Source organism: Castor canadensis, chromosome 4 (assembly GCF_047511655.1).
Source record: "Castor canadensis chromosome 4, mCasCan1.hap1v2, whole genome shotgun sequence".
Taxonomy (NCBI): Eukaryota; Metazoa; Chordata; class Mammalia; order Rodentia; family Castoridae; genus Castor; species Castor canadensis.
This window is the reverse complement of record NC_133389.1, coordinates 4,711,365-4,783,453: the sequence shown is the minus strand read 5'-3', so window position 1 is coordinate 4,783,453 and position 72,089 is coordinate 4,711,365. Positions and strand designations below refer to the sequence as shown.

Below are 72,089 nucleotides of genomic sequence, written 5' to 3'. Positions count from 1 at the left end.
CCCCTGAAGACCACTGGAGTCACAATTGAAGACACAGAAATGGAGAATTGTCTCAGCAAGGCAAAATTACTTCTGCAGGAGTGTGCAGGCACATGGACACAGTCACAAAGGGACAGGCCAGTCTGTCCATCCTTATATTCCTGACACAGTGACCCTGCCTCTTGACCTGGATTGGTCCAGATCAAAAGTTCACAATCTTCTCAATTGGCTGAAATTTTATACTAACTTGGAGGAGGGGTTAGGATACACAGCATGGTGTGCAATTTTCGAGGGCAAAGGGGCTTGGCACGAATCTGGAAGAAGAACCCCAAACTACAGACAGTGCAGATAACTGAAATGGTGACACACACTTTGATAGAAAAGACTGCTTTCTCACACCTGACAGCACAGGCTTGAATCCCAGTTCTACCCTCTTACAAATCAAAGCCTGATAGATGATCGCACTGCTCTAAATTTTGGCTTAGTCATCTACAAAATGATGAAAATTGTTGGAGGTTACTTGTGGTCCCCCAAAAGACAGGTGAACATGACCTTTTGGAAATAGGATCTGTGTAGATGTGTTTAATACACAAGTAAATGAAGATAGGTTGCACTGGATTCATGTGGGTCCCAAATAAATTACTGGTGTCCTTATGAGAAGAGAGGGTACACAGAGAGACATGGAAAACAGTCATGTGAAGATGGAAGCAGAAACTGGGGTAAAGTCTATAACACAAGGGATGAAAAGGATGGCCTGCCACCACAGGACCTGAAGAGGCAAGTAAGAATCCTCCTGAGAGCCTCCAGGGGGAGCCCTGCTCACAACTTGGTCTTGCTTCTGGCCTCTAGAACTGGAGAGAATAATTTCTTTTTTAAGCCAAGCAAGCTCTGGGACTTTTTAACAGCAGCCCTGGGAAACTAACACAGTAGTGAGAGCTACTTCATGGGCTGGTTGTGAGGATTAGATGAGATTACATAAGCAAATGTGTACTAAGTATTAGATATCACTTCCTTTTGTCCTCTTCCCAGGGTCTGGAAATAGAAGTAAATTCAAGTATGGTTTTGATAACCCTGCTGTCACCTGAGAACTGAAAGTCTAGTCAATCTGCCTTAAAATGCACAATGAAATTCAACATTCAGAGACTCTTGAGTTGGAGCTGGCAGCATTTCCCTATAGATGTCAGGGTGTTTGCCATTCTCTGTAGACACAGCCAGGCAGCCCTGTGTTCTAGAAGACAAGCACCAGAAACATGTCCAAGTTGCTGCTGTATGTCACTCACTTGGCTCCCATAGACTCAAGCTAGAGTCCCAGAGCAAGGGCACTGAGCTGAATTGTGTCTCTCCCAACCCAATACCTCAGAATGTGAACCGCATTTGAAAATCAGGCCACTCCAGAAGTAATCGAGTTAATGTGAGGTATGAGGCAGGCCTAATCCCAAATAACTGGTGCCTTATAAGAACGGGTATTTGGACCGAGACACACACATAAGGAGATGCCATGTGAAGATAGTGGCAGAGATTGATTGGGATGATGCTTCTATGGGCCAAGGGGTGTCAAGGACTGGCAGTAATCAGCAAGACCTGGGGACAGGCCTGGAGCAGATTCTCCATCCAAATGTCAGGAATTCGCCCTGTCTACACGGTGCTCTTGGACTTTGGGTCCCCAGAACTGTGAGCCAGTAAGTTCCTGTTGTTTAAGCCAAATGTAGTTACACCTTCTCTGGCCAGTTCCAGCAGGAGACATCAATCTGTGGACCTCCTGGATATAGTAACCACTCTCTGGAGGTAGCCACACTTGGGCTGAGACCACCAAAACACTTGCTGGGCTCACACCCAGACCTTGCCACATCCCAGATGTATAAGCCTGGCCACTCCTGCATTTTCCCATGCCTGTGACCTTTATCTGAGTGACAGGATTGGAGGCATAAAAGGCACTTACATGGTGCTGTGCACATTGTATGAAGACACAGTGAACAATTCTCGTGCACCACACGAGCTTGTCCTAGAAAGCTGAGGGCAACAGGAGATGCAGAAAAAGGACAACAGACAGAAGACAAAACATGCATACAGCTGGGACAAGGCAGGCTGGGTGCTCGGATGGAGACACACCAGTAACCTCCACCTCCAGTGAGTTTATTATATACAGTGGTAACAAGGTGGAGAGGCATTTCTCGGGGTAAGGGGCATGACATTGTAATCCTCAGGAACAGGAGGAACCTGTGACATCTTCTCTCTGAACATAAACATTAAAGAAAAACAGCTGTAACTGCATCTTGCCCACTTCTGCAGCTGAGGCTGTGCCAATCCAAGCATGCAAATTACTGGGCATAAACTATACTTGCTCCCTTCTGCAGTTTGGGGCTGTGCCAAACTCAAACATGCAGCTTATTCCATACACCTGTCAGCTCCCCACAGACAATTTCTAAACAGGTAGTGCTATGAGAAAGCCAAGACACATGAGAGACTCCATGCGGCAGATACATGAACTGGTGCCAGGAACATCAGCCACGGAGGGGCCACTCTGTCCTAAAACAGGACCTGGAGGAACAAGGGGAGGTGGTGTGTCTAAGACCCTGTAGCCACTGCAGCTGGGGAAAGACAGGTCACATTACACGTAGTAAAGGATCAGGGCTCTCTGTGGACACCTTTGCTTGCACTTGGGTGCTTCCCTGATGTCAACTGTTACTGCAGGAACTTCACAAGTCATGCAATTCACAGGACATTTAAAGGGGAAGTAACAAATGGCCAACTCATTTGAAAATGTAAAGCACATTCAAGTGTATAAGCATGTGAAAGCAAATTAGTGTCAGGAGAAATCTCTAATAATTGAATAGCTAAATATCCTGTAATGATGAAAGGCTCCCCAAAAGGAAAGTTCTCTTCTGAGCAACAGAATCATGACAGAAAATCACTGTTTGGTCACTGAAACTCAGGACAGATGCATTCCTAAGTAGGGTGACCTCACCGTATGGACCCTATACATTCTGAGGGGAAAGAGTTCATAAACTGAGTTTTCACTAAAAGAAAAATAATAACACAGAATAGCTTTAAATCTCTTTAAACTCCATTCTGGAACTATTCAGTCCTAGTGCCTGAGGACTGTCCTCAAGGTGTTGTGAGACCAAAGAACGAGGCAGACTGATCCAGGACTGAACAGAGTACAATGGACTAACAGCAGTGTGGTCCTGGGTGGCAGTAATTCAGGTCAGAAAGAGAGGTGTGTTTTGGGGTTAGGACAAAAGTGACTCCATCCTGGCTGGAATGTACCAGGTTTATTTTAAGATAACATCAGAGTCAAGTGCATCTCTGGCTCCAGGGTCCTGCTGTAAAGCTCCACAAAGGACTCTGATGGTTTTGTCTGTTACAGTCTGCTGGGAGAGTGAGTATGTAGGAAAAACTGATGAGGCTCATTCTGGGACAGTCATGGTAGTTATGACTAGAGATGGCTGCAAACACATCAAGCTGAATCTACACCAGCTCTTACCTGGTTTAGTCAAAGTAGTAAAACCTGACAAAAATGCTAGTGTGAACGAGCATACCAGGAAAAAGATTACCTTCTGCAAATATTCCTGAGTCAACCATCTAGGAGAAATAAACCTAAAGTCATTTTAAATTGTCATTAAATAGTTGACAGGTATAAAAATACATGTTTTTAAGCTGCATTTAAATGAAAAAGAATGGTATTGCACTAAGTGTGCATTTGTGGTAAGCTGCACACAGTCTGGAGAAGATGTGGCTGACCAGAGCAGAACGCGCATCTGCACAGGTAGAGGTGTCTCGGGTACAAGTCAATAGAAGCTGAACGGTAGGACTCTGGTCATACACAGCAGATAAGCATCCAGATGCAATTCACAAACAAATTGCTGACATAGTGTCTAGCAAGTAAATAAGTATTCATCAGGCATTTTTGGTTTCCAGTGTCAGAAACCCAACCAACTCAGGCAAAGCTTAGGCATCAAAGAAATGTATCAGCAACCATTGGGTAGCCAAATAGAAGAAGGTCACAGCAGCCAAATATAAGGAGGTCACAGATGCAGCTACCCTGAAGGATAGCTTGGAGCAGCCTTGACACCATCAGAAATCTCTCCACGTGGGCTCTTCACTCTCCCTTTGCTGGTCAGAAACAAGTCCACAGAGCTCTGGTCCCACAGCCTGCAAGGTCAGGGTCTGGCTCCTCAGTTCTGTTTCAGTAAGCTCTAGCAGATGTCACCTCCAGACCGGCCCACTGGGAGAGGAGATGCACTAAGGAGAAGCCCAGTTCTGTCAAAGCCCCGTGGTTAGACTCAGGAGAGGCAGAGAGAGGCAAAGCTATCCCCGAATCAGTGACAATTGTTGAGTGGGGGCTGGAGCAGAGGACGAAGGCTCCAGCCAAGCAATGCCATCAATATCCATCAGTTCACGGTCAGTTGGTCCTGTTGTTTGTCAGCCCATGGCAAAGGAGCACTTCATGACAGGGAGAATGTGGCAAATAAGTGTAAAAATGCATGCTTTTAAAATATGGGGCCTCATGGCCAGGAAGCAAAAGAAAGTGAGAGGGGGAGCTAAGGTCCCACTCTCCCCTTCAAGGGGACACACCTCTAATGACAGAAACCCTCCTAATTTACCTCATCTGTTACAGTGTTCCATCACCTCTCAGCTCTAAGCTGGGGACTAACCCTTTAATATGTTCCCTTTGGGGAACATTTACGATCCAAATTATAGCAGGCATACCTAGGAATTTCAGGAATTAGGACAAGGACAGAGGAAAGGAAGACCATATCCTCTTTAAGGAGCCCTCTTAAGTGTCATCATACAAGTTAGGAAGCCTTTTAGAAACTCCGTGTTTTTCATCAGAATAATTGAGATTGGGAGCCAAGGGTGGTGGCACATGCCTGTAATCCCAGCTAAGAGGGAGGCATAAGTAGGAGGATGGTGGTCTGAGGCCCACCATGGGCAAAACCGTGAAAGCTTATGGGAAAAAGTAAAGCCCAAAAGGACTGGAGACTTGGCTCAAATGGTAGAGCACTACCTAGCAAGCTGAAGCCCTAAATTGAAACCCATTACTGCTAAAAAGTAAAAATTTAAACAACCTGCTAGAGCAGGCTGAGGACCTTTGACCCTCAGGTAACTTGAAAGTGTTAAGAGCTGCCACCAAACTTGGGTTCTCGCCTGCCACTAAACATCATGGAAGATTCCCACAGCAAACATCCACAGCTGATCTGTCAGAGCCAGTGCAAAAAGAAAGAACTGCAGGTTCAAATCCATGGCATGAAGGATTCAGTCCCCAAGAGCAACAAGAAGGAGAGAAAGCAGTTGCACCTCTATGAGGCCTGGAGGCCAAGATGGAGCAGAGGTCCCAGCAGGAGCAAGACACGGTACAAAAGGTCCAGAACTTCTCTGACCACTGCCACCTCCATGCTGTCACTGAAGACCCCACTGAGGCAGGTCTGGAGAACCATCTTCCTCCTCGCTGGCTTGAAGCAGGCGAGAGAAAGGGCGTCCCTCCAGAGAGTGGGAGAGGTTGGCCGCCATAACTGCTGCCAAATACAGACAACCGCTGGCATCAGGAGGAAGGGAAGGTGGCCACTATCTTGGGGGACAGAAATTGGGAGACAAGGCTATCCCAGCTGACGGATACTGCATGTTGTGCGCCATCCAGGGTCAGCTGGTGTCTCTGTCATGGTGAGACATCAACGTTGGTCACTGTTAGTCATCACGACTTCCTGCCATTTGTCAGCGACTATGACATGAGCTACTAGAACGGCTTCTTATGGTCATCAGAGCCAGCACAACTGAAGGCCGAGGTGGACCAGGCGGCCTGGTCCGTCACCGGAGTCACCTGCGCTGACCCTGCAGCTACGGCGACACCACAGCTCTGGACGCTGCGCGAGCCCCGCAGGAGCCGTTGTCCGCGCGCCAACTTCCGCCATTACCGTTCTGTTACCATTTATTACCGTTCTGTTACCGTTTGTTACCGTTCTGTTACCGTTTATTACCGTTCTGTTACCGTTTGTTACCGTTTATTACCGTTCTGTTACCGTTTATTACCGTTTGTTACCGTTCTGTTACCGTTTATTACCGTTCTGTTACCGTTTATTACCGTTCTGTTACCGTTTGTTACCGTTTGTTACCGTTTCCATCACCACTGGAACGGATGCTGCCACCATGTACCCTCTGTAGAATCAGTTCTCTTCTCCTCTGCTGTTCCTCTACTTTTGACTTTCTTTGTTTTACTTAAAATTTACTGCCCACCACAGTAATAACAATAATAGTAATTAATATGAAATAATTAAGATGCTTAATACCCGCCTAATACAACCAAGATCAGTATGTCTTACACATTCTTAACGTTCAACATGTTTTAGCCTAACTTATTTCAGTTTTGGAAACTCAGTTATGACAAATTTTGTTTGCCTTCTGCTTCCCCCAATACTTATAGCAAGAATAGTAACACCCAACATTTGAATTGTGATTGACAGTTTGAGACTACAAACTATCTAAATCAGTAATCATGCCCCCCAACCATTCTCGGTAACTCGAGTATTAATGTAATAAGCACATGACATGAAAAATGAAATCCTTGGAAATAAAATTCAAAGAAGGCAAATTTTAAAATAATATCTAGAATATTTTCAAATGAATGTTACTCATGTATAAGAAAAATGTATAAGCGCAACGAGGTACACTTTGACTTTACTGATATATTTTTACTTTTTAGTCAAAACTTGAGAAATCTTTTTAAAATCTTAATAAGAAGTAATTGACCATGTACTTCAGGGTTTAAGAGCATTTCTGAATTTTTTGCTAACTAAAAGCTGCCAAACATAAGTGGCCTGTCAGTGAGCAGATCTCTCTCTCTCTCTCTCTCTCTCTCTCTCTCTCTCTCTCTGTGCTATGCAATGGGTAAGAAGTTTGTCTTTCATTGGCTATTTTTAACTCAGCACCCGGCAGTCCCTTCTGAAAAGTTACTCCCCATAGAAGAGCTACAGCAATGACAGTAGGGGCAAGAGTGGGAGGCACCACATAGTGGAGTTTCATGCAAAAGTTACACATGGAAAATCCCAACAGGGATCAATTTGTGAGACATTAAGTTTTGTTTTTTCTCAAATAACAACGGTTTTTAGATCTTCCTTAGTGTTGCCAACCTAAATTTAATTAGGAAGAGTGAGAAATAGAATTCTGACAGAAAAATTATACTGTTTGTGTGCTCTGGAATTTTTATACTCTGTACAGACAAGAAATAATCAAAACAGGAAAGCCATGTTATTCTAATAACAGAAATATAAAACCTGGAAAAGACAAAGCCTGACCATAGTTCAGTAAAGCGTCAACTGTGAAACTTATGCTTGCCCAATCCAAATTCAGTGTTCTAGAAGCAAAAGCAGCTTAAGAAGTAAACACATTTGATGATGAAACTGTTTGGTGTTTTACAATAATTTTACTTAGACACTTGTAAGCAATCATCAGGAAGATGATACAATTATGCTGCATGCACTCAGATTAATTATCTTCATGAAACACCTAAGTCAAAACAATAGAATTATTTTAAAACAGTTAATTTGAGCTAGTACCTATTGTACCAAATTACTTCTGAAAATGCAGTCATGTCAAAATAACCAGACATCATTCTATGGGAAATAACTTCCACCCTTCAAATAGAGCATGTATTGGTATGTGAGCGATATCTTAATAAAACTATTAACAAAATAGAGCATGTACAAATGCAGAAAAAGTACATATACCTTCAGGGAGTGTTCCCTAGATTATGGGTCATTGTTAAGATTTCACTAGTCTAAACTTGATAAGATCCTGACACAAAATAAGTACCGTGATAAGCATCATTACCACCAAAATCCTGTCAATAATTAACATTTATTTACCATTTACTAAGAGCCAGGAAATATTCTAAACACTTCACGTGAACTAACTCATTTACTTATCACCATGACCTAAGAAACAGGCACCGTTATTTCCTCTAATCTGTGAAAGAAAAAGCTAAGACAGAATTTCTAGATGTTGTACAATGTCACACTGTTGAGGAGAGACAGAGCTAGGGCATATGCCCCCAAGTGCAATCAATGAAATTCACTGAAGTCACCCAAAGTGCAGGTCCTAAGAATCAGATGCAAGGTTTGATAAAGTTGTGCTTCTCTGTCACCAGAATCAATGCCCTACTAGAGACCCCCAGGGTCCTTGGTCCATCCCTACTCCACTGTGCACCTTTCAAAGCTCAACACAGAAAAGCACACACTTGGCATCAGAACAAGGGACTACATAAAATACCTGTACACTATGGCCACAGGACTGCTGAGAGAGCTTACACTGACATCCTATAGCCCTGAAAAATCCCAGGCAGTGAACATGGTTCCAAGGTGAAGACAGGTCACCGTCCTCTCTAGGGGGTGACCTTGGGCAAGGGATCTAGAGCTGACCTTGAGCTCAACTTGATTCCCAAGTAACGCAGCTTACCTGGCTCTCCCACAGACTCCAGCTGCAAGGCCTCACCACTGTTCCTGTGCCTGGAACTTCAGAGATGGAGGGAGTAAGTAGGGGCACCTCCTCCCTTGCCTGGACCCCAGGGAATGAATTCAATCATCAGTGGCTACTCTGCACTTATCTCTGTTGGCAGCTCTCCCTGAGGACTGAAGTACTGTTATGGTCCTGCCCATGATTCTGGAAGCAGGGGGATTACACAGAGATTACTTCTCCTATTCAGAGAATCACTCTTACTTACTTTGGGGAGCACAGGCTACTCAGCAGGTAGGGAGTTCCCTAACTAGCACTGTGCTTCCCTCAAACTCAATGAAAAACAAAGGAAACAACAGAATGCCCTCTACCAACTCCCACACTAAAGGCCCTGCTGCCAGCCCTGACTACTGCTCTCTGCTACATTCAGATATTTTCATGTGAAGATTTATTCACAGTTTGCCCAGTTTCAACTTTTCCTCCTAGGTGATCAAACATGGCAGTAACCCCCTTTAAAGCATCCCACATGCTAAAAAGTTGAAGTCTGAAACACTGCTGTATGAAATAAAAGGTCAAGAGAGCAACAAGAGGGAACTTGCAAAAGCCAAGTTTCCGGACAAGTTTTAGTGCTTCTGTAATCTCAGCCCCCACAGACTCCATCTGGATGCCAGTTGAGGAGGCTGCAGTATTCTAAGGAAAGGGCACAAAGACACCCCTCCACTGCAGCATGTAATAGCATACATGTCTTTTTGCTGCTTCTCAGACCAGATCTAAAATAGATGCACACATAGGCACTTACAAAAAATAGATCAACATAGAGGACACCTCTCTTCTTCTTGATTTACTTTTGATCCCTTGTTCTCAAATGGTTAACTCATAAAATTCTTTTCTCTGATGTGAAGGGTGATGGAATTGTAAATACTTGACTTGTAAATACTTTTTGGCCATTAAATTGGCCTCCAGTATCTTAACCAAACAGTGAGCAAAAAAGAAAAGAGGTAAAGTTCAAAGGAATATCATGGTTTCTGCTAGCTATAATTGCTGAAAGTCGGTTCAATAAAGAAACAATAAAATTTTAAAACTTTAATAAATAATTTGTGATTTTTTTTGCTTCAATGAATTATGGATGAAAAATGGGGTGCTTGGTTTAATTTGAATGTCAGATAAACAATATTTTAGCATGTCTCCAAAATGTTATATATTATACCATATTACATGGATAGACTTCTGCCTTAAAAATATTCGTTGTTTGCCTTCAATTCAACTTTACCTGAAAATGCTGTATTTTAATTTGCTAAATCTAGTAACTGTAGATTGGTTTTGTGTTTTATCACAAAGTGTACTTTTTAAGTTAAAAAACATTATTTAGAGGCTTGGAAACTAAAACTGGCACATTTAAGATTCATAAAGTACAACAACTTTGTTCTGAGCTCAAAATACACTTTTACAAGGAATTACAGTTAGGAGCTAACCCAACAAATGTTTCCAAATTCAATACATAGATGAAATACTACCCAATTAAAATAGGGAGGAGGGGCTGCAAAATCCATGACCAAATGCAATAGAAAATTTCCATGTTTTATTTCATTTTTGTAAAGTCTTGGTTGCTGGCTTTGAGGAGAACCAGGTTCACCAATGGGGAAGGTGCAATGCTAAAGACTACAGATGGGAGATATCACAATACCTGACTTCAAGCTATATTACAAAGCACTAGCAATAAAAACAGCATGGTACTGGCACAAAAACAGTGGAAGAGAATAGAGGACCCAGATATGCATCCACACAGCTATGCCCACCTCATTTTTGACAAAGGTGCTAAAAACATATGATGGAAAATAGCCAGCCTCTTCAACAAATGTTGCTGGAAAAAGTGGTTACCTGCCTGCAGAAAACTGAAACTAGATCCATGTTTATCACCCTGTACTAGTATCAACTCAAAAATGGATCGAGGGCCTTAATATCAGACCTGAAACTCTGAAGTTAGTACAGGAAAGAGCAGAGAACACTCTGGAAGCAATAGGTATAGGCAAAGACTTCCTCAATAGAACCCCAGCAGCTCAGCATCTAAGAGAAAGAATGGACAAATGGGACTTCATAAAATTAAAAAGCTTCTGCAAAACAAAAGAAATGGTCTCTTCAGTTTATGGGAGAAAATATTTGCCTGCTATACATCAGACAAAGGACTGATAACCAGAATATACAGGGAACTTAAGAAACTAAACTTTCCCAAAATCAATGAACCAATAAAGAAATGGGCAACTGAACTAAACAGAACCTTTTCAAAAGAAGAAACTCAAATGGCCAAAAAGCACATGAAAAAATGCTCACCATCTCTGGCCATAAAGGAAATGCAAATCAAAACTGCACTAAGATTCCACCTCACCCTGTTAGAATAGCCATCATTAGAAACACCTCCAACAACAGGTGTTGGCGAGGATGTGGGGAAAAAGGAACCCTTATACCCTGCTGGTGGGAATGCCAACTAGTACAACCACTCTGAAAAAAAATTTGGAGGCTTCTTAAAAATCTAAACATGGATCTACCATATGATCCAGCAATCTCCTGGGGTGATACCCAAAGGAATGTAACACAGGTTATTCCAGAGGCACCTGCACACCCATGTTTACTGCAGCAATATTCACAATAGCCAAGTTATGGAAACAGCCAAGATGCCCCACTACTGACGAATGGATTAGGAAAATGTGGTATTCATACACAATTGAATTTTACTCAGCCATGAAGAAGAATGAAATCTTGTCATTTGCAAGTTAATGGATAGAACTGGAGAACATCATCTTAAGCAAAGTTAGTCAGGCTCAGAAGGCCAAAAATCATATGTTCTCCCTCATATGCAGACTTTAGACCTAAAACAAATGCAGTAATATTATTGAACATGGGTCACACACTAAGGGGAGAACACATACAGGAGGATTAGGGAAAGGTAGGAAACCCAAAACTTGAAAGTGTTTGATGTGTCCACTGTAGAGGAGCTAATATAGTAATCTTAAACTGACAGATATCACTATGGGAAGGTGACCGGGAGTAGTGAAGAGGTCTGGTGGAGATGAACCAATGTGGGTTGTAATACACTTGTACATGGAAGCAAAGCTAGGAATCTCTCTGTATAGCTATCCTTATCTCAAACTAGCAAAAACGCTTTGTCTTTCTTATTATTGCTTATGTCTTCTCCTCAACAAAATTGGAGAAGAGGGCAGAACAGGTTCAGGGAGGTGGGAGGAAGAGGGAGGGGTGGGGGGAGAAATGGCCCAAACAATGTATGCACATATGAATAAGTGAATAAACAAAAATAAAGAAAGAAAGAAAGACTCCAGATGACTGGAAGAGATCTTCAACCTTACCAGGAGTCTTGGCTGAGAACAAGACGTCCCCTACTTACTCTCTCTCACTTTGCTTCTGGCCCACTCGTTCTGCAGTAAAGACACAGCAGCATCGCTTACAATCATAATTTTGACTCTCAAGCAAGGGAAAGAGACATTGCCCGTAAGGATCGGGAGAGGGGATGAAAGAAGCAAGTGCCGGAAAGACATTAGAGGGGGAAATAACGGAGCAGTCAGAGGGGAAGCAGCTAGAAATGAGAGCATCTCCTCCCTCCCACTGGCCATCACATAATGAAACCACCCTCAACAGGTGGCTGCTGAGGGAGAGAAGCAGGGCAGAGAGAGAAGCAGGGCAGAGAGAGTAGCCTTGACCCAGGAATGGAGACTGGGATGAGATGATATGTTCAGAAGCTAAACTTGGGCCTTCCAGAAGTGACTCTACCTCACAGCCATATTCAGTTCATTGTGCTTTATGACTTTTTCCAGAAATATTCATTCAAAGCCAACCTATTGTAGGAGGAGGGGTGTTAGTGCCTGTGAGGCAAGTACTCTAACACTGAGCTACATCCCTAGTCTTTGGTTTTTTGAGATAGGTTCTCACTACGTACTTCAGGCTGGCTTTGAACTTGCTGTGTAGCTCAGACTGGACTTGAACTTGTGATCCTCCTGACTCTGACTCCCAAGTGGTAGAATTACAAGCATGTACCACCATACCCGGCTTCAAAGCTAGTCTTTACTAACAAAGAGGGATATGTGCACAAACCTTGCTAAGATATTTTTCTTTCTACATTTCTCTCCATTTGACTCTTTTTTTTAAAATAATGCTAGGTACCTAAATCAACACAACTGGAACTCTAATATTTTGGGACAGGAAAATCAGCCAATGGTTTAACTTTACAGAACCTGATAGTGGTCAGGCCTGCAGGATAGCTCTGGTATGAGGGCCTAGGCTTAACCATTCTGGAGCCCTTAATTAGCTGTGTGACATCCATCTTCACTTTCTCCACTATAGGGTTGTTGTAACACCTGCTGTGAGTCTGGGTTAGAAACCATGCTAATTATTTAAGAGAGCAACCTCAGTACAGGTGGACTGCTGAGCAGACGATGGTAGAACTGAAGGGTCACGCAGGGCTCAAGCAGGCAGCAACAGTGGGCGTGAGAGGGCAGACAGAAGGAAGGAGGGGTAGGCACCTGGTACCTAGGGCAGCATCTCCTACCAGCTTCTCTCCTCTGGCTCCCGACCTCCTGGTAACTGAGCTCAGCCAGAGCCAGGTACCTTAGGACAGGGAAAGCACACCCCAGACAGGTGGCCCCATGGCCTGGGCGGGGGACACAGAGCAGAGAGGGAGGTAAGAGGTGGATGTAACGGCAAACAGTCCCAGGACCAGCCTGTGGATGCCTTTCACTTTACAGGACCAATTCCTCTCCAACCCTATGTAACTCATCCCTCTACAACACAAGAGAGCTACCCACAGGGACAGTGTCCCCACCCTTCCTTGTGGGAAGGGACACATATACTACATGCCCCAGCTCAGGAAATTCCCCATGGTCTAGAGACAGTCATCAGATAAACTGAGCTGGAGAGCATCATTGAAAACACAGAGTGGTGGGGTCAGGGGAGGGGAAAGAACCATAGCCACAGCCACAGCTGCCTCTAGTCTAAACTGCAGCTGGGCATGAAACCAAAGTGAATGTTCTTCACCCTCCTTATCTGAGGTCTCATGATGCAAATTCATCTACTCAAAATCAAATCTCAGGGCACTTTTTTGGCCATTCCTCGGCCTGTGAAGAGCACACCCAACTGGTGTGCTCCCTTTTCACCTCCTTGTTTCAACTATATGACAAACAAGTGTTCCTTTTTGCAGTGTATCTAGTGCAACATTTCCCACATTTTTGTGGGGTTTGTTGATGATTTTGTTTCTCAAAACAGCCCCCAAACAAAGTGCTGAACTGCTTCATAGTGCTCCTAAGTGCAGGAAGTTTGGGGTCCTCAGTACCATGAAAACCCATGTGTTAGATGAATGCTTCATTCAGACCAGAGTGACAGTGCTGGGGGTCATGCCTCAAAGCAGAAATACACATTGAGCAAGGTTACCTACAGGTACATTGACAAAAATGTGACCAAAGCCATGATTCTTTACCTGTTGGGGTGAACTAAACCTTCATACCTGAAGTTTCTAAAGCTTGTGATTTACGTTTAATGGGTTGCTGAATTCTGTCACTCACCATCACTGCAGGACATGTTATGAGGCATCCCAGTAACTCCCTGACCCCAGTCATACACTGAGGAACAGTGACCCAATTTCCTCTCAAAAGTGGGATTAGTGAACCCAGCCATTAGAGAACCCTAATTTGAACAGCAGGTTCAGTGCCATGGGCAGTTTGCAACCGTGAGGTGATCTTTTTTTTTTTTTTTTCATTTTTCTTTTATTATTCATATGTGCATACAAGGCTTGGTTTATTTCTCCCCCCTGCCCCCACCCCCTCCCTTACCACCCACTCCACCCCCTCCCGCTCCCCCCCCTCAATACCCAGCAGAAACTATTTTGCCCTTATCTCTAATTTTGTTGTAGAGAGAGTATAAGCAATAATAGGAAGGAACAAGGGGTTTTGCTGGTTGAGATAAGGATAGCTATACAGGGCATTGACTCACATTGATTTCCTGTGCGTGGTGATCTTAATGCTGTCCAGAGCCAAGGAATCCATGCAGTGAGATGGGAACGAGGGCGCCTCTGGCAGCAGCACTCAAGACTTTTGGTCACTGGTCTTGGAGCATATTACTCCTGTAGACAGTAAGGTCTTGCCTGTCAGCCAACACAAGCTTCTCCCTTCTTTTAGGCCACCTGACAAGGCACAAGGTAAGAGATGCGATGAGCCCAACGGTGCTCACCTACATGTGTCTGGACACCTTGCTTGTGTAGGGTACTGCAATCATGAAGAAGGATACCTGAAGTGCACGGGAGCATTCCAATCAGGTGAAGGTGCCGTGGGTGCATTTGGCTTCAGTGTCCCCTGAAGCTTCACATGTTGAAATATAATTCCCACTGGGAAGTGTTAAAAGGGTGGGAACTCAATCCAACAATGGCGGTTGGAGGTGGAGCCTTTGGGAGATGATTAGGATGAGATAAGATCATTAGATCAGGGTGGAGCCCCCGATTGAATTCTAGAGACTGTCTAAGAAGAAGGAGAATGACCAGAGTACACACGTGACTTGCCCGCTCCCTGTCACTTGCCATGAGATGTGCAACACCACCTCAGGACTCTGCCAGCAAGAAGCCCATCACCAGATGCAAAACCTTGACCATTACCACCAGAACCATGAGCCCTCATAAATCTCTTTTCCTTATGACATCCTCAGACTGTGGCAATGTGTTGTTAGCAATAGAAAATGAACTAAAAAAAGATCACTCCATACCCTGAAAAGATGCCTTTTAACTCAGGATGAATGCAAAGGCGGCAACTCACCTATGGGCTTCTGGCAGTACTAACCACCCCAGAACACTAGGTATCCTCATCCTTCCAGGGACTCAACACCAGTCTTGCTGTTTGCAGGTTGGACCCTCAGCAGTGGCAGCACAAGACTGCCCATACTGTTGAGCTATAGATACCGCCTCCCTTCCTGCCACTATGGCCCCCACTGAGCAAGCACCTCACTAGCTGGTATAAGGTGCTGCTCTTGACAGAAGGAGTCATTGTGCCCAATGACTGTCAAGCATCTCCTCTGCCCTAGATACTCCAGTGTGTACTCATTCACATGGAACACAAATATCCTCTTGTTCTGTGTCCATTCCACAAGTGTCACTCATATATCTCTACTCTTAATCTTCTGATTCCAGAAGTCACCCATGTTTTGGTTTATTCTTTCAAAATCCATGAGCACTGCGGGAACTGAGCTGCCTATGAACGGTATTTCCCTTTCCACATGAAGTGAACAACCAGGTGTGCTTCCTGAGGGTTCCCCCTCTGGTAGAGTGTCCTACTACTTTCGTTAGCCACTAAGCAAGAGAGACACTGTTAGAGGAAAACTCCTACATCAATACACCTTCAAAGCATCCTTGCCTTTTTTATTAGCCAAAAGTTTTTGGAGAAAGCTGAGCATGCCTCCAGGTATATTCCTGTCCATCATCTTTATGACAAAGGTTGCCCCGAAGTATTCCTGTCCACCACTTTAACTATTCAAACATGTGCTCCATGACCTTGAGCTAAGCATGCCCAAACATACTTCTGCCATCTTTCTTCCTTGACCTATGACCTTAAACTGAGCATGCTCAGAAATGTGCCTGCCCCTTAAAGTGCTTTCCTATATGAATATGTATAGGCTCCCCAAATAAAACCTGTATGCTTCCTTTGTTCGAGGAGGGTATTGCTTAGAAATAACTCCCATGCTCTCCTTACCTGGTGAAGGTAATAAATCTTTCCCCACTTTTTTATTTCTTGGCTTTGCTTCTTTTTGGCTCTGCACTCACCAAGATGTAAACCACTGCATTCAATTACACTGCTAACTTTCAGAGCCTTCCCTGCATGGGGCTGAATGGGACAGCAGTCTTAGTGGATCTCAAGGACTGTCAGCCACCACAGCACCCACATTGTAGTCATCCAAACTAGAAAGGGGTGAGAGTCACCAGCAGGTGCTTTAGCTAGTGCATTAAGTCTCAAGTCTCAAGTAAGTGTCCCCAAATCAAGAGACCTGCTTGGTTCATACACAGCTATATTGTGTCCTACTCTGTATAATATCCAGTGTATCTATACCATCACATATGCCCTGTTGTTAGAAATCAGCAAATGTGATTAAAGTGGAAACATCTGTTCAAAAAGAAAAACCTAAAATTCTTCCCCCTACTCGTACCCCTCACAGAACGATGAGACCTGACTATCTCTAGGCCTGGAGACAAAAACTGTAGGTTTCAGAAGAGGTAATAATGGATCTTGAAGGCAACACAGTCTTTACACAAGAAAAGTCTGCTTCCTCTGATTGATGCAATCTAGCAAGATGAGTTCAGAGGAGTCAGGGTGGGAGTATCAAGGATCTTGGCTCAGTTAAACTTCAATGTCTTCTTCCATGTTCTTGGCTCCCATCTTTTCCCTAGTAACGCTATGAACCTAGTACAGGGACTTAGGCAGCTTGTCATTGTTGTAACACACCCAACTAGAGACTCCAAGCTATGCCTGCCTGTGGTCTATACAGACAAATGATTGTCCTAAGGCTGATTTCTGGATATATTTGTGCCTTGAGCCAAGACTCCAGCTCTGAATGCATGACTGCTTCCCTGAAAACTCTCCAGAACTGTCAAATACCCCACAGTCTGGGATCATCATTGCTGACCCACCAACCAAATGTCACCTCTATCTAATCTCCTGAAACCTTGACCCCAGTCAGCACCTCAACTCATGCAATGGAAGGTGAGGATTTGGGCCATCACAATGTCACTGGTGATTATAATCCCATCCTCTCCCTGTGGTAATGCTATCACTGTGTGCTTAAGTATGTTGGCAGCCCAGTCCCAGAAACTCATCCTAAAGATCCAGTTCTGGCACTAATTCTGATACCAAGAACTTTTCTATTCAGATCCCAGCTTGAAAAACAGAGAAGTTCCAGGTATTTAAAACAGAGGGTATTTAATGCAGGGAATTGGTTATACAGGCAACAGAACACCAGAGAAACCAAATCAAAGATGCAAGTACAAATTAGCAGCACAAGAAGAGACAATGCCCGAGGCTGGAAGGACAAGGCAGAGAGGAAGAGTTTGTAGATCCCAGGGTCCAGGGCCACCTGGTACAGGTGGGGACCACAGCAGGCCTAGCAGACAGTGATGACACTGCCTGAGACATCAAACCAACCACAGAGAAGAGAGAACCCTCACTTTTCCTTCTCCTCTTCGGTATCCCACCATAGTTCTACTGAACAAATCAGTTGTTTGAGAGCTGGGAAATGAAGCCCAAAAGGGTCACCTCAAATGGTACAGAGCTGGATAGGGGACAGGAAGGTACAGATCTGGTGGCAGAAACTGCACAGCAGGGCTGGGAAAGCTACAGTCAATGTACGTAAAGCAGGTTGCACTCAGAAACGTTAGCCCTGGTGTGTGTGGGAGGTAATAACTTTGAGTGATGGTTTGAATGAACTCTTGTGACTTGTAAATAGAACTACTGATGTCAATAAACAAGAGGAAAGGAAAACATGATGTCAGAAACATCAAACTAGGAAATAAACATGTAAGATAAGCAGTGCATCATTCCCAAAGTGTTGTTCTAGACACAGCAGATGGATTTACCATACAAAATTGATAAGAATGGACATTCTGTTTAAAGCTGAAATGGGAGCCAGAAATCTCACCTACATACCCTCACACCCACCATCTCTGAGATGCCAACAGGTACACTGAGAACTCTATGAAGGTGAACAGAGATCTTGGATTTAAACACCTCTTTCCCAACACTGTGCATACCATTTTCAAGATATATCAAGTGTATCAAGAGGTATCAAATTAAACCCTAATTAACCCTACCACATGGGTTTAATTTATTAAATTGGAGGCAATTTATTAAATTGGACTAAGTCTTAGATATGAACTTGTCTATAAATGAGTCATCTGCGATTTAACTTCAGTCTAAAGAGATCATAAATGTTAAGTTCAAGTAGTGCAATTCCTGACGGAATAAGTTACCGTACCTTTCAATTTTTTAAAGCAACCTGTCAACCCTGTTTTAAAAACAAAGCAAAACTGGTTCTCATGCAACAACATTTTACTTATCACTGGTTCATTATTTTACAAATGAAGAAATTGGCACCCACAGAAGCTATGTGACTCACTGCCCATAGGCACACAGTAGTTCAAAGGCAAAACCCAACTTTAAAACCCGATCCTAGTTCCTTAATCCAGTGTTCCCTCTGTTTTGGTAAGGGATGGTTGCCAAGAACAAGAGATGTACTATTACCTGTAGCTTGGAGTTTAAAATGAGGCAACAGGTTACTTTCCAAAGTGCCCCTGGATGTTAGATGATTGCACCAATCTGACCCATGTTGCAAGATAGCTTCAAAGAGTAGTTAAAATTGTACCAGACTGGATTTCAAATGAAAAGTGTGCAAGAGAAGAGGTCTGACTTGGACCAAATCTAGCTCTCCTTTGGAAAGGATGCATGTTATATTTCAAATACCGACTTCAAGTGCACTTTCTTTATCTTTGTTTGGCCTCTCATCCTGGGGTCTCCTGGATCTCATGTAAACTCCTGCTTCAGAACAGGGCCCTGCTTCCTACAGCTGCTCTCCACCGGACCATCTCTAGTTGTTAATGAAATCCCCAACACATTCCAACGGCTGGTAAACACTGGCTCCATAAATGAATACATAAGTACACACTTGTGACACTGTTCCTCCTACCTGGAATCCTTTCAGCCGAGACTTTCATTAAGACTGATTGTGAGAACAGAAATCTGAAGTATGACGCAAGAGACCCTCACCAGGCTAGATGCAGGGTACTAGCCCTCTTTGGGGAGGTTTGTAGCTATCACTGCCACCCCTCCTGATGCAAGCTATTTGCTCTTCGTACTACCTCTCATAACAAAGGATGTACCTGCCACAGAGAATAACATAGCTTGTGAAAGAGCTGATTCATAGGTAAGGATTTTAAAGAGATAAGATTATACTCAAAACATTGAACAATCAGCATAGCATGGCCATTTCTGCTGGAAAAAAAGCTCCAGTCCACTGGTGCATTGACCAGTGCACAGCAGCTTCTCATCAGCACTGTAAAGGGGCACGTTTTACAATAATATGAAGCAAAACACTCCCATCAAAAATAGTGTGCACAACTCTACAGGCAGAGTGTTGGGACAGTTAGGACTCAGGATAAGCCTTGTAAAATGCCGGATAGCACAGGGAAAGACAAGCAGGAGCCTACCAGTGCCACAATCACAGGCATCTTGACTCATCTCTGACTGCTATTTTGCTTCTGTCATCCTGAGTTTGAAGAGATGCAGCTGAAAGGGTTAAGAACTTGGAATTTGAAAGAGTAACAGGCCAGTTTAATGAGTTCAGTTGTTAAGGCTCAGATCAGTCACATCCCCCATGAAAGCATGAATGTGACTGAAAATGGTATTTTTCAATAAATTAGAGATGTCAAGAAGTCCAAAATGATAGAAATTTGGCATCAAAACCCTGGATGTCAGAATTAGACACTAGGTTCCACTGTATAAACAACAGCTTACTTCCAGTCCTCAGTTTGATTTAAATGTTTGTTGACTGATTGTGTAACAGTTTTAGAGCAGAGAACTATTCCTAAGGAGTGGTATAGTTTTCACTTGTGGACATAGAGTTGTCAATAAATTAAATTAGATGTATTCTTTGAAGTAAATAAATGAAAATATCACGTGATTAGTTATTCTGGCTACTTCTGAGACACAAAGATTTAAGATTAAGATGAAAGATGGTGGCTGCAGCCTTTGACTTTGAGAGGTTATGATATGGAGTAAATCCAACCAGCTGGGAAAGTTAATGAGGAAGTTCAACTTTTGTATTATCCACACACAACTTAAAGATTTATTTCCAGAAGATAAAAATAAAATTCTAAAACTTCAGAAAGTCATGCCTGTTGAATAAGATGGACATTTACAATTAAAAGAAAGACATCACTATTTAAACAAATACATTTTAAAAATCATAGCTTGTTTTATCATACACCAGAAGTTAGTTTCAGAATTATATAAAATGATATGCAGCAGATTTTATCTTGCCTCTAAGTGTATTTTATGCCTAATAAAATGGATATTTCCATAAAAATCACTAGAATTATGTTTTCCTGTGTCCTTCCAATATCCTGTTTTTCAAAATTCTTCAAATGTTGAATAGCAGAAAAACATTTTATATTTGTTTAAAGAAAATAATAGAAAAGTAAGTAGCATACAGTGCAAACTAGTTTATTTTAGTTCTTTTATATTCTAGGTGTATATCACTTGAGTTTATTTTTGAATATGTATAAAACTGTTTTAAAAGACTGCTATAAATCATTTTCTCCTGAAAACATATTTCACCATTTGACTATCATCACTTTTCCTTCTTCTTTTTTTTTTTTTTTTTTTGGCATCATTTCAACTTTGTAGGCAAGCACCGTACCAGTTGAGCCACGCCTCTAGTCCTTTCAGCATTAGTTTTTGTTTGTTTGTTTGTTTGCTTTTTGTTTTCAAATAAAGTCTTGTTTTTTGCCCAGGCTGGCCTAGCACAGAGATTCTCCTACCTATGCCTCCCAAGTAGCTGGGATTATACACACAAGCCACCACACCTGGATATCTTCATCACTTTTATGGGAAGAGGGTAAATAAGGTTCTGTGTAGAGTAAAAGAATCAGGGAAGTTAATTGGTTTATGGGACTATTTAGAACAAGAAACATGTACAGATCTTGGTCATTCTTCCAAGATTTTTCTTTTTTTCTTTTCTTTTTAGCATAAGCCTTTATTGGCTGTAGATAAGAAGGTCCTGACCAGCTAAGAAGAAAAGCTCGTGGAAATCTTTGGAAGGGCACATTTATCACATGAGAAAGCACATCTCAGGTATTAGAGTCATTTTCACCTGATCTTGTGAATCATGTCAAATCTTGATGGAATGTTACAAGTTTCAAATCTTAGTTTAGAATAAATCATTTATTCACTCAACAAATACTTGAATCCATACTATCTCTAGGCATCACATGGACCTTGGTGGTAAAAACCTGCATAACACCAGGCGTGGTGGTATACACCTGAAATCCCAGCTACTTTGGAGGCAGAGGTAGGAGGTAAGAGACCCTATCTGAAAAAAACAAATAAGTAAAAAGCAAAGGGAGTGGGGTGTGACTTGAGCAGCTATGTGCTTGCCTAACAAATACAAGACCCTAGTTCAATCCCCAGTATTGCTGAAGAAGGGAGGGAGAGAGAGAGAGAGAGAGAGAAAGAGAGAGAGAGAGAGAGAGAGACCTGCATAAGTCAGACCAATTCTACCCTCATGAAGTTCAGAATCTACTAATTTATTTGCTAGGTTCTCGATTTGCTATTTATTTTACATATTCTTAGCAAACCAGGGCTGATCTGAAAACTAGGCTCTACATTTTTTCTAATCAACTGAAAATATTTGGCTGTTCCATTGACCTCTGACAGGGATGGATGACCTCAACACAGAAGCCAGGAAACCAATGCCAACCCATTTAGGTTACTGGCTAAAATTTTCTTTAGTTTTGTAATATCAAGAATGATAGTATACCTCATAGGAGATGTTTGATATTTTTAAACTTTTTATTTGGAAATAATTTCATATTTATAGAAAAGTCTTAAGAAAAACAATTGCTCAAAAACACCCCTAACCCTACCAACCGAATCCCAAGGAGCACATACAATCCCATTCGCTGTATCATTTTGCTATCACTATGGATATAACTGTTCTAAACTGTTCGAGAGTGAGTTGCATCATTTGACTTTTTCACCCTAAAATTGTTTCCTCAGAGCACAGATGGCCTCATATGTGACTATAGTACTGAGGCAGGCCAGGACATAGAAAAACTCAGGACTCTTAAAACATACATGACTTAGTGTTTTATTTCAGATTAAACATCTCTCTCTCTCTCTCTCTCTCTCTCTCTCTCTCTCTCTCTGTGTGTGTGTGTGTGTGTGTGTGTGTGTGCTTTCTTTTCAATTGCAAATATGTATAGATTATTGAAGCCTTGGCCTGGGGACAGTTGGAACCACCACCCTAGCCCAGAGACCCCCCTCAACCCCTCCCTACTCATCAATTATTGATGATCAAGAACTGTCCAGGTTTATCCCCTCCCATAGGTCACTGTGGTTTTAACAGAACCTGGATACAGGAGGAACTCTCTGCCTCTGCCTCATACCTGGCCCATCATGGCTGTTTGTAATTCCATTTCCTAACCTTTAATAAGCTTTTGTTATCATCCTTGCTATGTCTACATATCCTGCCTGGATGCATCCATGTAAGACACAAGAATCTGAATTTTCTGTTTATCAACCACTATGACAGCACTATTGTCACCTTTATTAAATTTAATGTAAATATTGTACCTCTACCCAATCTAACATCTATGCCCTTCCAATGTCGTCAGTTGTCCCACTGACATTCTTTAGAGCATTTTTTTTTCCTCCACCAGTGCAGGATACCTCCCAGGATCTGATACTGATCCATTTGTCACCTCTCTTTAGTCACCTCTATTCTGGAACATTCCCACAGCAGTGGCTTATCTTTGATGACACTGCATTTCTGAAGGACAACCCTCCTGTCCCAATTCGAAACGGAAGTGCCCTCACTTGAAGTTTGTTCGGTGCTTCCTGTCTGCACTCCTGGGTCGTAAACTGCACAAGTATGGCTGCATCCTTCCCCGAGGCATTGTTCATTCACGACCCAGGGTCTGTCTTTGGTGACACTCATTTTTAGAGCAAGCTAAGGCGTTTCTCTACTGCATAGCTGCCATTGCTCCTCCTGCATGCGTCAGCAGTTTGTGGGGTGACACTGAAGATATTTTCCTGCTTGGATGCTGACCCCTCATAAAAGTCTTCATTTGACTTTATCATCCCTCAGTGACTCTTGCCCTAATCAGTTCTCATGGCGATGTTGCCAAGTGATTTCCCATCTTCTATACCCCCCCACACTTACCAGTCCTGTGAGAAGAACTTTCTTTTTTCTGTCCTTTATTTATCCTTTCATTACCATTATAGATTCAAGAATTCCTATTTTTTCCCCAAAGGGCCATAACTCATTACTGGACTTCATTGTTTGGATGCTCAAATTGGGCCAGATTTGACCAATGAGAGTCCCTCAGGCTGATCCCCGTGTCCTTTCAATATGCTCCATCTTTTTAAAAATAATTATTTTGTGGCACGGTAAGGTACTCCATATTCATGCTGTACCTGCACTGTCCTAAGCTGGAAATCGGCGGCGTCTCTGAGGCTTCCTGGGTCCCTTCCTGAAGAAGAGTGCTGAAGACCACTGAGTGGGCACCAGGGTGCTCACAGACACTGAAGCACATTGGCTTCAGGCCCTTCCAGCAGACACAGGGCCCAGTAAGTCCTGGGATGAATGAACAAATCAGAGCATGAACTTTCCAGAGGTTAATTTTATCTTAAGCAGCATTATAAAAGAAGATTCTAGGTTCTCTCTCCAGAACAAAGTGTACTAAAGTTCAGGCCAAAAGAATAAAATCAATACAGACCGATGATAAAGGATTGTGGCTCACTGTGAGAAGGATCCTCCTCATCTTCTAGCTGCTGGCGTTTATGGTCAGTCCTTGGCATTCCGTGGCTCTCAGCTGCATCCGTCCAGTGCCCACCTTTCTTGTCACCTATCATTCTTCCTGTGTGTCTCTGTCTTCATGTGACCATCTTCTTATAAGGCCACTAGTCATATTAGATTAGGGGCCCCACCTTTGTAGACAAAGCACCTCAAACAGGTGTTCCTGAAGGAAACAGGATTTCAAGTCCTCTGCTGGATACACGTGGTAGGAAAGGTGAGGTAATCTGCAGTGTGAGTAGAAGACATTCCCAAATGTAAGGAGCCTTGTCATAAACTCAGTTCAAAACTTTAGGCAAACACACAAAACATTCCATCCACAGAAATGTCCCTTTCACCTTTAAAGACTGAAAATCTGAACACAGCTGACCACCCCCTATTCAGGAATGGGAGCCACCTGGCTCTCACTTGTACTCACACACACCTGCCACAGAGAAAGTGCCCAAGAGGCCACTTGGTCTCACCCATTAGCCACAGACACCTTTGGGAAACACGCTATTCCAAGCTAGCCCAGCTGAGTCACCTGTATGGGACCTGCCAAGTGGGTTCAGGGCTTTCAACCTAAAAGGAACCAGCAGAGCCAGGTGAAATCTGGCCCAAGACACAATGAAAAGATCCTTATCATTGTGTGTGGGACTTTACCCTGGGTTCCATTCTGCAGTTCTAGAGCTTTCTATCTGTGAGGTATGCACTCACTCTCACAAGGTCTCTGGGACTTGCCCTTTGGGGTGTGCATGCCTTCCATTCCCCTGCTTCTTGTGAGGGCAGCATAGGCCCAGATGGCGTCTATGGATCAGGGAGAAGCCAGAAGCCCCGACTCCAAAGCAGCTCTATCCTGTGTCTTCACAGCAGTGTATGAATCCCAAGTTTGGACAGCAGCCAGGCCCTGAATGTCCAGACCATGGTCACAGTGCCTCATCCCTAGCTTGGAGATATCAGTTGGGACCATTCTCTGGGTTTTCCTTTCCCCCATGAATGGTAGGACCAATTTCTGGTACAGAATCTTTCTACTTTATTTATTTATTTATTTATTTTTATCTTGGAATTCTTTTTTTTATTATTGTTTTATTATTCATATGTGCATACAAGGCTTGGGTCATTTCTCCTCCCCCTGCCCCCACCCCCTCCTTTACCACCCACCCCACCCCCTCCCTCTCCCCCCACCTCAATACCCAGCAGAAACTATTTTGCCCTTATTTCTAATTTTGTTGTAGAGAGAGTATAAGCAGTAATAGGAAGGAACAAGGGTTTTTGCTGGTTGAGATAAGGATAGCTATACAGGGCATTGACTCACATTGATTTCCTGTGCGTGGGTGTTACCTTCTAGGTTAATTCTTTTTGATCTCACCTTTTCTCTAGTTCCTGGTCCCCTTTTCCTATTGGCCTCAGTTGCTTTTAAGGTATCTGCTTTAGTTTCTCTGCGTTAAGGGCAACAAATGCTAGCTAATTTTTTAGGTGTCTTACCTATCCTCACCCCTCCCTTGTGTGCTCTCACTTTTATCATGTGCTCAAAGTCCAATCCCCTTGTTGTGTTTGCCCTTGATCTAATGTCCACATATGAGGGAGAACATACGATTTTTGGTTTTTTGAGCCAGGCTAACCTCACTCAGAATGATGTTCTCCAATTCCATCCATTTACCAGCGAATGATAACATTTCGTTCTTCTTCATGGCTGCATAAAATTCCATTGTGTATAGATACCACATTTTCTTAATCCATTTGTCAGTGCTGGGGTATCTTGGCTGTTTCCATAACTTGGCTATTGTGAATAGTGCCGCAATAAACATGGGTGTGCAGGTGCCTCTGGAGTAACCTGTGCCACAGTCTTTTGGGTATATCCCCAAGGGTGGTATTGCTGGATCAAATGGTAGATCGATGTCTAGCTTTTTAAGTAGCATCCAAATTTTTTTCCAGAGTGGTTGTACTAGTTTACATTCCCACCAACAGTGTATGAGGGTTCCTTTTTCAGAATCTTTCTACTTTAAATGACTAATTAAGTTTTAAAATAGTCCCAGGATGCATTTCCCCTGAATGTCCAGTCTAACACTGGGTTCGGTTATTGGTATAGGTTGAACTACTCCCCCCACCCCGCCCACCATATGTTGAAGTCCTCACCCTGGATATCTGAGAGTGTGACCTGATTTAGAAAGAGGGTTGCTGCAAACATAATTATGTTAAGATGAGCTCATGACTGATGTCCCTATAGAAAAGGAAAATTTGGATGCAAACATGCACACAGGAAGAACACCATGTGATGATAACAACAGAGGTCAGGTGATGTGTCAATAAGTCAAGGAGTGCCAGAGAGCATCAGCCAATGGAAGCTGGGAGACCTGGAGCAGGTTCTCCCTCCCAGCCCTGAGAAGGATCCACCTGTGGAGACCTTTAGCTCAGATTTCTAACCTCCAGAATTGGGAGAAAATGACTTCCTATGGTTTAAGCCATGCAATCTGTAGTATTTTGTGATGGCAGCCCTAGTAAACTGTCACACCTAAATAGATTTTTTCATTTAAAATGTTAGCCATCTAACAAATTATAATACATTGTTGATATTTAATGTATGTAATCCATAAGGAGAATCATTTCTATCACAACAGTTATAGTTGATATTTCTCAGTGTAAGTTCTTTTAAGGAAGAAAAAGTCCTATAAAGTCATTTATCATAGTGCCATTCTTCTCTCAGCATGTCTCCGGCAGCCCCAATATGGCCCATTCTGTGTGTTTGGAACAGGTGAACGAAGAAGCCAGACTGAGCAGTTCTACTGTGAGAAATAACCCTCTAGCTTGGTTCAGTAACACCAACAGGCCAGAGCAATTAGGACTTGACAACATGGTGTTTAAGGTGCTCCTCGAGTCCCTAGTCTTCTCCAGGAAAGTGACAGGCAAGAGTCAGCCTCCTGTCACTGCCACCTATCTAACAACTCATTTTGTGTGTAGCACAGCCTGTGTTATTTTTTAGCTATTTTAATACCTTACGTTTTATTCCACTGGTGATTTATGGTTGTTAAATTAGGATCTAGGCTGTCTTCTATCTTGTTTATGAGAAATAGTTTCCCAAAGAGCTTTCTAGTACATTTCCCTCAAAAAAGAGCTCACTGTAACAGGTAAAAGGTGTGTGTCTTAGGACACACACAGAATAAATCTTGTGCATTATGAAATCCTTTCACTCTACTTAACACCAGTTCTTCAAGGTCATAGGACATTAAGTAGATTAGTTTTCTCTCACACCCACTCAAGAATCAAAAGGAGGTTAAAGCAGTACCAAACTAACCTTTAACCTCCAGAGAGAAGAGGTTAAAATGTGAATAATTTTTCAGCTGAAATCAGACACTGTCACAGTTTTGGGGAATTCAATTTCCACATCAACAAGGCAAAGGCTAAGAGATATTCAGAATCCAACTCTTGAAGTAAAATCTCAGAAAGCTCTTCTGCCCCACCCCCATTGGGACTAGGCTGCATACATTATAATCCTCCTCGAACTTCAACCCTTGCAATGAAGGGGATTACCTAACAGGGTATATTTTGGCAATCTAAGCTGTACTTTATGTCTTGGCTCAATAAAGAACATGTAAACCTTTTCCTGAGGTCAGAGATTAGGGACAGATAAATGAGTAGGAAGGGCAGAAAGGTATCAATGTTTAATTAATAGACCCAGCTGAACTAGGTCTCTAGCCTGGAGTTAAGAACCACAAGAGGCCTTTGATTTGATGTTTGGCTCTGGACATTTTTTAGTAATGTTGACCAAGGCATCATGCTAGTTATCTTTTGATGGCAGGGAAAACAAGAGGCTTTAGTGACCTCTGCTGACCTTTGTCAGACTGAGAGAAGCCAGAGTTTCTATGTCATGATTTAGGAAGCAGGTCATGCTGTGTTCAGCGTGATCCAGCTCTTCTCCCAGCAGAGCTCACCCAGGGCTGGGGAGATGAAGACACACAAGACTCTCTCTTCCCTCTGGGGTAGGTCCCACCCCAGAACCGGTGCTACCATGCTAGGGCATGTGGGAGGCTCTTGGGTAGCATAGTGAGTAGACAGATAAACCACAACACAGAAGTGTCTAGGCAAACTCTGACATGCTGAGTCTCTCTGAGGAAACATGGTATGCCAACATTGCTTGGTCATAACTTCGAGTTTAGCTTGCAGTGCATTTAGTGGAAAAGAAACTGGTTGAGCAACATGAATGGGAAAGCCCAATAATTTAAATATTTTACTTTCTAACCTAGCAAGACATCCATCGGCTTACAAAGCTGATGTTGGTCTGACTCACTCGAGCCAGGCTCAAATACAACTCATAGTTGGAAACCTGGGGAGTCTGCTTGCAACTTGAGGCCCGTGGAGGCCCCTCTCTAGTGAATGTATGGGAAGGCCATGTGATGTGGAGGGGAGAGGAAGGGGTGCCTTCTTCAGGCATGACTGCCAGTACAAGTGGCTTTCAACTCCCACAGGAAGTGGGTACCTCACTTCCACCTGTTGATCACAGCTGGGTGTGGCTCTGGATCATAGTCCATCCAGCCTGCTGGATCTGTGGGTTCAACCCCACCCATTGTCATCTCCCTAGGAGACAGGGGACCCACCCAGAAGCAAAGCTCTACATCACTCTGGATTGTCCCCGTTTCTGCAGCAAGAGGACCCCGTGGCAGTGGCAGCAGCCAGAGATAAGCTCTGAGCAACCAGCTCTCCAGGTTTAGTGGTGTGCACTCCTTCCTCAGAGCAGAAGTCTAAGGTCTAGGCTGTATTAGCTACAAGTGTCTCAGTTGCAAGTGAATAAAACCCACCTAAAACTGACCTAGGCAATAAGGGAACTTATGAGTTTAAATTGTCAGGTTGAACTGAAGGAAATTGTCATTCTTACAAGTCAACACTTATTAAATTATCAGCAACATATTAACATCTTTATCATTACGCTTCTAACCTATTAAAAAATTGATCTACCTTTAAGAGTGGCATGACCTTGCACTTAGCCAGTATCTCCAGGGGCTCAGATTTTTCTCAGTCTTTCTGATCTTCCCTCTGTGGTAAGAAGCTCAACTTCAATCTCCATGAACTCACCCCAGACGGACCATATACCGCATGATGTCAAAATGACTGCAGCAGCTCCAGATATGCATCTGTATACCTTATTACCCAGAGGAAGAAAAGCAGTCTCTTCTAAGAGCAGAAACAGAGAGGGAAGGAGGTTCCCTTTCCCATGAACATTGGCAAGTATCCCTTCTGCCTCCTGCTTCTCACAGAGCCAGAACAGTTGTCTGCTATGACCAGGAGTAGGGATGTTTTTTTTTTAAGCTCAAGCTAATTCTAAATCATCCTAGAGTTAGGAGTGGGGTCAATCCCACACACATCACACAGCTGCAAATGAGGAAGGTGGGTCCCTAAAAGTTAACTTTGCTGTTCCCAGAGGGGAATGGATACTTGGTGACAGGGACACCCATGCACGCTGCTAGCACAAGTAAAAGCTGAACAGGGATTTTGCTCAGAGATCCCTGAGGTTGAGGAGGAAAACCCCATCGAATAAGAACACCTGAGCTCCGCCGCAGGGCACATGGAGCCTCACGCTGGTCTTTAACTAACATTGGGTAAGATGGTGCCCATGATTAGGTGACAACATATGCCACATCCAATGGCCTGATCCTTTGGCCTCATGGTACCACATCCTGCTTCAGTTCAAGCTCCTCTACCCAACTCTTCACAGCAATTTTCACAACCTCTCCCTTCTCTCCTCCTCCACCTTCCGTTCAGTGGGTGGGAGTGGGGGCTTCAGGAGCAGAAGAGGACCAAGGTGACATTTCTGTCTCCTTTTTCCTCCCTTCCCCACCCCCAGTATCTGGGATGTCCTCCCCTCTTGCCCTTTCAAAAGCATAGCTCTCCTCCCAGGGTCAAGCCAGCCGGCTCTAGTTTGTCCCCTCCTGCCTCTCAGAGACCTTGGGTTATCAGTCTCCCTTTCTCCTGCAGCCTCAACCTCAACCCTGAAGCACACATCTGTATCTTACACTTTAAAATCAGAATGAAATGGGAAGCTGCCACTACTGCCCATCCCTTTGCTCCACTCACAGCCAAAGTTCTTGAAGTCACCTGGAGCCTCCTCCTAGCCCTTCCTTGGTCCCTGCTTCAGGTGAGCCACCAGGACTGGTGGGTCCAGAGAGACATGTCTGTCTCACTCTCAGTGCACTGGGGACACAGTGACTCCACAGCCAGATTCCAGGGCTCCAAGCTCAGTCCTGTCACTCACCTGGGTGGGACCTTGACAGCATCCCTTGCACTGCCCTAGCTGTGGTTTAAAATGGAGACAATAACAGGTTTCTCTTCCTGTGTGTACTACAAAGATTAGATGAGGTCACCCACAAGACACTTTGGGGATGTGGAGCTGGACCCAGTCTGCAGAAAAGACCTAGTTTCCACTGTCTTTCAGGGCCTGCACAGGGACCAGGGCCCTGTCAACACCACAGTGCTGACATGTGGCAGCACTTCTCCCAACTTCCAATGGCCTGAAGCACGGTCCAGCACCTGTGAATCCAGACTGGTCTCCAAAGTCCGGAGCAGCACCATCCCTTCTCTGGCTGCCTGGGCTCACCAGCTCAGCTCCTCCTTTACCCTGACACATCCTCTGACCTGCCTCTGTAATTTTCTCCTTCTGCTACTGTCCCTAAGAGACTAGCACTCATGTGGCTTCAGTGACCACAGGTTGGAGTCCCTCTAAGCCTGCATATCCAACCCAGACTAAAGGGCATGGTCAGCTCTCAGGGGTCCTTGTCACCTCCCAACATCCCCCATGTGCCCAGGAAGACAAGTGCTTGATGGTCATGCACCCCTAGGGCTTTCTACAAAAACTGATGTGGAAATTTCTCAATAAACTGGCTGGTTGGCTGGCTGGGTGGGTGGGTGGATGATGGTCTCTGGTTAAGAGATTGAGGATAAAAATACAGATGTCAGAATCATAACTGTAGCTGATTTTGGCCAAGAATTTCCAATAGAAGGGAGAGAGTAGCAAGCGACCACAGATAGAGCCTTAAGAACAGTCCCCCTTCGAGGTGGGGGAAGAGCCCTCTGCAGGCCCCTGACAGACAGTGGAGGCTGGGCCTCTTTACCTGAAGACTGGGCCCACCTCCATATCCCCAACAAGCTCGCTGGCGAGGTGGCGACTGGGTAAGCAGAATCCACTGAGCAGTCAGGGAGTATATGGGCAGATTTCTGCAATATATTGTTAAGTGGAAAATAATCTTTCCAATATGATCCCATTTTTCTAAAGGAATATGAGAAGTCATTCTGGAAGGATATACATTAAAATGGTCGGTCTCATTTTTTGGTGACCACCAAGTGTTGCAACTTGTTTCTTTTTATACATTTCTGATTTTTATGTCTTCTTTTGTTTCTTTTTTATGAATAAATATGTATAAAAGTGCTAATTCTATAATAAAAATTCCCATTAAAAATCTAAATACATGAAAAAGGAACTTCTGTATAGATACATATCTTTATTCCAAGGCTTGGGAAGTATTACTCAAGGCTTCCCTGAGCTAGCTCTTGGCCACAGTGAACTGCTCTAAGTGCACATCAGGTCATTCTGTTGAAGTCATACTGGCTCCTTGCCTTCCAACTGTGCTGGACACACTACTGCCCCAGGGTCTTTGTATTTGCCACCTTGATGTTCATTGCATACGCCATGGTTCATTCTTACACTTTAAGCAGTTCTCCACCTGGTGTCCCAATATACAAAGGATTTTCTGATGGCACTCCTAAAATCACACTTCTTTTGTCTTATATCCCCACCTCACTTTATTCTTTCCTAATGCTTTTCACTGACTGGCCTCCTATGTATGTCTCTATTTACCTATTGTTCACAAGTCTTTTCCCTAGAATGCAGCTTCCCAAGGGCAGGGACTGTGAGTGTCCTCTTCAGAACTGTGTCCCCAGGTTGAGAATGGTTTCTAGCACTTAGTAGTCACTCAGTGTACAGCTGAGGGATGAAATCCCTCCTTAGGGGATTTTCCCCTTCGTTCTTAATAAATGCTTCTCAGAGTCTCCTCTTCATTGAAGATGCTTGGCAGCTAAAGACCACTGAGGTTCTCAAGTGATTTCCTTCCCTTCAATGAACAAAGCCACCAATAAGTAGTGACTCCTGATCTTTGGGGATCACAGACCCCTGAAGGATTTGAGGACTTTTTATAACATTCTTCTTAGAAACACACAAACACATGAACAAAATGTTTCTGGGGCCCAAGCTTCCAGCTGGATTTTGAAGACAATGTAGGCTGCTCTGTATTTAAGGTGAACCCACTGAAGCGTAAGTGGTTCTCAGCTGGTCAAGAAGCTTGTGGGTTTTCCTCACTAAAAGATAACTAGTGTTCCCACAGATGGTCAGTAGTTTATGAGAGAATGCATGCAACACCAAGAATTATAAATGGAATTTTCTAATTTGAGCTTGAAATGCTGAGAGAAAATAAACCATCTAGATTCCACAGTCTAAGTCATCAAAAAGCTCTGCCATCCTCTCAGTCCACTCACCGAATTAACTTGGAAATATGAGCAACCAATGCCTGCGACATGATGGCCTGCACAGCCAGTCGGTTTCTGGGTGGCCTGTGCACTCCTGCTTTAATGGAACTGTTTTTAGTGTATTTGCTCCCAATCTGCTTATATTAGCTCTAAGTATAATTGCTATTGTACGAATTAAATACTATATTTCCTGAAAAAAATACAAGTGCAAAAGAAAATCTGTTCCCATAAAGTTGAAAACTTTGATGAAGGGGCTGTGGAAATGACTAATCAGGTGTGGGAAGACATGTTTAAAAGGCCAGGTAGAACACTAAAACCTGGCATGCTGTGGCAGATGCTTCTGAAGCTTCTGTGGGGTCTCGTTCAACTTGCAGGACAGGGGGGGCATTGTAAACGATGCCTCAGGTGGATCGATGGATTCAGAACTCCAACCAGCTGATCCACTCAAAGGAAAGCTCGTGGCAGAAGAAATAACATCCAAATAGTCTTAAGAAAAAATAAAATGGTTATGACTTTCTACCTGACCTGAACAATCAGCCATCCAATCCTACACTTAGCAGGCACAACGACATTTTAAAAGCAGGGAGAGGGCTGGCCAGCCCAAAACCCCACAGAAAAAGACCAGCCGAGCTGACCTTTCATGAAGCTGACTGTCCTTCTGTTTTCTGCTTCTTCCTGGGGAAGGAAACTGACCAATAGATCCATCATCTGTGACCCAGGGAGAGGGCTTGAGCTACACATGGGGCAGCATGGGAGAGAAATGACAGGTCATGAAATGCCGTGTCAGCTTGAAAAAATCCTGGAAGCAGCAAGAGTGGGTCTGGTTCTCCACAGAGATGATTCCAGAAACAACAAAGGACTTGTGTGGGGTCATTGGATTCTGCTTTCTCTAATATAGGAAAACTTCAACCCAAAGCAGTTTGGCTGCTCTAAATTGTCTGTCCTTGGGACACAATTTCTCAGTGTCCAGGGGACACTGTCAGGGGCCAAGAGTATGTTCTCTCCTTCCTGGCCTCAGCACAATGTTTCAAATGCCAGAAAAATCAGCGTTTTCCAGGAGGAAGATGTAGCTTGGGAGCACCTAAAGCCAGCAGGTCCAGGTGAACGGAAGGCAGCTGGGACTGGGCTGTTGCAAGAGTGTGAACTTCGCTGACCCCAAAAAGCCCAGTGCGTCAGGCCGGGCAGGCGAGCAGTAGTTGTGAGACAGCAACTGCACAGAGATAAAGGGGAGCCAAGCAGAAGTTATCACTCTCAGGTCGAAGCACAGAACTTCCTTGACCTTCCAGCAAAAGCTGGCCCTGCCCTCCCTTGTCCTGGAGCTTTTGGACAGACTCCAAAAGCCAGGCATTAACTCCACAGTTTACAGTGTTTCGTAAATCCCAGGATCTGAAAGGTTAAGCTAAGAGTATTAGACACATCTGTTCCATCTGTTCCACCTCTTGCCATGCTGGGAAAGGGTTAGAGCCCAAACGCACCTGTGTACGCATCAACATACAAAACCCAGAGTCGGTCTTCTGCCTGCATTTCTCAGAACCCATATTGAGAGGCTGAAGAGCAGTTCAGGTCAACCTCGAACTTGAACCAAGGCTTGTGTGCAGTAGTGATATCAAGGTGATGTCTACTAAGAATAACTCAGTGACAGTAGGAACAAAAGACCAGAAATACAGATTAGAAGTGGGGCACCAGTTAGGACACATCAGTCTTCCATTCCTTTAGTTATCCGGTTACCAAACATCACCTAAGTCCCAGGAATTGGGCTAGGCTCTGAGAATGAAGTGTAGAATTATTTGGAAGAGTAGAACAGACAGCGGCCTAGGCAGATCAGGTGAGACTAGTTAGTGAGCATGTGTGGCAACAAGTCTGAAGGGAAGAGCTGAAAGCCTGGACAAGGGCCATGGCACTCGAGGCAGAGAGGAGATAGATGGGACTGTCTATAAACAAGTGTTACACATAAATGATTAGTGTATCTTTAGTTGCAAAAGCCATCTATTTAATTCAAACCTTAAACAGACAAAATATAAGTTAAAAAGTAAAGTCCCTCCTCCACGTGGAACCCACTGGTGATGGCAGGAAGCAATGTTGTAGGGAGGACTTCTGTCTCGGGTGTGAATGAGGTGGATGATCTGACTCACTAGGCAGGATCTGTTCTCAGACAGTGTTGAGTTTTGCTTTGTAGAAGCTTTATTAGAACAGAATTCCTATACCACACAGTTCAACAGTTTTTAGTGTATTTGTTACTGGAAAAGTCCCCTGGCCTCAATCCCAATTTATAATTCACAAGTAACGAGAACAGGTTTGGAGGTCAGGGAAATAAAGCTTATTATTCATCAGACGAAGAGGAGGACAGGGAGAGTCAACCTCTCAAAGCACTGTCGTCCTCCTTCTGAGAGAACATGTCCACCTTTTAATGGGGAGGTCAGGGCTCAGCTTGACTGGGTGATTATCTGTGTGTCCACCATGGCTGGTGGCCTTGGTTCTCCAGTGGTCCGGCGCCACTTCTCTGAAGCTGTATGTCTTGGCTGGCAGGTTTACTGCTCCGGTGGAAAGAGACAGATAAGGGGTAGAGAGCTGCTTGGTCTAATTGCACCACTGTTGTTGGGTGGACCCCAAACCAATCCAATTGGCATAAAACTTCATGTGACAATAGAGGCAAAATGGGGTAACACATGAAGAAAAACCGACAGCCAAGACAGTCAATTGCCCAGAGGGTAATAAAAATGTCCAAGTTCAGCTAGTGTTCTGACTCTTAAAAATAAGCAGAAGTTACAAAGGAGTTACAATTTAATCCTTTTGATGCTATCTAGGATGTGAGATACCTACTTCAATTCACTTCATAGCTAATCCAGGAACATTTTTTTTTTGATTTTTTGTTTTGTTTTGGCAGAACTGAGGTTTGAACTCAGGGCCTCACACTTGCTAGGCAGTTGCTCTTATCACTTGAGCTACTCCACCAGCCCTCAGAACATTTTGTAAAAGAACTAAAATTTAAAGCTTTATAGTTAAATACACAATGGTAAAAACTGAAATATTTCCACAGGACCCTAAACAAGGCACAATTTATTTTGAAACGCGTATGAGCTCATCAACTCCAGTTCATACCTCTTTATTCTCCAGTCTTGAACACTCTATTCTTTTTGTTTGTTTGTTTTTTTGGTGGTACTGGAGTTTGAACTCTGGGCCTCAGGCTTGCTAAGCAGGTACTCTACACATGTGAGCCACTCCGTCAGCCATTTTGGCCTTGAATAATTTTGAGATAGGTTCTCTTTAACTATTTTCCTGGGCAGGCTTTGAACAGAGATCCTTTTGATCTCTGCCTCCTGAGTAGCTAGGATTACAGGAGTGAGCCACCACCACCCAACTTGAGCACTTTAAATAGCACATCTGGAGCAATGTAAAGGGAGAGGAACGGAAGTAAGAGAATGCACAGTGGATGAAGGGGAGATGGGAGGGAGGCCTGACATTGCCTTGCTGGGGACCTGCCCTACCTTGTCAACTTGGCAGGAGCCCAAAGGAGAGAAACATATATACTGGGATTCCACAGTATAGTTGTCTGTGGTTTATAGCTGTCTGTACCTCTCTCAGTTTCTCATGGGAATATTATTTCGGTTCATTTTTTTTCTTTTTTTGGTGCTAAGGATCCAACTCAGGACCTTGCATATGCTAGGAGAGCTCTCTACCTACCATGAGTTACATCTTGATCCACCAATTTCCATGCCTCGGATCTCCCCAAGGGCCTGTATTCACCTGCGTCTCTGTACATGCCTGCCCTTGGTGTGCGTGAGTAAGCATATAAACCTCCTGAGATTCTTTCAATCAAGGTAAATGCATTTGGAGCTTCACAGGTTTAAGTGGAAAGCAGAGCTCTGCTGTTGCAAAATGAGAATTACTCTGTGAGTATGAGGACAAATGACAGGACTCACATAGACACTTGAAACAGAGATTGCTTCACAGAGAGGACTCAAAAATGCCAGTTAATAAAAAATGATAGTAAGGCTGGGTATAGTAGTTGTACATGCTTGTAATCCCAGCACCTGGGAGGCTGAGGCAGGAGGATTTGGGGGTTACAGGCCATTGAGCTACATAGCAAGTTTGAGGCCAGGCTGGGCTACATACCAAGGCCTTGTCTCAGACACAAGCAAACAACAAAATAAATAAAAATGATAACATCACATATAAATGTAGACACACACATTCTAATTACTATATTCATCTAACATTTCATTTATACAAGAGCAATGATACATTGATAATAAAGTTACTGTTGTAATCGCTATATCAATGACATTCCTAAATGAATACTTTCAGCAAACAAATCAAAAAACAAAGAACTAGCCAACTGGGCATAATTCTATAACTTGAATATAATCACTTAAAATCCTCAAGCATCTCACAGATTTCATGTCTCCAGTATGGTAACATGGTTGACAGTCTCCATCTGCAGACTACAGAGTGCCCCAGTTGGAATCACTCTTTCCTTGGATAATCCCTTTAGTATCTGGGCATTTCCCAGGCATTTCCTGTGGACATCCTTCATGCGTAAGCATCAAAAAGCAGCATGGAGGTCATAAGACTTATTTGTCTCGTTAGCTGCTGACCTATGCATGGTTGAACAGGCAGGACAACACATACTCGCCAGAGCCCACTGACTTCTAATCTCTGTGGAAGCATCAAAACACAGAGGTGTTGATGTCAAAGACCTCCCGTCGGGTCCACAGCAAGAGGCATGACTGTGTCCAGACATGTACTTATTGAAACCAGAATACAGAATGCCAGAAAGCAGAATACAGAAAGCGATCCAGCCACTTTCCCCACCCAAGCCCAACACCTAACTCTAACTTACAATGACAAAAAAGCCAAAGGGTGACCTGAGGGAACTGCTCAGTGTAAAGCACGTGTCTAACATTTAGGAGGCCCTGCATTTGATCTCCTGCACCACAAGGGGCTAAGAAAGGCAGAGAGCGATAAGCAAGGCATTGATCATAAAACTCCATGCTCTGTAATAATGACAAAAATTCCCGTTCTAATGTGTTCAATTATTTCTGGAGAACGCCATTACTGACCACTCACCAATGTGCCAGGGGAAACGTGCACGGTTATAGCTCACTACGAGGCTGCTTACGGTCTAATACATCTTTCTGTGTTTAAAAGGAAAAGGCGTGAGTAGCAGTAATGCATAAGGCAGTCACAAGTAGAATGAGAGGACTGAATCGACCCCTCAGAGTACCCATGAGGAAATGAGCACAGCCATGTCGGAATTCCTCACGGCTCATCCCTTAGCAGCTAATTTCTTCAAAAGTCAGGTGCCAGAGTTCTCCAGTCTCCAAATCCGTGCTTTGATGAATTAGGAAAGCAGCATTTCCTTAGAAGAGCAAATAAATTGTTTTTGCCCTTGAATAGGGAATTCTCAGAACTTTAGAACCTTCAAAGCTGAGAGTCTCTTGGGAATGACGCTTTAAAACTGAGAACAGGCAGTAGTAATGTCCTTCACAGTGCACGGGTGTTTACGTTGCTGGTGATCTCCCGGCATGCAAGGTGTGGAGTCTCCTAGAGATCCTGTCAGTTACCCTCTTTCACTGGGTACTCAATTAAGACATGAAGAAGCACCAAGACCTACTCCCTTACCTCAAGTCACACGGACAGCTTGGATCTGAATGGTTGACACATTAAGTAATTCTGCTAAATAATCAAAGCTTCTAACATTAAAGACAGTTATACACTAAACAGACAGGCAAACATGGAGGTGTATTTTAAAGCCAGATATATTTTAAAAAGATCATGCTTACAATAAGTAAATTACACAGTGAAGAAACATCAATAAAGTTGATGAATAGAAAAGGCACATTTGAAAATGTAAGAGTAGAAAGTACAGTTCTTTTTGTTTTGTTCTAATGTAGAAGAAAATAGAAACAGACATATTAAAATTATTGTTTCGGGTGAAAGTTTCTGTCAGTTGAAGTGATTAACACTGGCTTCTTTTCTCCTTGGTCCAGGCAGTTTTTTCTTCCTGGGCTTCTGAGAGGTATTTAGTCTTCTGCTAAGTAGAAGCGATACATCAGGGCTACAGCCAGTGCGGAGATGGCTGGGATCACCCAGTTGGTCCACCAACTAGAAAGAAACAGGACAATGATGCTTGCATGACGTGCAATGCAGGGAACTCAAAATCTTTGCTCCTTTTGATAGAACTACCATGGCATGTCTTCCTTACCTCTACAACCAATCTAGCTAAAAGGACAACTCAGCTTTGCTGGAAGTGATATGAGCACAACATGTGCCCCAGAATTCTGGCATTTGTGCTCCCCTGCTGGTGCCATCCCCCAGCTCTGCTTCAGTCATTTCCACAAACTTTATACAGAGATAAGTGTTAATACCTCTCCCAACACACATGGGACCAGTGACATTCCTGCTGACATTAAATTCTGGGATACCTATCACAAGGTAACAGAAATGAAAACTCCTGACAAGTTTAACGCTAGTCCCCTGTGTTAAGAATTTCAAACAGCACTAAATTGAGAATTGGAAGACCACGGTTCTCATTTTGAGCTAGCTATCAGCAAGCTCCAGAGCCAAGGGCAGAGGTCCCCTGAGGCACAAAGTTGAGGGGGAGAGGGAGGTCCTCAATGCTGGGAGACTAGGCGTGCCACCTACACCATCTCTAACATTCTGAGATTTCACTTTGAAAAACCAACCTTGACACCTGTGTTTGATGCATTTAAACTGTTTTAAAAAAACAGCACCCCAAAGTGTGGTTTACTCACCTAAATTCACAAAAATGTATAATTTATACAGTGTTTCATCTTGATGCATAAAATTTCAATCAACTATAAATTACAGATTTATAGGCCAAATCAGGAACACAGCTGGGAAGAGCTTCAATGTAGATTTGAATTTTAAAATCAGAGTTGAATCCTCAATTTAATTTCCATTTCTTAGAAAGCAAATTAATGTATATGCTTTATAATTCAAATAAAGTATGGATACATATATTTTGTACCATAAACTTTCTATTGTTTAATATTCTTCATTTATCAACTCATTCAAAGATCAAGTTCAATGTAAAGGTTTAAAGTATTAAGGGATTACAAGTATAATTTTTGCCTCAGTGGGGCTTGTTGGGGATTTTCAGTTTCCATTTAGAAAGAAGCCAGACTATCAGCAAAGAATAAAGTGAGGAAGTACTGCCAGCAGGCAGGAATGTTCAGAACACCAAAACACTGGGACAGTTGAATTTGACAGGCTAAATACAAATAAATGTGTGGTTTTGAGCTTAGGTCCAAAGCATAAAAAAAGGCTATTATATAATATGTAAGTCAATGTGGTAGAGCTGCCACAAACGTTAATATAAGCTTAGACCGTAACAAAGAAATCTAGTCCTCATAGTACTCATGGATTACTGAGTTCAACTTCAGGGCCAATTTAGCAGGAAAGGAAAACTGAGCCATGCTTAGGGGATGGTAACCACCACAGTTTAGGAAGCTGACCTTGTACCTAGGAGGAAGGAAAGGGAATGTCTGCTTGGTGCAATGGCCATGGGACTGATAGCCTGAAGGGGCCTGGGGGAAAAGAAGATTTGACTTGTGCTGGATGTTCTTTGGGGCAGAAGCAGCCCTAGGCAAGGTCACTGTGGATAGTGCTGGCAGTTGGAGGTGACAGTTCAGCACAGAAAGTGCTGAAGGTTGGGTGCTTGATCATGACCAGGATGGGAGCTGAAGAGAAGCATGGTGGGAGCCAAGCGTGGAGGTTGAGTGTGGAGGCCAAGGTCACAAATCTGACTTTCGAGCCCTCCAGCCCAAAACTGTGTTAACAGACAGTCCCCACATACCTGGAATTGGACTCGACGGTGGTAATGAGAGGTTCCTGGAACAGAGAGAAAGCACAAAGTAAGCTAAGGTGAAATCTTCCTCCATGGACTAAAACCTGTTTAAAACAAGATCACAGCACTGTATCCAATGCTCTCTTCACAAGCTGTGAAAGGGAGAATTCCATCAGGAAGTTCTTTTCACTCAAAAGCCTAATTTCACCATTTTTTCCCAAATATAAAATATTAAGATCTAGACTTAAATTACTTTATAACATGACCTTGATGATTTGGAAAATGTTAAAAATACTCTACATAAAATATCTTGCATGTAATACTTCAACAGAGAAACTTAAAACAGATGCCAGGGACACATATATAGAACCCCACTATTGTCTTTTAGAAAGAGCAGTTTAATTCATGAAATGTGCAATAAAAATACCAATTACTTCATTTAAATCTAACAGGATGTAAAAGTATACCTAAACTACATTAAGGACATGTCAACCAGAAAGAAAAACTAAGAGCTGTCAACTCACATTCTAACTTCTGAGCCACCTTTCCTGAGCCTCCTTTAACTCTCATCAAATGGTGCCTACAAGACCCTGACTAACCCTGAGGACTGCTCTGCCTGACCAACAAAAAGGAAGCCGTTTTTACTTCCAGCCCTTTCTGAGAACAGCCCTTCTTGTGAGGCCCAGAAAGTGAATAGACGATGTCTCTGGAAAAATGCATACTTTCCCAAACAGCTGACAAACTAAGGCCTGGAGACACATAAAACTGCTAGGCTGAACACATGTTAAGAAGCATTCTTTTACATTTGCACACCAGCAAAAGTATTAGTACTTCAAACAAAAGTAGCTACAGATGAGGCAGCTGCTGCAGTCCTCTGCCTGCAGTTTCTCACAGCACAGATAGAAAAGCACCAGCAACAGTGAGCTGTTTGCAGTGAGGCAAAGCTTCACTCCAGCAGAGCACAGGCAAATTAAAGACTCCAGCAAAAGGGCAGCAAGCTTTAGGGAAGCGTGGGCGAGGCAGTTAGGAGACACACCAACCTTGACATACCGCCTTTAAGAGTCCTGACACAGTAGGGGAAAAAAATAAGTCATTTAAAAAGAACACGTCACATTTATTACCTACTAAAGCAAACTTAGTGTCTATAAAAGGTATTAATAGCTACTGCAAGATTATTTTTCAATTTTGTAAATATGAAGAAAATTAACAAAGATTACTAGGAATAATTGAAATATGCAAACAACGTTATTTAGCTATTAGAAGAAAAACATAATCAATTCTGAAGACAGAGCTTACTGAAGGTAAAATATTACTGTCACAATGGAAAGTGAGGGTAACAGTCAAAAGAAGGCAAACACCAACACCCATTACTTTGTCATGCTGGGCACATGCATTTTACCAGACATGCTGGCACCTCAGGTGCACCCTGAGTCCAGCCTTTCCGTCCTCTGCCTCCACAGTCGTTATGAGTGCTAATGTTAATACACTGCTATAAAATTAAAACCCTGCTATAATGTTAAAATGTGCAAGCACATCATCACTACCAGCACTTAAACCACCCAGCTTTTCTGACTGTTTACTATCTTCTCAGCTCCATAACCCAGGATGCTTGAGAGTTAAAGCAAGTTAGAGTTTACCACTTGGCACCTGGATGAAAAAGCAAATTGTCTTTAGTGGCCAGTGCTCTGACGGGCTTTTGCTGGATTTAGAGATGGAATTGTCAAACACATCAACAATGAACAGAGAAAAAACCCTAGCTTTTACAACAAGCTCTGCCACCTGTTTACTCTACAACTTAAAAAAAAAAAAAAGTTAATGATTACATTGGTGTAAATTATGCATGATAACTTATAAAAGCCATGTAAATCTGTATAAAGTATGATAAACTCCACACAAATATATGCAAAGCCCAATAAGCTTTTGCAAATCAGGGCTGTCTCATTTTTAAGTTGATGTTGGTTCACTCTTACTTGAAGACTTTTTCCCAAAAGTACTGACAGTGATGCACTGTCAGTTGTCCAGGGTCAACAAACAATAAAAGACCACAACTGGCAAGCCACAGATGGGTGCTGAACTCAGTTCTGGCTATATGTCCTTGAACAAAGTATTTAACAGGGCTGTACTATCTTCATGTACTTGGCAGGCCTGTGGATCTCACAAGGACACTCTGAGAGCCAGATAAAAATTTACTTTGAAAATTATAACCAAGAAAGGGTACTACTATTACTAATACCTGCTACATTAGCAAATCTGATATGTTTAATTAAAATGTGTAATTCCTATTCTACAATTTTTTTTTTTTGTAGTACTATGGCTTGAACTCAGGGTCTACACCTTGAGCCACTTCACCAGCCTTTTTTGTGAAGGGTTTTTTCGAGATAGGGTCTTGTGAACTATTTTCCTGGACTGGCTTTGAACTGCAATCCTCCTGATCGTAATCTGTAATCTAATCTGTAATTTACTGTAGTCCTGAGTAGCTAGGATTACAGGCGTGAGCCACCAGTGCCCTACTTACAAATATCTTAATTTGGCAAATCATGCTTCCTTTGGGCAGTTCAAGCTAATAATTTTTAGTGCATTTTATTTCACAACTGAATTAAATATTTTAAGCAGGCAACTCTTTTTTTTTTTTTTTGTCTTTTCAGTGCTAGGGATTGAACCCAGGGCCTTTCACACAATAGGCAAGTTCTATACCACTGAACTACAACCTAAGCCTCAAGAATGCAACATTAAAAAAAAAAAAAAAATCAGACCAGCTTTGAGATAGATGGTGATATAGACACACAGTTAAGAAATAGCTAAGGACCCAAGGATCCGCTTTAGCTCTGGTAAACTGTGTGCACAGGGAAGACAGACCTAGAAAAGTGGTCAAGCATTTTCTTTCATTTTGTATGCTTATGGCTCTCAACTACTAAACTCTTGCCCCACACCTTCCTCCAGTCTGCTCTAACTTAAGCAAAGCCACAATAGAGAAAATGGGCTTTATTCTTTACAATAAAATACTCAAGAATTGGTCCATCTGTAAAATCTCTGAAGAGAGTAAAAATACTCATTTTTAAAGATTAGTATGTTTCAGACTCCAGTGACATCTTCTATACCCAGCAAGCTGATCAAGCACCAACTTTGTGATGAAACAAAGGCAAAGATTTTAACACAAAGAGCCGCTCACTCTAGCATAATGTTGGCAGAAACACTTCATCTGATGTTGAAAGCTTGATTCCCAGAATTCAGCATGTACACTTGCTCAGTCCCCTAAATATTCCAAGTGTCAACGTGACCGGCATGCTAAAATACAAAACGAAACTAAACGGGACTGCAAACAGTAAAGCTATCAGTACCACACAGAGCCCAACACACATGTTCTAAAAGTGAATGAAGAAGGACCTAGACCTCACTCCAGACTTGATGGCCTCTGACTGAGTGCCACACTTAGAGACTTGGTTGGCCTGCCGTGGACTTAAATGTGGGTAATGAGCCTCCTCAAAGCCTTGTTCTCCCTGGAGCTGAACAACACATGCCAAGATTCTTAGCATCCTAAACATCTCATAGGAAAAAAAGTAGACTTTTTCCCTGACAGACTTCAGAAATAAAGCAAAAACTCTGTGCATCAGATTTTCACTGTGCAAAAGGTAGTCTCCAAGCAGACGCTCCCTGGTGGAATGAATTTACGGCAAGGATTCTAAGCAATTGTTACAAATGCCACTCAAATTCTGAAGCTCATTTCTTATCTTCCTGAAGCACTCGCATCGCCAGCACTGAACTTAAGCTTCTTTTAGAACAAGAAAAGGGGAAATAGAAAAGAAATTGCTTCGTACTGAACAGCACTGAGAGCTGAAGCACATGGGGCCTTTACGCTCACACTAGTGAGTTAATTACTTTGTACTAGAGATTAAAGACAAGGTCCTGGTCCTGTCAGCAAAGCCAATGAAATGGGTTCTCCAGTTCTCCAGTTCTCCCTACAAGCTCAGACTCTTGCTGTTTGTGCTTTCTGCATTAAAACCAAAAGCATATACCAAAATGAAACGCTATACTTTCTGTCATTTGAAGCAGAACTTTTCCCCATATATTACAGGCCAGGAATTAAATTTTGCCTACTTGTACTTTTTAGGAACTTTGGCTGCTCTCATAAATTCTGACTCAAGATTTATCTGCAAATGTCAGTGAGGTCAACTAAAAAGGAGAGGGCTGGTGAACCAGCCTGTGAAACAAGTGCATTTACTGAACACATACTTTGTCCCTGAGGTATGGAGAGGAAGTAGACATGGCCAGTGTCCTCAAAGATTTAGATTAAAATGCTTCAACTCATTCAGGTTTTAAGTTCTACAAAAATAAAGCTGGTGCCAAATTTTTCAGATCAGAAGCACAGTGCTTTTTTGGTTTTTGCAGTGGTAAGGATTGAGCCCGGGGTATTACACATTCTACACAAGCACTCCACCACTGACTGAACTACACCCCAGACCTCAAAAGGTATTAATAGATCATCATGACAAAAAAGCAGGTCAAATACTAAGAGTTGCACAAACATAATACAAGCACTCCTCACAAAAATATCAACAGGTTCATACAAATAAGAACTTTTGCCAAGCCAACAGGCTTCTATCTAAGCTTTCTGTCTAAAAAAGCCTGTGAAGCTTCAGTCAGGTACATGGAAGACTTTCACTCTTGGTTTCACAGGTGTTAGGTTTAATGAAGATAACTCCATCCACCAAAACATTTGAGATGTCACACTTACCGAGGGAGGGGCTAATTTTGATCTGTCATCCTACAAAAAGAAGAAAAACGGAACATTAGGAATAATAAAACATCTACAATAAGTACCATTTCTAAGGTGCTTACTTTGAAGCCTTTTTTAAAATTACTATTCGGTAATTAGCATTTCGGGTTCAGCTCTTAATACAAAATTTGATCTATCTGGCTTGGCAGCAAAAATTAGCAGCAGATTTAGTGACAAAAGGTATTTTCTGTATACAGTTCCAAGTTCAGAATGGTATTCTTGACAGTCATAGTTATACATTGACATTTATAGACACTTTCTAGATTCAGACTGTGGCCTTTAATACAGGGAGCAGCTGAAGGTCTAATTCTTCCCTTCCTTCTTCTAAATTCCCTGAGATGTATACCAGTCTCTAACTTACAGGCCATGTTCAGTGAATGCCTGCAATCTCCCAACTATAGGGTCACAAACTATTTAAATCTTAAGCCACATGTGTCAAAAACCAAGGACATCCAAAAAGGCTAACCACAGGAAAATCTAGCAGGCAGGTGAAGTAGAAACTTGGCAGTTAGGGGATGGGGGGAAGGAGGGAGAAATGACCCAAACAGTGTATGCACATATGAATAAAATAAAGTAAAATAAAAAAAGAAACTTTGCAGTTGTGGCCTAAAACCCACCGTCCCCACCCCCACAGGCACTGGACTGGACTGGACTGGAATGGAATGGATGGCATGGAATATTTTAAAGGCAGCCTCTTTGACTACCATAAAACTATTCCAATTCTGGAAAGTATGAAGGTAAAAATATGTAGGCAAAGAAGCTTCCCAAATGAGTAAAGCACACTCCCTCAAAGTACACATGTCCTACTACCAAAGAACAAGACCACAGAACAGAATCCTCCCCACTCAATGGAAGCTGGTCTAAAAAATGAATTTCTAGATCCTCTACAAAGAGCCTAATGGAACCTTTCTTTCATTCACGGTCATTACAAGAAACATCACTTAAATAGAATAAAGTTTTACAAATATAGAGAGAATACATCCTCTCTCGCTCTCTCTTCTCCTCCTTCCCTCCCTTCTTCTTCTCTCTCTCTCTCTATGCATAAATATATATTTAATATATTTATATTTACATTAATATACTTATATATATTTAATATATTTATATACATAAATATTTATATATATAAATATATATTTGGTTAAGCTTTCAGCTCTTAAATACAAAATTTGATCTATCTGGCTTGGCAGCAAAAATTAGCAGCAGATTTAGTGACAAAAGGTATTTTCTACCTACTGTTCCAAAGTTCAGAATGTTATCCATGACAGTCATAGTTATACATTGATGTCTATAGACAATTTATGTGTGTGTATATATATACACACACACACAAATATATATACACACAGTTTGCACACTTGAGATGAGGCCATTGGCAGATATTTGTCTCCCATTAGGGAAAATTCTGCTCCTGGCCACTCTTTCACCCTCTGGCTGGCACATGTAATGCACCAGGAGCCAGGGAAGCAGAAAGGGGCCAGGTGCTCCCTGGGGAATAGAAACAGATTGATGCATAGTCTGGGATCAGCCTTCTATTCTGAAACCCAGAAAACTCATAGCCCTTCTCTCCCATCTTCACCTATGCTCTCAATTAACTTAGGTGACAGACTGGTGCAGTTCCATGCAGTCATTTAAACCTGCCCTAAGGCCTAAGTTCATATCACAGCCCTGTGTTCACATAAAAACCAAACACAGCCAGTGTTTTCCAAAAGTCAGCCAAAGCTAATATTCTCAAAGGTCTGGGGCAAAGTGGGCAGAAAGAGAACAAAGTGTTGCTTTACTTACATAAGGCAGAGACTATTCATTTAATCAGCTCTGTCTATAAAATCCTTTTTTAGAATTAAAATATCCTCAGACTAATGAAAGTACAGTACCCTCAAACAAATGGTCAAAAAAAAAAACGGAAAGAAAGCTATGCTGGGTTGACCTCACCACCTGTGACCTCTGGAACACTGAGAAGTGCTCCTCAGGTCAGGACCTTGGGCTAGAGCATCAGCTGAGTGCTGGCAAAAAATGCAGCCAGTGCAGTGCAAAGAAACTCCAGGCCAACTAATTTATGGCAAAAATGGTGTTCTAAAGTCAAGAGTTGTTTTTGCTTTGCTCCTTTTTAAATTAGTATAGATGCAAATGTAGACTTGGTAAGGTCAACCAACAGCCTTAAAGAGAAATAAGCAACCTCCCCCCAAAAATGCACTCACTGGATGCAGCTCCCCAATGATGAACGTCTTGGACAGTTCCCTGGCATCGGTAGAGTGGCCGACATCCTCGAAGTTCTCAGTGGCATCACCCCCTGCTTGTTCCCTTAGGACTTCTTCCCCACCGGGGTGCTGTTGAAAGATACACAGAGTAAAAAGTAATGTTTTTCAGAACAATGAGTTAAAAGAAGTGGCCAGTATATCTAGACAAATAGGCCATTCCAGAAGTCACAGATGAGCATGGGTGACTGCCACTGCCCACAGTGTGGATAGCACATGTTCCTCTGCATCCAGCTTCCCTTGCAGAAGTGTAGTAGGGCCTTCAGTCCATAAGATGTTCCTCTTGCCCACATCATTCAGATGGCAGCAAAAGCATTAGGAAGAATCCTTAATGCCTTCGTAATGGAGGCTTTGTTTTTCCTTAACATTTTCAGAACTGTTCTCCTTCATCTCTCCCCAACTCGTTTCTTGAATCCACCACCTCAGACTTCCTGCTTGTGGCTTTCTCCATGTGTTGGGGGGGGGCTGCTGGCCTGAGATGATAAGTCACAAGAGGGAGACAGACACTCATTCCCTTTGGGGTACACACCCAGTGCCTGTGATGTAGAGTACAGGTAGCACTGCCTGCTGGGCAGAATGCGCTTTCTAGTTGGAAAAAAAGCAAAACAAGTAACTTGCTCAGAATGCTGCTGTCAGGATACACTGCTAAAGGGACCACGGCAGCACAAGGAGAGGGTCCAGCTCCATGAGGGGCAAGGGTGGGAAGGGCCTTTACTGCACTGAGGTATTTTAGTGCATTCAACTTCTTTAACTGGTGAAGCAGAGGATGGCTGTGATCCAAGAAGGGGTTTTTCTCTAAGATGACTGGACGGGGGGCGGGGGGCAGTCACTGGTCACAGGTGATGGAATTTAGAGGTTCTCAGGCAAGGAAAGTGTTCTCAGGTAAGCAGAAAGAAAAAAGCTCTTGGTTAAATTATCCTAAATACTCTTCTCTATAAAAAAAGAAAAAAAACTACTTAAATTGAGGATTATCGTGGATCCGATTCACCCTGAGCTTGAGCAATTCACCAATAAAGGTCTAACAACTCAACAAAATCCTTCTCCCCGTCACAGCTGACTAAAATGAGTTCTTACTTTCTCCTGATAATGCAGGGCAAAGGCATCTAGCATTATAGAAAGGTGAGCAGTTATCCTTCTGTTTTGTTGAAACATATCTGGTGCTAAAGAAATCTACTATTTTTAACAACCCCACATGGTGACTTACACCTGTAATCCCAGCAACCAGGGAGGCAAACATTGGGAAGATCGAGATTCTAGGCCAGCCAGGACGACCAAAAAAAAAAAAAAAAAAAAAAGCCCATAGTGAGGCCCCACCTCAACCAACAAGCTGGGCATGTTAATGCATGCTGTGGTCCCAGTTATGTAGGAAGCTGTAGATAGGAGTTTCATGGTCTGAGGCCAACCCCAAGGAAAAACACGAGACCCTACCTGAAAATAACTTAAGTTGAAAAGAGCTGGGAGTGTGGCTCAAGTGGTAGAGCACCTGCCTAGCAAATGAGAGGTCCTGAGTTCAAACAGTACTGCCAAAAACACGAGAAAAAAAAAATCCCTATTTTTTTCTTTATAAAAGCTATCCATGTACATTGTAGAAAACTTAGGAAGCACAAAGAATAAAATTAAAATTACCCATAGTCTTGCTATCTAGAGAGCTAGATAACATTATCCTAGTTTGCTTTGCCAAACAAAAACAGGTGAAACCATGTGGTACAGAGACCTTAGGGCTTAGTGCTTACCACTCACTGTGTGAACTTGGGAAAACAATGGTGTTTCTCTCGTGCAGCTCTGGAGTGCTAAGTGTACCCAAATAGCCTGACCCGGATCATGTGCTCAGCAGGTATCAGCCAGCATCTACAGTGAACCTCTCCAGCAGTGTGACTGAGTGTCTTCCCTCAAGGGGACTTTCAACAGATCATGTGAAATGTGTCCTGCTCTGGCTAGCCTGGAATGCAACAGAAAGGTTCCAGACACACCTCCCAGGCTGTGGCAGTGACAACATGGCTTTGTGACTCTGGAACTGGTAGCACTGATGGAGGAGCAGAGAAGCAAGGAGGCAGGTGAAGTAAAACGACTAACGTGCCCACAAGCAGGTAAACTCACAGAGTACAGCTCCTCCCGCAATGGCTAAACTGACCCATTCATTAACTGGTGGTCTCACTCAGGATAGGTGAGTGCAGACAGAACAGACCTACCAGACTCAGCCACTATGCTGCAGGACAATTCAAGAGGTTCAAATCAATGCCTCGGCCTGCTTTAAAGAATCACGAAGTAAGAGGGAGTCTTACGATACAGAATTGTGCACTAGAAAGTGCTCACGTGGAGAAAGCACACATTCCATTTCACAGTTATGCAACAGTCTTAACCTGAAACACATCCCCTCCTCTTAACCTCTGACCAAGAATGGAAACACAGGGTGGTAGACATGTGAACCTATCTGCCTCTGGTTTATACCTTGCCCAAACCATTTGTCAGGCAATTTTCTTAGGAAAAAAGAGGAAAAGAAAGAGAAACATCTTCGGTTATATTGGCCTCACTGACCACCAATGAAAAAAATTTAATATATAAAACTAACAAAAAATTAGCATTGAGTAAACTAAGTGATGTTCAAAAATACTTTTACTCTATCCTAAACACTTTTTTTAAATAATCAGTAAGAAAATCAAAGCCTAAAACTTCACGGTTTTTTAGTATAAAATAACTTAAATCTTTATCAGAGAGTAAAGTAATGGACTAGCTTTTTGTAACACTTAATGTTTTTCTTGAAAAATACTTGAGAGAGAGAGAGAACTTGCTGTCTTAACTAAGTCTAAATCATGATGGTTTAAAACTTGGCAATTCATCTTGTCTCCTCCTATCCTCGTCAGGGAACTCATGCTACAGTTTTCATAAGCATATGTCACATTTTAAGACTAAAAGAAGTGCTCTTCCTTACCTGTCAGCACTCTTAACTAATAAGGAGAAGCTTGTGCTAGTGTTTACTCCACCTTGATTATTCCCAAAGATAAGTGAATGGAAGCAAGTAGTGTCCTACCTTTTGGGCAGGTTACAGAATTCAGGGGTGGCTGATAGAAAAAACCGGTTTTGAAAAGGAGAAGTAGGAAGATAACAGGTGAGTAAAACCATCTGGTGATTTCCTGACAGAGTTGATAAAAAGCCCAAAATGCATAGTCCTGGACAGCAAGAGTAGTAGTAACAAAGGAGCCTAAATTCTCCCAGAATTGAAGGCAAATGCGGCTTTGGCTCCACATGGTGACATCCATATCAGAAACCTGTCCTCCCCAGAGGGAGAGGGAAAGGTAGGGAGGGGATGTCAGGGGACAGTGAGGCTGGGAAGGACATAACAGGGGACAATAATGGGAACACACAGTCCTTTCTCCTGGAGCCAGACCTGTACCATAAAGTCTTCTATTCCCAAAGAAAGAGTTCACTTTCAGTTTATGGGCTCAAGTTGATTCATTCAACAAATACACATCAAAGGCTTCCATGGGTCAGACACAATAGTGAGTAAAGATGGGCCTGGATTCTGCCCTGGGGGTACAGTCTAACAGATGAAACAGACTGCAAGAGAATGTAACTGTCCTGAAATTATGGGTGCCGTGCCATGAAGATGACAAAGGCGTGTCATCAACACAGAGGAGAAAACCACAGACACAGGCAGAGGTGGGGTAGAGGGGCAGTGGCACAGTAGGAAGGTCCTATAGCACAGGGTTCCTGGAATTCAGAGACATGTAGGTGGCCAGTCAGAGGCCCAGAGGGAAGGAGACAGGCCAGGCAGGGGAGAGGCAGGACGGGCTAGTCAGGGAAGGGGTTGGGGGGACACTTCAATCTCTGTCCTGTGAGCAACAGGATGTCATTGGAAGTACCTACACACAGAAAGTGACAAAATAAGGTTTAATTTTAAACTATATCCCAGTCTCCAGAGCGGACAACAGGCACAAGAGTAACAGAGGAGAGGGAAGATATTCTCTAAGGCCACTACAGAAACCTCAGCAAGAAGTAAGTATAGTTCAGGGTAGAAGGTAGTAGCCTGGGGATGAAGAGATGAAGGATGTGAGACAGCCCAGATGAAGCAATGTAAATTGGTGTGAGATGAGCAGAATGAAGAGGTGTAAAGGGTATGGAGATGGACTGGATAATAGGACTTCCTGACAGTAAAGATGCCTGAGAAAGAGGAAGCAACAAGCAATAAGATGACTCAGAAGTTTGATGAATGCATGATCAAACATTTGGATGACTCAAGTTAATGAATGATGGTATTAACTGCCAAGAACTGAGAAAGGGAACCCTGGAAAGAGAGCAGGTTTGGGGGCAAATGGTTACGGAAATACCTTCACTAATGCACTGTGTCCACATATCTTGTGAACCTACAACTCCTTGCATATGCTTTTGTAAAATCTCAACTTCACAAGCTACCAAACATACTTTGCATAGGACAACGCCCAGGTACAAATGAAGGAATGCCAATAAATAGTTGTCATTTTTCACATCCCAGTCCTTATGCCTGAGATATACCCTCTGCTGGGAATACGGGCTCCCAGACCTCCCTCATACTGTGCTCTGACAGCAACTGCCCTGGTGAGGATTCCTGCTCCCTCACCGCATACATGTCTGTCTTTAGTACAGTCAGCACTTAGCACACCCTGAAGTTCTATTTCACACCAGTTTGTTTGTGGGATTCGTGGAGACGGAGACTTTCATCTGCTCTGTGCTTCTCTCGTATCTAGTTCAATGCCTGCAAATATTTCGATAAATACATGAGATAAGCACATATCTTTAGATATCAGTTTTAGAACCATTATGAACGCCAGTTCAGGAGCTGATGTAAATGTTCTCATTCCAACCAGTTCATACAAAGCCCCTTTCCTTGAACTATAGTAGTCCCTACCATTCAGATCATGTAACTTCATACTTAACTGCTGCCTAATTCATTTAATCAAAATATTTTACTGTCTATTATGTGTAAGGCATTGTGTAGGGTGCAAGAAATATATATCGTGTGTGGTATACAATATAACATAATATAGTATTCTGGCATATATACACATAAATTTTGATGAACATGTTGACCTACATATAAATGCATACACACTATAAAATGAGTCAATCAAGCTAATGATTCGATCAAGCTCATTAACCTATCCATCATTTCACATATTTATCAACGTTTTTATAGTTTCCAAGTATACACTATTATAAGCAATAGTCACTATGCTGTACAAAACATCTCCAGAACAAGAGTGCAGCACAAACCAAAATGCTTTGGAAGAAAAAGCTTTTGGCAGAAGATTCATCCCAGAGGGGAGGCAAACATACAAGGAGGCGACTGAGGACAAAATGACTCCTTTTTGCCTCCTTTTCTCAAGGAAAGGGAGCATCACCACCTAAACAGCACCAGTGCCTTCAGTTAACATCAAAAGAGGCAGGGGAGATTGCTCATTGCTCAGGTGTGTTTCTCCTTCTTCCATAATACAAATTAGCTGAGAATGGTCAGTATATAGAGACATGAGAGGTATTCCAGCCTCCCTTCTGATTAAATTCTAGCTAATGGAAGGCAAGCAGAAGTAGCCATAGAATCTTCCAGAGGTCTTTCCCTTAGAGTTCTGTGCCCACCTTGCCCTTGCTGCCTCCAACCTGCTCATGGATGGACAGCTGCTCCTTATATGCACAGTGCAGACGTCTAGAAAAGAAGGAATTTTAAAAACAATCTAGGTCCCTTTGGATAGTTAGAATTTGAGTCCACTAAGCAAAAACTGATGCGCCCAAGAGGAGGACAAGCCCGAGTGAGGCTGGGATGTGCAAAGTGTGTTCGTGGTTAGAGAACAGATTAGTTCACGTGGCTCTGCAGCTCTGTGGTACTGTGGCAGCACAGCACTGTCATGGCAGGGCCCCGTCGTCAGGCACATGGTGCAGCATGGCATCTGGCTGCACAACACCCTGGCTATAGGACACCACAGTGGCAGGGCAAAGTCATCAAGCATAGCCACCCTCACGGCATGGCACTGTCACTGCACGGAACTGTAAGTCATGGCACCCTGGCTGCACGTCGGCATGGTGGCACAGCTGTCACCAGGCACAGTGCCATGGCAGCACGACACTGTTGCACATGGCACCATCAAGCACACCTGATCTGAACCATTCCCGGAGAACATTGAGCGGCCTGTCCAGCCCTCTCTTCCCCTCTGCCCATCCCAGGCTCCAGTCCTAACAATTAACCACTCTCGGCTTTCTGTGAAGTTTGACCTCCTGCAGCTGCCAGCCAGGCTCAAAAACACACAAATGAGCTGGAGTTTGACTCCAAATGGTAGGCTAAAGGTTAAAGTCCCAGAAAGCTAGAGTTTAAAAGGACCTTCAGTGACCCAATATCCAAAATTTACAGATGTAGAAAATGGAACCCAGAGAAATAAGCCACACATAGTTCAGGGACAAGGCAGGGCTAGGCCCCAGCTTCTGACTTTTAGTTCAGCTCCCCTCCTTTTTTGGAACACACAAGATAATTGAGGATTTTTATATTTGTGAACAAAATATATACAAAAATGATGCCTTAAAAATAAAGTTTCCTTATGAATTTCCCTATTGAGAATGTGGAGGGAAATCTCTCCTCGTCTAAACTCAATTCTATTATTTGTTTTACCTTCCTGGAATTTACCAAGATTCAAAAGACACACACTATAGACTCCAACTGGCTACAAGGTTGCCCCTATAAAGGCCAAAAGAGTATGCAGATTACACCACAATACTGCAATATGCAATATGAATCAGGTCCATGCCCTGCCCTCTGAGACTGCTTAACCAAGCAAAGACTAGACAGCAACAACAACAAAAAAAAGAAAAAAAGGGAGGGACTGAGGGAGGGAGGGAGGGAGGAAGGAAGGAAGATACCTTTGTCACCTAAATGTAATTCTACATGGAGCAAAAGTACCAATTCTGGAATTTGAAACAGGATCTTTCATTCTACTTAACACTGCAAAAAAAGTGGAGCAGACAGATTAAACAATGACTAGGCAAAAAAATGTAATTCAAGAGATTATCTGCAATAGTTAAACCAAAAATGAAAACAGTTCAGAAGAGTTTGGAGAGCAGTTTATACAAGATTTAAAAATAAGATACCCAACCAAATGTTTTCTATCATTTTTGGATTCTGTTTATCCAAGAGTGCAAAGGCCTCAAAGTTGGTTAGAGTTCATGAAACTTCTGTCAGTCCATCTTGGGCTCTATAGAAGAGCTAGCACCTGCATGTGGCATGGACTCACCTCGCTGAATCCTCACAAGCATCATCTGAAATATGATCCATTATACTTTGAAGATGTTGGGATGAAACCTAACGTGAGGCCCATCTATGCATTTATCCAGCTGGCTTACAGGGCCCATTCATGCACTAAAACATCTGCTGAGTACCACACCAAGCTTTATGGTCATAAAGATGGAAAGGTCATAGTCCCACCCTCAAGGAGTAAGTCCAGTAAGGAAACTGACATGTAGACAGACAATAGCTAAGCATAGTAAGCACCAGGTACAGAAGCCATGACACAAACCATGGAGCAGAGAAAGCACCAGCAGGAATTTGCCTTATGAGCAAGGAAACAGACATCACAAAGGTCTAGAAGGAGAACGTAACAGCCTTGTCATGAAGGAATCACAGATGCTGTAAACAGTGGACGATACAGGAACGAGTTTAAGTGGGGCAGGTGAGGGCTCCTATTCCCAGTAGGAATTAACCTGGAGAGACTGGACAGGAAGAAAGCTCCCAGATATGCAATGATACCTGCATTTCACCACCTGGAATAACCGCATCATCCAAAGTCTACCATCCTATCTGTTACTTTCTAGCTTTCAATCTCTCTCCAGTCTAGCAGCTGAAAACAAGTAGTAATAATAATAATAATAATGACAGGTAACAGTGTCACATTTAAGGATAACTCCATATCAGGAAGTGTTCTGAGCAAGTGTGTCAGCATTTTCAGCCCTCAAAACAAGCCTCAGGTTTGGGTATTACTATCATCCCCATTTTTCAGATGCAGAAGCTGAGGTTCACAGTGCCAGTTAGCCAGGGAGGACTAATGCAGGAACTCAGGCAGTCTGACTCCAGATCAAGTCTCCACACTCCGTGTACCTGGAGAGGAAGCCCCTTCCTTGAAATGTGCTGGCACAGACCTAAGTCCAGTTGAAGGTTCGCCTCCCTCCAACCCAACCCCCTACCCTACATACAAACACACACCCAGCACTGTATACCTGGCAGGCACTGACTGGCCCTCCCTCTCAACCTCTCCAGGTGTTCTCTAGTGGCCTCTTTCCTACTTCAAGGTTGCCCTTGATAGCATAACCGGATTTCACAAATGTAAAAACATGTTGTTGGTTAAGTTTACTCATTTGTTTTAAGAGGAAGACACTCAGAAAGGAAAATGAAGTGTGAAACACTTCCCAGTATTTTGTAATAACTGTTACATCACTTATCAAAGTATTAAAGTAGACCCTCTTAAACTGCAAAGAATCTTAAATGATAAAATTAATACAATGTCTGGCCTATGAGGGTTCAAGTAATATCAATTGACTTTCCCTTCTTCCCCACCCCTATTTTACACAGTCGCTAACAGCCAGATACGGTACCTGGCACATCCTGGCTCTCAACTGTGGAAGGCCAATTCCAGCATCACGGCCCCCAAAACCTCTCTTCTTACCCGCCCCCTTCATCTTCAAGAGATTTCTATGAATATAATCGACTAGCCTGAGTCTACAAAGTCACAGACTCAAGAGTCCATGGCAACATTTGTGCGTGTGAGTTCTCTTCAAGGTCAGGGGAAGGGCAAAGAGTAAGAGCCTGTGAGTTGCAGACAATGATTTCCACTCCTTGAAAAAAAGCAAGTGCATCATTAGAGACATGGTTATTCCGGTGGTCCATGAAGGGCACAGCCCCAGTTCTGACACGATGACGTAGGGTAAAGTGAAGGCCTGCTTCTGGGGACAGAAGGGAGCAGTGTGCATCGAGCCCCAGCCAGGCAGGGAGCTGATATGCCTCTTGCTTTGTAATCCGACTGTGTAAAGAGACACAATGCCAGCAAAACCAGGGGCCCAGAACGTAAGAGGGGCTGTTATTCTACTCACAATCTATTTGTAGTCAGAATGGCCAACGATGAGATGATAGAACTGCCTGCATTAAGACCAAAAGTGGAAGGAAAAGAAGACTGATCGTGACACCATTTCCATCCTACCTTGTTATTCCCTCAACATCAAATAATTAGGACCCTTTCTCCCTTCATGTCCAGAAGAATACATTGGGTTGAAACCTGCAGGTAGTCCAAGGCAGAACTAGAACAAGCTGCAGGAAATTATTCAGTCCAGCCCAACATCCATTCTGCATTAGTTTTCTAATATTTTATACTTAAAACTTTTATTCATTCAGTCTTCAAATTCACTTAAATACTTATTGAGTCCTTTCTACGTGTAGTATTGTTGTAGGAACTGGAATTTATCAATGAATGAAACAGAAACATTCCTGCATGCATAGACCATATATTCTGGTAGGAGACAGATAAACAAAAAATATAATAAATTATATAGTATGTTATAAAGTGGTATGTGCTATAGAAAAAAAAGGCAGAGGGCTAGGGATGTAACTCAGTGGTAGAGTACCTACCTAACATGAGCAAGGCCCTGGATGTGAAACCTCACACTCCCCTCCCCCTCACACACATTCAAAATAGAGCAGGGTAAATGGGGCTCGGGAGTGTAGGGGCTAAGAGAGACTTTTAGATTTAAATATGGCGGTAGAAGATGCCTTGTTGAGGTGATATTTAGTTAATACTGTAAGGAATAATGGAGTGAGCTGTATAGGTATTTGTGAGGAATAACCTTCCAGTGAGAAGGACTTCCAATGATTCGTAATTTCAAATTCATGTCTAAGAACACTTAACCTGGTCCTAGTCTCTTCAACAAGTTTTACAGTTTATATTTAGACCCATTTTGAGCTAATTTTTATATAAGATATGAGACTTAGGTCAAGATTTATAATTTTTGCCCACTGATATCTAATTATCCCAGAACCATTTGTTGAAAAGACTATCCTCCATAAATTTTACAACTTTGCCAAAAATTAGTTGGAAATATCTGTGAGTCTATTTCTGGCTTCTTGAATCAGTTCTGCTGTGTTCCACTGATCTACAGATAAGCCTCTCTGCCAATACCACATTTTCCTGACTATTGTAGCTACAACCTAAGTCTTTAAATCCATAGTGTGGTTAGTCACTGAAGGGTGTAAGCAGAATACAGTGACACAACTTGACTTTCCTTTTAAAATGTCACTCCATTGTGATAAGAATACACTCAGGAGGGAGGGAGACCAGGTGAGAAGTGACAGTGTGTCAGAATAGAGTAGCAGCAGTAGAGATAGTAAAACCTGGCCAGATTCTAACTATATTATGAAAGCAAAGCCAACAGAATGTTATGGTGAATTGAATGTTGGGTATGAGAGAAAAAGAGAGGCAAGTATGACCCCAAGACTTTTGTTCTGAGCAACTGTATGGGCAGGACTGCCATCAACAGAGATAGGGAAGGATGAGGATAGAGCAAATTTTGGAATAGAAATTCAGGAATTCAGCTTCTAACATGTAAGATTTGAGCCTATTAGACAAACACTTATGTGGGGATGTGACATAAACTGGGGTGCAAGAATCCAGTGCTCAGGAAAGAGTTTTTTCTGGTCTGAATATAACAATCCAGGAGTCAACAACACAAAGTCATGAGACTAGGTGAGAATGAGGCAAAGTGGAAAACCCTTGGCCCTAGGACCTCTAGCACTGAGGTCAGAAATAAGCAGAGAAGGAAGAAAAGTATAATCACTGGGGCTGGAGGAAACCAAGACAGAATGGCGTCCAGGAAGGCAAGTAGGAAGCGTTTCCAAGAGGCATGGCCATCCACATCATGTTCTGCTGACACATCAAGTAAGAGCAGAACTGAGAACAACCAAGAGCCATCACAGGAAACTGGCAAGTGCAGTTTTGGTAGACTGGTGGGAGTTAAAAAAGGAGCAAGAAGATGAACTGGAAAGTGGAGGAGAGGAGCAGGAGACAGCAGGCTTAACAGCCCTTTCAGAAGCTCCACTACACAGGGAGCAGAAAAATGAGGATATATCAGTGCCAGGAGTAAAGTCTAGAGAGCTTGTATGTGTTAGGACAGGGGAAAATAACAGCATCGTTCAATACCGATAGGAATGTGCCAACGAGGTGAGGGTGAGTGGAGTAGATCTGCTTACACACAAGAGAACACAGAATGGCTGAGAAATTTTCTGAGTGCATACACAGAGGCAACGGCCTTGGTAAAAAGAGCTCAGAAAATGCTGCCCTCATCCTTACCTCTTCTCATCCTTTCACACTGCTCAGGATTCTTGGGCAATATCAGTCCTGTGTTCCTTGTGAGATTATGTCACAATCCAGATTTACATAACCTAAGTCCTCTGGGACAGAATTTCAGCAAGCGTCTATGAGCAAGAAGAGGTCACATCATAATATAAGTGTCATTCGTGTGAAAAGGAGGAGAGAAAAGCAGTAAGACAGCCACAGATAATGAATTAGTATGTGTGTTCCTGTTTCTCCCAGGACTCTCTTCTACCACCCACTGAAGGATTGTTTGCTGAGCCAGGGCATGGGGCAGTGCAAAGAACAAACAAGGAACCACTCTCTGGAGCAGAACAAGCCTGATATAACTGCTAGCATGAACATAAAACAGAAAAGTCTCCTTTCTGAGAACAAGACATGAAGCTTCAACCTTAAGAGAATAGAGAACAGGCAAAAAGGAAAGCAGAACAAGCAAAGCACAAAGGGTTTACAACAGAAACAAGCCTGGCTGGTTTGAGAAACACAGAAAGGGCGTGGTGGGGAAAAAGGTGTCACATTACTAGCTGAGGTGGGAGAGGCAGGTCCGGTCCAATCACCCAGCACTTGCTAAATCAGGGCAAAGAGATGGAATTTTATTCTAAATGCAATGGGAAACCATCAAGCAAAGAACCAGTTAAGGAATGAAGCAGAGAGTCTTTTACGAGATGAAGTTTTACTTTTCTTCTAGAAAGTACATTCTTTAGTACAATACTAGCATCTATCACTCAAGCCACCTCCAATCTGAGGCAGCAAACGAAGTACTAAGGACTTACTCCACAGTGAGATGGAGATGTGAGTGAGTGGTGTCTGGGCATCTGCTCGCAGAATCCAGAGAAAAGAGTCACAATAGCTCCTGCAGTGGTGTACAGGTCAACAGAGGAACGTGGGAACCAAGGGAGCTGAAGGCAGAAGGGGGAGGAGGGATTCCTCAGAGCAGCAACCTCATGGGGTTTTCATATAGAAAAGCTCCCCACGGCGATTTCTTAAGAAACCTCGGTCACCGCACTGACACAGATGGGAACAATCTCTTTCCTAATGAAAACCACTTGATGCTCAAGCCAGGCCAGGAGAAGATCACTGTACCAGGAACAATCCGGCCAGGACTGCTGAAAAATTCCTCTGAGAAACCAGAATGGCTACTTCCTTCACCTTCTAGAAGGTGAGCACAGTAAAGTGACAACAGATAGGAAGAAGGTGTGTCCTTCCCCCTTTACCTTCCAAGGATTTTGTTTTTGTTTCAACTTGCATCATCACAACTCCCCTTTGCTTTCTCCCTGGTGTCTGCAAGGGACTCCCACCATGGGCAAAAACCAGAGTAAATCCAGGCAATTCACGTGGGATGCTTCAGCCTTTTAAATCTGGCTGCTTACCTTCCAAATGCCTTGCATCAGAGCAGAATTTGGGCTGTGTGACTTGAGCAGATTTGGAACCTCCCTACTCTACATTCTCTTACCTTTGAAAAGGAGGATGCCGCCACCAGGACCTCAGAAGGTTTTATGCATAAAAAGCACTTAGTGTTCTCACCTAGTGCATAATGAATGTGAATAAATGTCTACTGCTATCACTTTTATCATCAACTCACTGGGGACTGTTAAGGGTGAAGAGAGGAATTAATGAAAGGCATTTACTTAATGCTTTCTGAGAAAGATGGACAGAGGGTAAAGCAGGCTGAATCTATTTGTCTTAGCTAATGGCAGGCATATCTACACAAAGCTTAATGAATAGTTCAGCCAATAATAAAGAATATCAGGCACTAGAAGAAACAAACTGGAAACTGACACCTCCATGACCTGCAACCACAGAGGTACTCAAGTTTTTCCAGTTCCAACAGGCTGAATCCCCAGCAAGCCAGGCAAACCTAACCCTTGACCCACCATGGAGGATAGGTATTAAGGCTACCTTCTTCCTCTTCTTCCCTCAACCCCCATATTCACTCTGCTTCTACTTTCTCCAGCACTAGTGCTGGTTCAAATGCCATCATTTTGGCACAGGTCTGACTAGAGACACTTCTTTGGATGCAAGAAAGAGACTTCCATCCACCTATCATCCATGGAGTTGTCAGCTCTCCCTATCTAGAGACTGTACAGGGTGGATTCCATGTAGCCAAAAGGAATTGAGTTTGCCCCACCCAATCCTCAACTCCTTCTCCTGGTTCCTATATCAGAATTTAGCAAAAGGCACAAGGAGACAGTTTATATCATTAAGAAAATTAAGCCCCAAGGTAATGCAAAAAAAAAAGACCATGCTCTATTAAGAAGAAAGGGCCAGGCATGAGCACAGTGGTGCACATGTGGAATCCTCACTACATGAGAAGCACAGGTACGAAGATCACAGTCTTCCGACCCCAGGCAAAAAGCACAAGACCCTATCCAAAAAGTAACTAAAGCCAAAAACCCTAGTACTGCAAAACAAAACAACAAAAAAGGTGGAAGGGTTTTGAGTCACTGACATTTAGACTACCCTTTCGTCTGCTGTTCCTCAGTACAGTTTTCAGATGGCTTTGAGCCCTTAGCCAAGGAAATACCAGTAATGATGTCTGATTTTTCATAGGATACACAGGTATATTACTAAAAACTGCAATTTTAAGAGAATATAAATGCTAAAGGTACTTTTAAAAGCTCAGATATTTCCTTTTCTGACAAAAATACCCACATATTTTAGGAAAAGAGGTGGGTAAATCACATCACAAGTAAGTTTCTGTTACTAAGAGAACCATGACGCAGGTGTATGAGCCCGAGTGGGACCAGGACCACCAACCCAAGGTACTTGAGTAACACACATCAAAATTAAATATAAAAGCTACATCTTATCACCCAAGAGTTCCATCTAGGAAGATTTACTGTACAGAAGTAATCACAGGTAAACTAAACACAAAATGTGCAAGAGACCATGGTTATGCTCCATCTGTATAGTAAGGAGCAGGCCAGGAAAACTATGACCACTGACATGGAGTAGCACCCTCAACACAGGGCTCAGTGGGGAAAGTGGCAGATTACAGCACGGCATCTTTCCATTTATGTAAAACATATCCATGGCAGAAGCGCGTCAGTATGTGTAGAGCATTTACCAAGCCATTCAGCATGGCTGGCTCTGGGGATGGGAATTCCGGGCAGCTCTGCTTTTCTTCCTCATAATTTTCCATATCACCCAATTCATTACACTCATGTATTCTTTTCCCTCAAAACAATAAAGTTGTGTGTTAAAAAGCTCCAGAAAAAGGATGATCTCCCAATTATGCATAGGATATATTCTTGGAAAATCATATTTCAGATGAGTATTTCTACATTGAGTAATTGTTTTTACTGGTGAACATTATATTTTATGAGATATGTTTTTAACCAAATAAATATTGGACCTACCAACATAACAAAAATTAATGGCAATTTATAAGAAAAATGTTTTATCAAGTGTCAGAAATCAAACTCACAGCTTTTAGCATGCTAGGCAAGCACTCCACCACTAAGCTACACCTCCAGCCCTAAGAAATCAAAATTTAGTCATTTGAGTCGCACGTGGTAGGTAGTCCACCCCTGTAATCCCAGTGACTCAGGAGGCTGAGGCATGAGGATCACAAGCTTGAGGCCAGCCTAGGCAAACTAGTGAGACCCCATATTAAATAAAATAAAATAAAAAGGGCTAGGGTGAAACTCAGTAGTATAGTGCTTGCCAAGCATGGCCAATCTCCTCCCACACACACACCAAAAAAAATAAATAAAATAAAATCCTCGTATTCAGGAAGCAAAGATCAGGAGGATCATGGTTCAAGGCCAGCAGGAACAAATAGTTCATGAGACCCTATCTCAGCCACTAAAAAGCTGAGCATGGTGACATGCATCTGTCATCCCAGCTACACAGGAAGCATAAATAGGCTTGTAGTCCAGGCCAGCCTGGGCATAAAGCAAGACCCTAACTCCAAAATAAGCAGAGCAAAAAGGGCTGTGGGTGTGGCTTTAATGGTAGAGCTCTGACCCAGCATGTGCAAGGCCTTGAGTTCAAACCCTAGCATCACAAAAAAAAAAAAAAAAAAGTTATTTGAATGTGTTCTCTTTATAATACTGTTCCAAGAGTTTTCACAGTACTGCTTCTCCCAATTTTCACAGACCTGAGGTAGACGTGGCTGACAGAACCGTCCCCATTTCAGAATGAGCAAAGTGATTTAGAGGATGACTAGCTTGCCTGAATATACTTCTGCAAGAGTGCTAAGACCAGAGTGAGTGTTTCTAATCCTACACCTTCCCATGACTGTCAAGTGGGACTGGGGCTGTTTGGACTCATTATTTGTGGGTTCTTGAGGACTTCTAGAATTACTGACACCCATGTTAAGTAGAGGTTAGTGCATTCTTTATTCTCTGAATTACTCAAGCTGGCCGGCATAACCTGTTCTTTCTTATATACAGTTGTCATTCATCTTAAAGAAACAAAAAGCTAAAGTTAACTGCTTCAAGTGCTTTTGGGGTTTTGGTGAGTTTTTTTGTTTTATTTTGTTTTACTGTTTCAAAACAAAGTAGCTTCTTGGAAGTCTCTTTCCAAAAGTAGTAATTGGTAATTTTTAAAAAATAGAAAAACATAAAAGACCCACAGGTTCACATTCCCCTGGTGGCCTTGTGAGATGTGGTTTTGCTGCCTTTTTACCCAAGATGCCTTAAAGCCATTGTTACCAATGATCCCTTTCTGTTTTCCTCCTATGAATGTCACATTTTCTAAGTTCTTTTAACCAAACTACATATATTAAATAATCAGTAATATTTCCACTTTACATTCACCAAAGGCACATATGGCAATGGTTGCTTTTAATAGCATGAGAATCAGAATATTATCTAAATTCCTTGCAAAAAGCACTCACTTAGTATTCTAGCCTGAAATATGCCAGCTTTGTCAAGGGTAAAGAGATATCCCATTTTTCAGAATTAGACAAAAATCTTAAATACCCACAACTCTCTTCCCAGATCTTGAAGAATCTGTGGTCCCCCAAAATCAGACACCCTGGTCTATACAGGGTAGGCAGCCACACAGGGTGGCATGTAAGTTCCCACAACAAAACCTTCTCAAGTCCCCGAAAGTCAACGTGCATCAGGAGCCAACAGATTTTGCTCTATCGAGGCAGAGTGCTGTTAGAGAACATTCAAGACTGTGCTGTAAGTCTCAGAATCCAGGATCAACAGCAAATGTTCTACAGAAACAAGTTTCCATTTTTATAATAAAGGGAGGGGGGCCAATTGGCTTTATGAGAATTTGCAGGGAGGCATCTAATTTTTGAATACCCACTGACCCGAACTGAAAGCAGTAACGAATCTAACTGGTATTAAAATGCTACTATCCAGATTCCAGAAAGGGAAATGCAAACTTTCCTTCCTGGCCCTAAATACCTTAGTTTTCATTTCAAATTATGGTTCCTCAAAGTTTTATAATCATTAACCCAGCTAATTAAACAATCAGATATGACGACTCAATTTCACAAACATAAACTCAAAAACTAGAAGTCAGGACCTAAAAAAAGAAATCTAGTTCAAAATACATAGGCAGGAAGGCTCGTAATCCTGCTGGCAGGTGTCAGGTGCAAATCAAATGCCTGCCCCTACTTAGACTGCCATTAACACAGCCCTTCTTCCCTCTTAGAGTTCTGCCCCTCCCCGCCAAACAACGGAACAGCTTCATGTCAGGAGGACTGAGCTCATGTTGCACAACTAAACTCCAACCTGTGTTCTCAAATGGAAATATAATTTTTATAATACTCACCTGTTTCAGTATTACCTGTTGGATTTTTAGCTTTGCCTGAAAACACACATTGCTCACTATAGACGAGACTACAGAAAGAAAGTCAGAGCCCAACCTTGGCCCTACCGCAGGAGTTTACAAATGAATAAAAGCACCTGTCATCCTGGTGTGTGTTTAACAAGCATTGTTTGTTTGCTTCTCTCAATAATCACATGTAGGCTATCATTCTTCCACTGGAAAAATTTGAAATCTAAGGTTCAGAGACGGTAGGCAGCACAGCAAGAGCCCTCCCTCACTCACACCACGAGTTTGCTCAACACCAGTGCTGATAGTCATCTAAATCAATGGTATTCTGAAAGAAGGGGAAAAATTCAGCCACAAGAACGCCCGTCCACATGGATGGGGGAATTCTGGGTATATGGATATGCAGTCCATAATGACTGAAAGTTCATTTTAGAGGTAGGAAGGACCCCCCCCAAAATTCATATTTAGATAAGTTAGGGAAAACAGAATATTGTTAAGATAACATCCTTCATAAAATTTCTGGAATATGTTTGTTAATTTGAGACCAGGGGTCTCATTCTGTAGTCCAGATTGGCTTCGAATTCACAGTCCTCCTGTCTCAGCCTCTAGAGTGCTGGGATTACAGGTGTGCACCACACTCACCTTATGGAGCCCTTAAATGTGGAAGAAAAGGTGAAAGTCAGAGCAAGGAGGAACAGAGATAGACATCCTAGCTCTGTTTTAAAGCTAGGAATAAGATAGACAATGCCTGCCTAATAAAACAACATAAACCAGAAGCATCTAGAAAGAAGGAATACTCTCCAGCCCAGTGTCCTGCTGAAGATGTCTGAATGAGAAGATGTATGTGTGACCAAATGGGCACCAGGAAATCCTAGAGCCAAGACGAACCCAGAGAGGCCCCGAAGGTTCATGCTGGAGGGGTGGGAAGTCACCAGGACCCTGCATGAAGCAAGAAATAGTTACAGGAAGTAAAAGAAAATAGTAACAATGCCAAATGGCAAAACGCCAGCAAAAGGTAGACTGAGAGGTACTGAGAAGGCTAACACAGTCAAGAAAAAGGTTTTGTAATTCCCACCCACGAGAACGACATGACCTCAGACAGCAAGCTTAGAGATGAGATAAGCGGTTCTCCTGGCACCTAGCGATCCTTCAACCCCTTCACTCACATGTTCCCCCAAATTCAAGCCTCCTCATGCCATGCAAACATCTGTCTTTCTAGCTGTCTGATTTCCAAGAGTTGGCAGCCTTCCTCTTTGCTTTATTTGAGATGAATTCTTCACAAGCCGTTTTCAAAGAGAGGCTACTGAAAAGTTTGAGAGGGAAAGAATAAAGGAATTTGTTTTCAGCTAATTTTCTCACTGAACAGCTCATTCTTATCCCTTCCAGTTTTACTCAGAAAACTTTCATGCCATTTCTTTCTGCCTAATGAACATGAAAGTAGTTGAGAAATTTTAACAATAATCTTCTCTCCCTTATTACCTCTTTCTTAAAATCTACCCTCAAAAGTTGTGCACAGTATGTTTTAGGGCAGTGATTCTCAGCTAGAAGGGACTGTGTACCCATGGGGACTGTCAGAAGTATGGGGAGACTGAGTTGTTTCATCTGGGGGAGGTGGAACATCTAGTGGGTGGAGGCCAGGGAGGCTGCTCAAGGTACTATACTGACCAGCACAGACCCTACAACAAAGAATTATAGGGCCCCCAAGTGTCAATAGTGCCAAGGTCAAAACACCCTGTTTTAGGAGAATGTCTTCTCCTAAATAAGTTAGAATGGTTTCAAGAAAAAACAGCCAGGTACAGTGGCTCATGCCTGTAATCCCAGCTACTAAGGAGGAGGAGGAGATCAGGAGGATGGCAGTACAAGGCTAGCCAGACAGAAAACTAGTAAGACTCCATCTCTACCAATAAGTTTGGCTGTAGTGGCTGGCATACTACAGGGGAGTATGTACAAACAGGAGGATCAAAGTCCTCACCCCACACCCCCAGGCAAACACGCAAGACCTATCTGAAAAATAACTAAAGCAAAAAGGGCATGGATGTGGTTCAAGTCTAGCAAGTGCATGGCCCTGAGTTCAAACCCCACCACTAGCAGAAAAAAAAAAGAAGAAAAAATATATAATACCCCAATATTCTTTTACAAATACTACTCTTTTTTACAGACACAAAGAGCCAAAGTGCACACTACATCTTAAAACCAGAGACATACATACCATGGGAGAGAATGAAGGGATAGTTTGCTTAAAGACTTAGTCACATCGGCCTGCTGCAAGACTGTGAGTTTGATAAACTGTAATAGCAAAAGCACTCTTAGCTCAGGAGAAGGGAGGACAGATGTGATTCCATACTGTAAACCACTCCTAACTAAATCAGAACCCTATTTATCTTCTGGCAGTCTCCCAAATGACAAGTGAAGAGTGAACAACCTTACCAAGAAACATCAACTTCAAACTTTTAAAAACAGCCTTTTTTTGGGGGGGGGGGGTTCACATTCTCTGCAAAACAAAAGTTCTTTGATGTAAACTGTAATCCAACTAAGACCCGGCTATGTAAATAATTCCCATCAGTAAACATTCTCATTTATTTTAGGAGGTGGAGAGTGCAAAAGTGCTGTGTTATTATTCAAAGAACCCCCACAAAGCAATAAAATATTCAGAGGTAGCAAAGACAATTACTAGAAGCATCCCTTACATTGCAAAGCAAAAATGCAAAGAATTTTATCAAAGGAACGTCTTCCTTTAAGTTAAGCAGTTAATTTACAGCTCCCAAAGTTGCTTAAAGACCAGGTCCCGCTTGCAGATTTAATAGATGCCTACCAGTTCCTTGTCCTCCCTCAGCCACACACCACTGAGTCGTCCTCAGTCTCAGAAGTGGAGCGCTGAACCCGACTGCCAAGTCACCCTGGGGGTGAACACGGGTAGGTGTAGGGCACGATGGCAGGGTGGGCCTGGAGGTGTCTGGGGAGAACGCAGCCAGACCCCACCGCGACCTCCGACCACAGGGTGCCCTCTAGCAGGATCCTACAACCCTCAGGTGGGTGTTCCCACCCGGGGTTGGTGTAAGAAGTCCGCTCATGGAGTAACATCAGAGGGTCGACCTCTGTCCTAGATGGAGAGCCTTCCATCAAACTCAAAAGCAAAGGGGATCTTTAAAATCTTCCTGTAGCTGCGCCCTCTCCTAGGAAGCAGGATATAGTTCTTGGACACGCCCTCGCCGGGTCTCCAGGGCCAGCTGCGGCCCTAAAAGTGCGCCAGTCACCCCACGGGCTGCTAAAATGGCTCAGGCGACAGCGACGCCGCCGACGCCGTCCGGGAGCTCGCAGGTGCGCACACTTAGGAGCGCGCGGGCAGGGGCTGCGGATTGGGGGAGCGCTCCCAGGGGCGCAAGTCAGGTGCGCACACTTCGGGGTGCAGATGCGGGGCGCGCTCCTGGGGTTCACACCGAACCGCCCCGGCCAGGCTCCCCGCGCAGCGACTAGCGCCTCCCCAACTCACCTCTTCCAAAAACTTGGTCAGGTCGTACACCTTGTGGTGCAGGATCACCCAGGTGCTTTTGCTGGTTTTGTGCTTCTGAATCTCTTCCAAGGTGTAGTACTTCACAGCCTTGTCCTCCTGTCCGGCCATCTCAGAACACTTCGCGCTTCCCCAGGCCTTGCACACACAACCGTGCCTGGTGGAGCAGAGCACGCGTCTTGGCCACCTTAGTCTAGGACATTCCCAGCGCCGGGTGCCCTGGACAGGGCGGTGGCGTAACAGAGGGGGCGGGTGGTGAGCAGTCTTCGAGGATTGGATATCATGCTTGTCACTCAAGGGGCCCCGTCCTCGGCCGATGTCCTCCGCCAGCCTAAGCGCAACCCCGCCAGGGTGTTGGCGTTGATTGGCTGTGAGAGCTGCCCTTCACAGTCACCCACGGCCAAGCGCCGAAGGCGGGGCGGGGCTTCGCTGAGTCTGCGCAGAAGGTGGGGGGAGGTCCCCGGGCTAGCCAACGGGGGCGACTGTTCTGTCCCTGCGCGGGTGAGAGGTGTAGGCTTGTCAGTCATGCGACCAAGGGTACAAGAGCAAAGAAGGGCATCAGGAGATAGTGATGGGACGGGTGCAATTTCCATCCTAGTGAGGACAGCGACCTCGGCGCAAAGTCCCGGCATATTTCCTAATCAAATCAAATCAACCCTAGGTCCACAAGTTCATCTGTAACAAAAGTAGCAATTCTCCAAGTCCATAAAGTGGCTGTTTCGGGCAACTGTTAAGAAGCACAGGCGACGTGAAAGAAAGCCTCATACACGTCAAAAAACAAAAAGTTTCATAGCTTGAGCCCTGGGAATCAAATGCGTTGTCACAAATTATAAACTCCACTGCCTGTAATTTTGCTTCGCTGACCTCTGCCCCAAGTTCAGCTTGCTTCATTCTGACTCGAAAACAAGAAATCCTTGGAAATGATTTTTTTCTATAAAAACCAGAAGCATCCAAATTATTTCTGTAACTCTGAAGTGGCTTTGCTGTTAGGCAATGACATGGCAAGGTCTTGTATTAGCCTCTTATCTGCCTTTTCTCAACTGTGTGGTCGAGATAAGTCCAAAATGACGAAAGGCACTTGGAACAGTCTGGAAGAGTATGTCCCAGCCTGGCCTCCTCTGCCTCTCTTGACAGAAGATCAAATATGACAGTGAAAAACTACAAATGTTTGAGGGGAGGATTTCAAACTATTGAAAAAAAAATCCATTGAGCATTTATTTAGACCCTTCTGATGCACTGATGACACAAGCAGGAATTTCAGGTGCTCAAGGTTCTTGAGCCTGCTCTGAGAATGAAAGTACAGACAGACTCCAACAGCAGAGGTGGGAAAGATTTTATTTGTAGAGAAGAGAAGAGAAAGACTGCATAGTGGGGAATGCAGGGGACCCAGAAACCGGTGGTCCCATGGGTCAGGTTGGGGATTGGGTTTTATAGCCTTTTTGCATTGCCTAAGGGCAGAAATGCCTTTCAGGTGCAGACAGGCGTTTCCTGGGGAGAAGTGTCTCCTTGACCTCCCACAGTCCGTCCTTCAAGTCCCCCCTCTCGGTGACTGCCCTAACTGCTGTTAGGAATAGGGACTACAATGTCTGTTCAGTAACTGCTTCCAGCTGACAGGGGGCGATGAAGGGGCCCGCAGCATCAGGACTGACCACAAAAGGGCTTGTCCCTGGGACCACACTCGCAGGTCGTTTTCATCTCCATCAGAGGCATTTGTAGTTTGATGGATTCTAGAAAGCAGAAACAAACTTGATAAGTAAGTTTAAAATGCAGGACCCAAACACAAGCAAGAGAATAATGGCAACTATAGGCCTCAGAAAGGGTAGGAACCAAGTCCTGGAGGGGAGCCAGGATTTTATTTGGTCCCATACCTGTGTAAAAACTTGAGTTTCAAGAGATTGCTCCTGGAGCCATTTGGCCTGTTGAAGAATGTAACCTGCACATTCCTCTACAATGCCTGAAGTGTTTATATATGTGCAATAGGAAGTATTGGCAATGGCACATACCCCTCCTTGTTTGGCCTAAAGGAAATCTAGGGCCAGGCAGTGGTCCCTGACCATACAGGCAAGGGACGACAAAGACCTTTGCCTGTCCTTAATGGCAAGGCCTACCTGGTCTGAGGTGTCCTCTACCACTTTGGTTAGGTTTTTTGCAGTTACATAATTGGCAATCACCCCATAGCTGATTCCAGCAAGGGCTGCAACTAATGCTGTTATCCCTAAAACTATTAAAGTAACCTCTCTTTTATCTCTATGGAAAGCTGTTCCTGTTTGTTGGGAAAATTCAGTTTGTTGTATTATACAATTATTCCAAAAAGAGATATGCTCAGGATTGGGTATAAATTGGGCAATTGCCCAATTTCCTTGAGTATGGTTTGGGTGTAGACATGGCAGCCCCCATACCTGGTTCTTTTTCCATGACCTCCCTACAAAGAGATAGCCTTCCTCAAGGCATAAAATACCTTGAGTGTTGTTAGCATGGGCCTGGGAAGTGTCTCCTGGAAACAAGTAGTCAGAGACATTAAGGCTGCTGGTAAAAGATGGAGGCACACAAGGTGGAAAGGAAGAGTTATACAGCTTTCTTAATCCTGTCATATACTTTGTTAAGATACATTTGTGATGGCCAGTAGTAAGTATGCAATAAGAGTTTTTACCAGTGAGGTTTGAGGACTTGTTTAGCTCAGAGACAAGGCTCGCCTTACAAGCATTATCCCTAAACGCATCGGGACTCATAAGAGTAGGGCTCTTAGAGTTATTCATACTGCACCAGCTGGCTGTGAGATGATAGTCATCTTTAAGGGTGGTGAAGTCAAAAATGTTTTTTTGGAATGTAGGCCCTAGGTCTTTTATTGACGAATGACAAACTGGTATACAGTTGTCTCGGACAGAAACATTAAACATGCAAATTTTTGTCTGAGAAATGAACCCAAGTCCCAGGTTGGATTTGGAGACTTTATTAGGACTAAGTCACCAGGGCAAAAGAGAAGGGGTCCCTTTACATCCTCCCTGAGGGTGGCTTGTTTGATCTCCGAGAGTGCTTGTTGGAATTTAGCAAGTTGAGTGACATGGGAAATTAACTGAGCTATCTCTTGGTCAAGAAGGAGGTCATTGGTTAGGAAGGGCCTGCCATATAGAGATTCGAAAGGGGTCAGTCCCTGCTTGCCTGGAGTGTTTCTGAGCCCGATGAGAGCAGTAGGGAGATTGGTCTAGGGGTAGTGGGTTTCTTGGGCCAATTTAGCCAGGTGTCTTTTTAAAAGTTCATTTGTTTTTTCTACCTTTCCAGATGACTGGGGACACCAGGCACAGTGGAGGTGGTATTCTATGCCTAGTGCTCTAGAGAGTCCCTGAGTTACTTCTGCCTTAAATACAGGCCCATTATCACTTTGAATGCTTTTGGGGAGGCCAAAGTGAGGGATTATTTCTGTGATTAGAACTTGGACCACCTCCCTAGCACGTTCTGTACTGCAAGGAAAAGCTTCCACCCATCCAGTGAACGTATCCACAAATACTAACAGTAGTTTTGACTTTGGTCCCCCTGGCATATGGGTAAAGTCTGGTTGCCAGTCTTCCCCAGGATAGGATTCCTGTCTCTGTGCTCCTGGCACCTGGAGTCTTTTGTTATTGGGATTTTTTTTGGGGGGCAGCACATTTCACATCCCTGTACAACTTGTTGGGCAGTGTCTCTTAATTTAATTCCCCCAAACATTTTGTTGACCAAAACAAGAGTATTGTCTAAGCCCAAATGGTAGAGTTGGAGGACAGTCTTAAGAATTTTCATTGGAGTGCCTCAGGGAGCCATAACTTTCCTCCTGGTGACATCCACCAGCCTCAGTGATCTAACTGGTACCCTTGGTCTGAGGCTTGCTTACTTTACTCTGACCGATAATGTGGTCTCTCTGGGGAAAGGAGAGTCCTCTCCCAGAGGAGAGGGCCAGCTATATATTCCTGCATGGCTGCTCATTTAGCTGCCTCATCGGCTGCTTTGTTTTCCTTTGTTATCTTATCTTCCCCTTTTTGGTGACCTTTATAATGAATCACCAAGACCTCTTTAGGCAATAGAACAGCATCTAGGAGGGCTAGTATGTCACAAGCATGTTTAATGGGAGAGCCAGTTGTAGTTAGCATTCCTCTTT

The 72,089-nt window shown here is 43.2% G+C and overlaps 1 protein-coding gene across 1 annotated transcript; it reads right to left on the bottom strand.

Moving 5' to 3' along the window:
* Nucleotides 1-38,252: 38,252 nt before the first annotated feature.
* Cyb5a (cytochrome b5 type A) lies at nt 38,253-68,186 on the bottom strand. Its single transcript, XM_020182308.2, has 5 exons — nt 67,943-68,186; nt 47,294-47,422; nt 45,054-45,083; nt 40,331-40,365; nt 38,253-38,616 (listed from the first exon to the last, which is right to left on the bottom strand). Exons 1-5 carry the CDS (start codon nt 68,069-68,071, stop codon nt 38,535-38,537), a joined length of 405 nt encoding a protein of 134 aa, XP_020037897.1. The 5' UTR covers nt 68,072-68,186; the 3' UTR covers nt 38,253-38,534.
* Between the last annotated feature and the right edge of the window lie 3,903 nt (nt 68,187-72,089).

Excerpts from the sequence above, each read along its gene's own strand:
- Cyb5a (XM_020182308.2), bottom strand. The coding sequence starts at position 68,071 with ATGGCCGGACAGGAGGACAAGGCTGTGAAGTACTACACCTTGGAAGAG. Across the intron at positions 40,366-45,053 it reads CAAAATTAGCCCCTCCCTCG|GAACCTCTCATTACCACCGT; the intron begins GTAAGTGTGACA and ends TCTCTGTTCCAG. Across the intron at positions 38,617-40,330 it reads ACCGTCGAGTCCAATTCCAG|TTGGTGGACCAACTGGGTGA; the intron begins GTATGTGGGGAC and ends GTTTCTTTCTAG.